At 34.2% G+C, this 72,089-nt stretch overlaps 3 protein-coding genes and 5 pseudogenes across 3 annotated transcripts; 6 read left to right on the top strand and 2 right to left on the bottom strand.

Annotated features, from left to right (window-relative positions):
• The first annotated feature begins 5,379 nt into the window (after positions 1-5,379).
• On the top strand, positions 5,380-7,628 carry LOC135322996 (olfactory receptor 8I2-like; annotated as a pseudogene).
• Positions 7,629-14,860: 7,232 nt separating this feature from the next.
• On the top strand, positions 14,861-15,988 carry LOC135322995 (olfactory receptor 8H1-like). Its single transcript, XM_064494243.1, has one exon. It carries the CDS (start codon positions 15,041-15,043, stop codon positions 15,986-15,988), a length of 948 nt encoding a protein of 315 aa, XP_064350313.1. The 5' UTR covers positions 14,861-15,040.
• Positions 15,989-21,573: 5,585 nt separating this feature from the next.
• Positions 21,574-22,527, bottom strand: LOC135322994 (olfactory receptor 5T2-like; annotated as a pseudogene).
• An 11,646-nt stretch (positions 22,528-34,173) lies between these two features.
• Positions 34,174-35,124, top strand: LOC135322953 (olfactory receptor 8K3-like; annotated as a pseudogene).
• A 7,096-nt stretch (positions 35,125-42,220) lies between these two features.
• Positions 42,221-43,423, top strand: LOC135322952 (olfactory receptor 8K3-like; annotated as a pseudogene).
• A 5,191-nt stretch (positions 43,424-48,614) lies between these two features.
• On the top strand, positions 48,615-49,713 carry LOC135322951 (olfactory receptor 8K3-like; annotated as a pseudogene).
• Positions 49,714-55,961: 6,248 nt separating this feature from the next.
• LOC135322950 (olfactory receptor 8K3-like) lies at positions 55,962-57,352 on the top strand. The gene has a single exon (XM_064494219.1). The coding sequence runs from the start codon at positions 56,073-56,075 to the stop codon at positions 57,009-57,011; it is 939 nt and encodes a 312-aa protein (XP_064350289.1). The 5' UTR covers positions 55,962-56,072; the 3' UTR covers positions 57,012-57,352.
• A 5,655-nt stretch (positions 57,353-63,007) lies between these two features.
• LOC116155461 (olfactory receptor 5J2-like) lies at positions 63,008-64,157 on the bottom strand. The gene has a single exon (XM_064494242.1). It carries the CDS (start codon positions 63,941-63,943, stop codon positions 63,008-63,010), a length of 936 nt encoding a protein of 311 aa, XP_064350312.1. The 5' UTR covers positions 63,944-64,157.
• Between the last annotated feature and the right edge of the window lie 7,932 nt (positions 64,158-72,089).

Genomic DNA, 72,089 nt, shown 5'->3' with positions numbered 1-72,089 from the left:
ATATGTATATGAGTGCACCAAAAAAAGTGGCTAGCTCAAAAATTAGAGATGAAGTTTATCTCCCAACAATATAGGAAAGAGAGAAGGAGACATGGCTTCTATGGGAAAAACAAATGGGTTTCTAAGGGAGCAAATGAGAGACAGGAAATTCTGTGACATCATTTGTTTATGCAGGAGCAAGTGGTCTTTTCTGTCTTCCTCTTCAAGACAAAGCAGTCCAGGGAGAGAGGATTTATGGCAGCTTCATTCTCAGAAGTTCTGCCTTTAGTCAGATAAAGGAGGCTCAGAGAAAACATCTCTCTGCATTGACTGAATCCCAAGTGGCTCCAGTTTAAAATAATTTTGTGCCATTGCATAATTTAGATTCTTTTGATTCCTCAATTATTACTTTGAATCTCTACTAACTTCTTAGGTAATAAATTGACACCATCTTCTACAGTTTGGTTAGTTACAGAATATGATTTTCAGTTTTAATTGGATATAGAAGAACCAGTAGGTGACAATCACCCAAACACACATACAGAAACACACACGTACACACACACACATGCGCATACAGATACTTCAAAAAGAATCAGTTACAGAGAGTGAAATCAGTTTTCCCTCTTTACAGATCTAGAAGAGCTGACCCATTTTACAGATGAGGAAACAAGTGATCAAGGGAGTTAAAAGCTTACCCGAGATCAGACAGCATCCAACATTTGAGAAGTAGCGTTCAAACACACATATATTTGTGTACTTGTCCACAGGCCTTCTCCCATTTTACACAAGGAAACACAATTTTCTGCATGCATTTTGTTTGCCATATTTACCTGGAACTTTCAAAATTTGAATATTTTACTTTGAAAATAATGCCACAGGCACAGAAGTGTTTATTTTTATGACAATTCTATTTCTCCCTGTTGTTTAACAGAAATACCAAAATAGCAATGCAGAGGTTTTCTGTTATATCAGTGTATATTGGAATTCACACACACACACACAAAATCAGCCTTTAGGAAATTTCCATTAAATAGTACAGCCACTTGAAAATGCTGAAAGTTTTTTTTAAACAAAATGACTCTTAGATTCCCACATTGCTATGTTCATATTATAGTCCCACTTACTCAGACATGCATCAGAAACTCGGTCCTGCACCACTGTCATCACTACAGTTGTTAAGAGAGAGAACACAGTCTTTGCTGGTGACACCTTTGCAATGCTTAGTGAACAACAGTTTCAAATTTGTGGAAAGAATGCTGATATTTATCAAATGGAATAACCCATAGTGCCTAGCAATAAACCTTATCTGTCAAACTCTGTAAGTCTGTGGGCTTTTCTTTTTTTTTTCTTATTACTTGACAATTAAACTTATGTCAATATGTATCAAAGTATTTTAAAGCAAATTGTATTTCATTGTTTCTATGTGGCCTATATTTTCTTCCATAATAATCCCATTGTTAAATATTCTGATTGCATATCACCACAACTGCCATGCATTTTCAAAAAAATAAGTAATCACTGTTAATGTTAAACCAAGATTTCAAAAGCAAAACTATTACTTAATGAGAGATTCGTTAGGATGTGGAAAGTGCTGAATGATGTCTCATAATCACAAAGTAAAGTTCTAATATACACTGGGCCAGCCAAAATATCCACCTCCTGGGTTGTACACTTCAGGTTTTAATGTCTTACAAAGTAATTTATAGCAAAATGATAAAGTCTGTGTGTAAAACTTATTCATTTTTCTACTTGTTTTCATCCTGATAGTTGTCTAATAATTGAATTCTTTGATGAAATGCATATTTTTTATCTTGACACTTTACTAAATTACTTTCCAAAATATTTATATATAACTTAATGACTTCATCAATGTCATTATCTTTATTTAAAAATTTATAATATAATAATAACAGGGATCCTTTGAGAAGTGGCACTTTCTAGAGCATAGTCCAGGAAAATATATCATAAACCTGGAGCACACTGCACTGTCAGGATGTAAGAAGTGGAGATGAATCAAACAAACAAAGAGCAGAGCACGTGGGAGTTAATTCAATGACGGTTCCATTAGCAAAGCTAGAATGAATTGAGCAGCAATGGAAGTGATGGGGGTATTGGATAATAACCCCCCAAAACAAACTAATTATCAAAGAGTATATACTGCTATAAACAAATAAATAAGAAATGATGACTCTTCCTTACAGACTCATTTCAATTAAAATATGTTGAAAGACTAAGGGAAATGGAAATTTACTATGAAAACACCACCATAATTGTTAGAGGCAATATGTTGATAGATGCCAACAAGTATAAACAAAATATTTACATAATCTAAATTGTCTTCCATATTTATATAATTTATGTAAATTACATAGGAAAGAAAATTAAGTAAAATTTATTAATATTCTGTATACATGTTAGTTTATATAAATCATGTAGTAAAGAATCATAACTTCAGGGTGGGAAGGGATAGACTGGGAGTTCAAAATTTGTAGATACTGACAGGCATATGCAGAATAGACAAACAAGATTATACTGTATAGCACAGGGATGTATATACAAGATCTTGTGGTAGCTCATGGCAAAAAAAATGTGACAATGAATATATGTATGTTCATGTATAACTGAAAAATTGTGCTCTACACTAGAATTTGACATGACATTGTAAAATGACTAACTCAATAAAAAAGTTTAAAAAAAAGAATCATAACTTTACAGTAAAGAAGTCTGGCAGGCACTATTTTATAATTCTTTTCTGTCAGGTGGGAGGTAATCAAATTTGTTTATTTATTTTCACAGGAGGCACTGGAGGTTGAACCCAGGGCCTCATGCATGCTAGGCAGGTGCTCTATCACTCAAGCTATAGCCTCCCGTTTGCACTTGCAGACAGTACTTTAAGTGATCAAGTTTAACATTACTAGTAATACTACTTAACATCCTGTATCCTCTAATTTTATGAAAAGGACATGCATATCACCTCACTGGTACCTTTTTCTCATAATGATTAACTTCAAGTTAATCATAAGAAAACATCAGGCAAACTTAAATCGAGAGACATCGGTAAAACACTTGACCAGTTATCTTGAAAAGTGTCAGTCATGAAAGAACAGGAAAGAAAATGGGAAAGTCACAGATAGAAACACTTAAAGAGACATGACACTAATTGCAGTGTGATATTCTGGATTGGATCCTGGAAGAGAAAAAAGGACGCTGGGGGAAAGCTGGTGAAATTGAATAAAATGTGTAGTTTTGTTAACATTATTGTATCAGTGTGAACTTCTTTGTGTTAATGACTATGTAAGATGTTAACATTCATGAAACTGAGTAAAGAGCATGTTGAAACTCTGGAAGTTGAAAAAAATTAACTAAAAAGTTAAATATAGCTGGTTAACAACTAGAACTTAAAATGGGTTTATAAGAAATATGAATTGAATTAAGTAAGCATTTACTACATGCCCATTAATCCTATAGAGCAGTCAACTCTAGCCCTAATATCAGGTATACACTGGTAGGTATGAACCTATTAACTCAACAAATATCAGATTATTAAAGAACTGAGACAAATTTTGAATCTTGAATCTTGAAAGAAGCAATCAACCTTAAGTAGCCTGAAAGTAGAGACAATATTCTCATCTTTGCAGTCCCACACAAATCATAGTATCTGTCATTTAATAGTGCTTAAAGTATATGGAAAGAATAAGTAAGAAATGGATGGAAATTTGAGATTACAGGTATATTATTCAGTATTTTCAAAGTTTTCTTTTCTCAAGACACATACTAGAGGGTAAAAAGAGTACTAATCATTTCTTTTGTCCTAATATCTAAATATGTTGATCATCAGTAAGTGATATGGCCCATTTATAATAGATTTTATTCTTTTTCTTTAAATCTCTAATGTGTCAAGTAGGATTAGAGATGCATGGTTTTCCTCCCCAATGAAGAGTCTGTCTTGTCTCAACATATGATTTATCATAGTAAATATCTTCTAAAAAAGAAGTAAAATAAGAGAATATAATGATAACAGTAGAACAGTCACTTAATTAGGCAAGTCTGTGAGATCCTTTTAAGCTAGTGTCTGAAAATAGTCCATGGACCTGAGGCATTCTGAAAAAGTTACTTTTTTGGATCAATCTCAGACCTACCAATTCAGTCATTATAGGGGTGTGGCTTAGGAAATTGCTTAAAAACAACAACAACAACAATAACAACAACAAAAACAACAACAACAAATGAAATAATAATGTAATTAAATTTTTTCAAAGTACTGACCTATCAGCTGAACATGAAACTGAGAGCATGACCTTTAATTTTACTTTAGGTTTTTTTTTGCTTATTTTCCTAGATGACATACATATTCTCAGCCTATTTTGTGTGTATGCACCATTAAGCACAGTCAGTTAAAAATCACAGAATGCCTGTTTTAAAAATAAATACATACATGACAGATTGACATAGGTGGTAACATAATCTCAACGTATACTAACACTATTAAATCAGTAGCTGGAAATGCTCACTGCTTTACCTGAGAGACCAGCAAAACCCCAGGCAGGAGCAATGGTTATCTGATATTCTCTAATGTCATGTATTTCACATATATTTCATAATGCTTTAAAAAAGATGTTTGAGATATATATATATACACACACATACATAAATCAAAACAAAGATAATTTTTAAAACTACATTAATTACATTACTCAGTATGTCTATAGTCATTTAAACTAAATACACACAGCTGAGGAACATTTACTTCCAAACTTTTCCACTGGAGATGCAGTCTAGGAAAATTAAAAACAAACCTTGGGGCACAATTAAAATACAACCCTCAAGAGATCAACAATGCTAATTGACCAATTTCTTTATCATATAACTTTGCAAGTTTAAAAAGAGATGCTGGTATACTAGATTTCAGAAGACAATCCTTTTTATAAATGGGACTGCTTTAGAAATACACTAAGAACAAAATTAATCCTGAATACAAATCTAAGTTTGACCTAAAAAAAAATAGATTTTAATTCTCAAGAAGACACACAAAAATAAATAATTATTTTGTTAATTCTGTTATTTTTATCCTATCAATGGAAGATAATACATGCATTATCCAGAACTGTCATCAAAACTATCCACATTTTTCCATAAAATTCCTAATACCAATAGGGGTGCATTATATAGGAAACAGAGCCCTGTGCTAACAGCAGCAGCAACAGCAAACACAACAGACACAAGCCATTATACTGAGAATTCATGGGATTCAGATTTATAGAGGAGAGAGATCTAGCCATATGCCAAAAACTAATGGTGGATTTTGCAAAGGTTGCAAAATGTTTTCTCTTCTTATTGTCTGAACATAAACCTGAAAATAGATGGAAGAGAGCTGAGAGAGAAGGGGTTTTCTGTTTGATGACTCAATACCAGGTAAGTCTAATTTTATCATTCTTTTCTTTGTTGTGTGTGTGCATGTGTGAGTGTGTGTGTGTTTCTTACACTGAGAAACATTTTCTTTTTACATGCCTGCATCTCCAGTAAGCTTTAAGAATAATGCCAGGCAAGACAAAATGTCTTCATGGACTAAATGTTACTTAAAGGAATGAATGGATAAACAAATAGGAGCGTTGTGAACGTGGGAGACCCTAAATGATTAAGTATACTTAACCAAGCAGAGTGCTAAATGTCTCAAATGAACTTGCAGTAATATCATGCTAGTTTCAGTTTTATTTATCACATACTTGTGTCAATTGAGTTGGGCAAATAAGTTCTCTAATTTCTAGTGAAATCACCTTATGTTTTAATTGTTTTAAATATAACAAATCATATTCCTTTTACCATTTGTAGGCTTTTTATTTTTGAAAATTGCTATTTGGCAATGAATTAGATATTACCTGAAGTTGTAGATAACCAGGTGCTTCATGCTGGAAACAAACATGGTCACTAACCACACACATCAAACAATCTGGCTATGTGACAGGGTAATTTCCTCATTTGGTAGTAGCGAACCAACAGAAAGAAAGGACATGTGGTAGAAAAAAGTATACCGAAGTTTAGCAATAATGTATAAAAAAGCAAAAAATTGCTTTCCTGTTTTATCTGTGTGTAAGCTTTATATGCTTTATGTATTTATAAAATATATTTTATAAATCATATAAAAATTTGTATATGTATTTTATAAAATTTAAGAAAGCTTTATTGATTCCAAGGAAATATTTGTTGTGCCCATCTAAGATATTATTAAGCTCTTATAATAACCCTGAAAAGTGTCATTAAGAAGACTGACACACAAAGATATCATTGAATTCACAAATCACAGAGCCTCCTTTCCTAAACAACTTTATATTTTCTGAGAATACCTTACAACTAATCCAGTAGGTAAATTCCCAAGTATACGGTTTGGGGCCCAGAGATACAGTAGGGTTGAAGATGGTATATTTCAGGAGGAATCCTTCAAATGTCACGCTCCATAAATATCTTTGAGTGCAATGAGTTCCACAGGATTGTGAACTTGGAATTTTTTTTTTTTAATCAGCATGTCAATTCTCTTAAAAAGAAAGAAAATTATATATAAATTTTCAATTAAATTAAAGTCATTAAATATTTGCTCCCCACCTGTCACTCTTTCATTATGGGAGTCTAAGTCAATGCTGGTTATCTTTAGGGTTGAATCCTTCTCTAACTTCTATCACTGTTACTCAGCAGGTAAGTCAAAGGCCTAGGCTGATAAAAGTGGCTGGGAACAATTTCACGGAGGTGACTTTCTTCATTCTCTCTGAATTTGCAAATCACCCTGAACTGCAAGTCAGCCTTTTCTGGATATTTCTCTTTATATACCTATTCACTGTATGGGGGAACCTTGGGCTAATTATGTTAATCGGAATTGACTCTCAGCTTCACACTCCTATGTACTTTTTCCTTAGCAATTTAGCACACATAGGCATATTTTATTCCTCTACTGTAATCCCCAAGGCACTGGTGAATTTCCAGTCAAAACAGAAAACCATCTCCTTCATTGGCTGCTTTGTTCAAATGAACTTTTTTGTGGGTTTGGTGTGTAGCGAGTGTTTTCTTCTGGGGTCAATGGCCTATGACCGCTATGTGGCAATCTGCAATCCCTTACTGTATTCAGTGGTTATGTCCCAGAAAGTGTGCAGCTGGTTGGGAGTCATGCCATATACAATAGGCTTCACAAATTCTCTGATATCCATCTGCATGATAAGCAATTTGGCATTCTGTAATGCCAGCATCAACCATTTTTTCTGTGACACCACAGCTCTTTGGCCCTGTAGTGTGGAGATGCCTTCAGCACAGAAATGGTGATCTTTGTTTTAGCTGGTTTCACCCTTCTCAGTTCCCTCTTCATTATCACCATCACTTACACGCCCATCATCTCAGCCATCCTCAAGATCCAGTCTGCAGTAGGCAGGCAGAAAGCCTTTTCCACCTGTGCGTCCCACCTCCTGGGTGTGGCCATCTTCTATGGGTCCCTGATTTTCACATATCTGCAGCCCAATAACACATCATCCTTGACCCAGGTACAGGTGGCATCCGTGTTCTATACCATGGTCATCCCAATGCTGAATCCGCTCATCTATAGTCTGAGGAACAAAGACGTAAAAAAGGCTCTCCTGAGATTCATACATAGAAAACTTTTTAAATGACAAATTTCTGCTTGTTGCAATTAAAGAAAAGTTGGATGGTTTCAGGCATTCAATTGCTACAACAATTAGGAAAAGACTAGAGTAAGTCCAAAGGCATAACACAAACTGAATAATAACTTAGAATCATGACATAAAGGAGGTGAATTATCATTTTATTTGTTTATATGGAATACTGAATCTCTGTCTTAGGAGTTCATTTCAATACATAAATTATTCAGACATAGACATGCACAAACAAGTAAGGAAAGCAGGGACTGAGTCCCTCCCTGCACATTCTTGCGTGAGCATGCCATCACACCACACACGTTAAACAGCAATTATACTGACTGTCCATATGGTTTGACGTTCTGTTTTCTCAGCCATCATCAAGCTGAGTGTAGAAAATGAGTAGTAGATTGAGACGATGACTCTTAAATATCGTTAACAACAAATGATGGCTGATGGCCTAAGAGCAAAGGAAAGGGTACAGAGTTAACAAAAGCAAATGTAATTCCAGGGTTGGAGGGGGTAGTGGTTGAAGTCATTTCAGTGAGGTGTAAATACTAGTGATGACAAGCGACACTGGGTAGTACAGAGAAATCTCCAGGTAATGTGGGTTCCTCTTGTCCTAACAGTTAAAATTTTGATCATTTATCTTGATCATGATCCTTGATTACATAGAAAATTATGGGTCTATGAAGCGGAGTATGGTCTTCATTAAAAACAGCAGAGTTCTACTTCATAGCAACAATAATGTACCTTCCTAAGTTCAAAGACTTGACAAACTTAAATGTGTGTGTGTGTGTGTGTGTGTGTGTGTGTGTGTGTCTGTGTGTGTGTATAAATGAAGCACTAACTGTAACAAAATTCCTGAAGCGTTTTGGAGGTATCGATGGAGACTCTCATTTCTTCAAATCAGGCAGAAAAAGCTTCATTAAGTCTATAGTATTAGAAGGAGGAATGGGATTTTGTTTTATTTTTCTTTGAAAAGAGACTTCAACATAAATCCCATTTAATGGATTTATGGAAAAGATGTAACCCTCAGGACTGCTTTCCTGTGCATGAATCATTGAGTCATAACCAGAGGAGCTGGGCAATCACATTTTAAAATGTATGTTGGAAGTGTCAGATAGTTAGACAAGTGGGAGCACCAGGCAGATGGGTGGGGGAGAGGGAGGACGGTCTGGAAAATGACATTATGCCCACATGCAGCTTAAAGGGGGTTTATTTTTTCTAAATGAGCACCAGCAAGAAACCGGGTAGGACTCGACAGCCCCGACTGCGTAGTAGCAGAAAAGACTTGACCAGACATGATCCAATGCTCACTGTATTCTAATTAACACTGCTGTTTGCCACCTCCTATGGGGTGTGTGCACCATGGGTAAGGATGTGCACAAAGGGGCCAGACAGGACTAAGCACTCCAGGGGTAAAAGCTGTCAATCAATCAAAAGGCCACCTCTGAGCGAGTGCATAAGGGAAAGTGCTGACAAAAACGAGCACTTTTCCTCCCTTGGGGCAGCCCACCTACCATCCTTGGGGGTGCACTTTTCCTTTTCTAAATAAATCTTTTAAAATCTCTTGCTACACAATGCACCATCTCCCAACTGTAAACTTATGTTTTGAGTATGATGAGAACTGGGGTCTGTACTTTTTGTGGTAACATAAGGAACTGAAGATTAATTTGATGAGCTGCTTTTAAAAGAAAATGTGTGTGCTTATAATAGTTCTTTTTTTTTTCCAAGATTGAGAGAACTGTCCTTCACTCTTTGAGAGAAGTTTGTTTATTCGCCTTGTGCTCCACAACAAAATGTGTAGCAAATGTACCACATATGAAATATGTAAGTAAATATTTTCTTTCCTTTTGGAGCATGGTGACAGATCCATGAAGGTCAGGAATTCCATCTGACTCAGTTTAGTCAGTCTAGTAAGCGTGCAGTGCCTTTGTAATGTTCCTGTCAACCATCTGTGTTCCTTAAGATTGTGTTCCATTTCATCACCTTTCACCACCTTTTTCTATGAAAATAAAGAAAAAAGTAAAATTGTTTCTTAACTTGTTTTATTTTTAAGAACCTTTGCAGAAATTCCTGAAGAAACAAATTCCTCCATGAAAATAAAACAAGACTGGCTTTTTGATAGCAGGTAGAGTCAGACTTACTCTTGTGCCATTACACAAAAATTAGAGGTCCATTCAGAAATGAATTTCAGATTATTATCTGAGAATTGGAGAAAGCAGTGTAAAATAACTTAGGGCTTTGCACAGGATATTTGCCTTTTCAAAATATGGGGGAAGGGGATGGTAGAAAAACTATCTAAAAATAGCTAAAGAAAGTAAATAAGAAAGAAAAAATACATCTCAGAAAAAGAAAGTATAGAAATATCGGTATTATAAAATATAAATATATTAGAGAAAAAATAAATAATTTTATATTTATAAAATATAAATATATATTTTTATAATTAAATAATATATAATATATACATTATATATCTATAAAAATAAAATATATTTATAAAGTGTAACAAATTCCTCTAAAAAAACAAAGATTATCAGAGTGAATCAACATATAAACTCCAGGATATTACAGTTTTTACACAAATTTTACCATAATAAAGTGATGGAAAACATTAGGATAAAGTATTTCCATCAAACATTTTTTATTACACTTGTTGGTTTACCACTTCTTCCAGATATCTGTATAATTTTCTACTTCACTTCTTTCAGTGTGACCTGATCACTGAAGATTTCTTTGAAGAAATGTATTTTTAGAAGGAAAAATCCAACTGTCTCCGTGCATCCTCTCCACTTGTTTTTCTCCACAGCACTTACCACCACTGACATACAAATACTGCTCCTGTCACCCCCCTCTCATCATAGAATAACACTCTTACTAGATAGTCCTTTCTGTCCCTCAAATTCTATGGACTGTTCCCTGCACAGGGCCTTGGCATGGATGATCCCCTATCCGAACCTCTTTCCTACAATGAACCTGCATGACCAACTCTTCCCTCCTTCAAATCTTTGCTTAAATTCCAACTTTTTAAATTTCAGCCTATCTTGATTATATTATTTCTGATTGTTTCCTCATGCCCTTATTCCAGAACCCCCATCCTCTAAGCTGTTTTACATTGTATTTATTTTTATTGTACTTTTTACCCTCTAACATATCACAAAATTTTGTATTTTGTTTGTTTGTTTGTTTATTTATTTGTTTCAACCTAGCTTAGAATTTGTAATCTATAACACTATAATGGATAAGGCCAGACTTCATATCAACATTTGACTTTTTTCCCCAGCATCTATGAATCATTTATACTAATGGTTTCAATTAATCCATCAATTTCAATAAATTTACAAAATTTAACTGAAAGGACTTACATTTTCTGACTGCAATGCAATACAATTTAAAATTGTTATTTAAAGGTTAAAAATATAGATTTTTCAGCTTGAAAATTAAGAACAAATTTTTTTAAGTCTTGAATTGTCTTAGTCAAGTAGGAAAATTTAAAATTTATCTTAAATTACCTATATACTATATGACAATGATAATAATTAATATCTCTACATATAAATTAAAATTAAAGTAACACTCAGATGAATAATGCAGATATTAAATTCCTGTATTACTAAACAGGTATCAAAAGAAAATGAAACAAGTAAGTATTAACAGGTGCTAGAGAAAAAACATAATTCAGTATGAAGGGGAGCAGAATTTTCTGTGCCAAACTATGCCTCTTTGCCATAAAGGTTATCTTGAGCTGGTTATTTTCAAGAAGCAATAGACACAGGAGAAGCTCTGAAAATTAAATAGAAATTATGTTTTTGTAAGAGACATTTACATTTAAAAAAGATATCTCCATTTGTAAGGATGTCTCTGTACCAGGAAGAGAAAGATGCTTAAATCTCTAGAAACTCTTATCAATGAAGAAGGCAGGAAATTGAATATGCATTAACAAACACACTCTTGTTTCCAATGCTTTTCCTGGTTCCTATTCTTCCTGCCAATATCTTCTTGTGTCTTTAAGTGAAGATGGTACTTAAGGTGGTGGGCTGGACCATTTGGGGAGGATGTTCCTCAGTTGTCCTGGGTGTGTCCCATGTTTACAAATGGTATACATGTTATTAAATTTCTGTTTGTTTTTCTCCTCTTATTTGGTTTTTTATTACAGAAAGTGGGTCTCAGCTAAAAACCTAGAAGGGTAGAAGGAAAATTATTTGTTGTCCCCCACAAATCTAATAAAGTAAGGGAAAAAGTGATAAAACAGGTAACCGTTAGTTAATTAGAAAGCAAAATGGTAATTTAATAACACTTAACCAAAAAAGTAAGAAGAATCATTCTTTCATGTGTCAAAGGAAAAAGAAAATGAAAATAACTAGAATAACCCAGGAAAGAAAGAAAGAAAAAAACATATATATATATATATATATATATATATATATATGCATAGTTAAAGCTGTAATGAGCTAAGGCATTAAACTATATCATCATTAAATTAAAAAGGATTTAAAATCTCTGATCAGACTTTCATTTCTGTAATGACACAATAAATGGTATAAGAATAGCCTGAAATCATCAACAAGACTAAACATGGACAAAATTACTTCAAAATTGGGAAAATATTAAGCAAGAAAAACTTGCTCCTGGTAATTTTGCAATTACCATGGTTATTGAGGTGGCATTTACATTGGAAATTACCATTAGTCTCTCTTTTGGCTTGACTTCCAAAGTTACCTAGTGTCAAATAGGTTTATGCTGGCCTCTTAATCTCCAAGTAAGCCTGTGTTGATGAAAAATTAATCAGTCGATCTAATAAATAGTTGGAAAATTTTATTCAAGACAAATTGAGGATTATAACTTGGGAACAACCTCTCAGAAACTTCCAAGAACTGTTCCACCCAATAGAAGTCAAAGGACAGTAATAGAAATTTTTGAAACAGAGGACTGTACATTAAATAACATATTATTGACAGTTTATACAACCCAGATGTCAGCATACAAACCGAGTAGTGGGGCATGGGTCACCATGGCCCCTAATAAGAGCAAGGAGGAATGTTATGTTTTAAGGAGTTTTCTTATTGACGCTAGGAGATTATTGCTCTTTATGGTTGAGCAGGTATTTCTGCTGTTGGGGGAAGTTTGGCTGAAGCACTTTGCAGACACACAATGCACAGTGAGGGGAGAGAGGAGGCCAAAGGCAGAGAACATTTTTTGTGTTTAAATTTGTCTTGCCTTCTCATAAAATATGAATATTATTTGACACATGTTTGAGCAGCACTAACTTTTGATGAGTAAAATTGCCCTTCCAAAGTTCATCAAAGATACAATATATGCAAAATTACCTCCTTTATCCATACCAACTAATTATCTCCTGAAATTCAGGAGTTTGAGCAGACTTTCCTGTAAGAGTCATCTTTAAATCTACATGAAACTTGATTTTATTATCATGAATTAATGAAAGATTCAAAAGGCTATTTTAATCTGATTCTCAGTCTAACCCTTTTTAGAGCCTTCTTTTGTTTCCTCATCTTGGATAAGTAATGTTCAATAAAACCATTGACATCTGATGAACATTTATAGAGGGAAATTAGTCATAGGATATCAATCAATGCATAATACATGAAATTATGGGTCTAATGAATGACTAATATAACATTGGTCATAGTATATTATGAAATTTTAGTTATAAAATTAGGATGGGTACTGAATATACAGGCTCATAATATTTATGCAAATCTAGAGGTATACAAATAAACATTCTATAAATGAAAAAAGTAATTGGGAGAAATTTATCAAAATGTTACAGCAGTTTTGAATGTTTTCTTACCATTCTTTGAATTTTGTTATATTCTAATTTTGTTTTTATGAATATATTTACTCATTTAATAGCATCACACATTAAAATATAAAATTTCCTTATGAAAAATGTATCTTTCCATCCCTGATGGCTTCAGTCATAGGATAATTATTTCTCTAGAAATAGTTTCTCTAATGCCCCAGACATAAATTTAGAGCATCACAAAGGAAGCCCAAACCATTGGGCTCTTCATTGTGTGGCTTCTAAGGGAAAAGAATACTAGCTTCTCAAAACCCAGCAGAACTGCAGGTAATCCTCAAACTTTTGTCTTTGGAATCCTGCCAAGCAGTCTTCCTTGAAAATTGGTCCACAGGGAAGACCAAATGTTGCATTATCATCAGTCCCCAATATATGAGGTACCCTGGCATCATCAGGGTGAGAGGCCAGCCATACTCTGCTCTGCTCACATGCACAGTGGATCGCTGATATTCTTTTGAGACATAACTTCCTGGCAAATTTTACATTTGATCAGGACCTGAACAAAATTTCTAGGTGGATTTCTTTTTTACCCCAGAATAAAACAAAATGAATGCACTAAAATTTAAAAAGAACTTATCCAAACAAACAAATACTATATTACAGAAATTTTCAACTTAAATGGTTTTCACATTTTATTTGTGAGAAAAATTTGAGGTTGACATGTTTCTAGACAGATAATATTGGAAGACGATACTTTTTCACCAACGTTGGCTCACAGTGAGTATTGTTCTCGAAATTAGAAGGTTTTAGTCAGGATAAAATAAAATGGGGACATAACCAGAAGAGCATGTGTATGTACAGAATATAGATCTTACCCTGCAGTAACCCCAGGATTCATGGAATCAGAGATACAGAATTGATGGAATCATGGTTTACAAGTAATGTGCATATTTTCAGAAAAAAATTGTTTTGAAGGGTCAAGCTTTGAAAATATTATATGTTTTGAAAATTAATACTAATATGGGATCCAAAATTTTAATGCACCTTACTAGAGTCTTCTAGGGTTGAAATTTGTCATCTTGTGTTAAATAAAATTGGAAACAAAAGGACAATACATGATGCATTAAAACTATTTTTCTATCTTTGTTTATTATGTACCTAGAATTTATCCATCAGGTTTTCTGAAATTAATTGTAAATAGGAACATAGTATTATGAGCATGCTTTCTGGAGTTAATCGATCTTGTTAGAATTCCAGAGTCAATATTGAATAACTGACTCGGAATAAGTTACCTATATTCTCTTTGCCTTTTTCTCACCTAAAAAATGTGGCTACATGTACTACTTATGATATAATAATTTTATGGAGATTAAATGCATTAATAACAGGAAGCATATAGAATAGTATCAGGGTTATTGTAATTAACCACTATATTAACTTTTATTATATTTTATCCAAATTTCAGTTTATACCTATTCCTATATTTCTCAATCAAATTAAGGATTTTCTCTCCATACTCTGTACACTATATTATTATCACTTTCTATTAACACTGAACTAATACAAATGTCATGGCATTCATATAAACCCAAATCTTTTTGAAGTACTTCCTGTTAAGTATTAGCTTTGATTTCTCAACAGTTTATAGCATTTGAACACTATGGGTCAAAGGAATAACACGCAAGTGTCCAGCTTCATCCTTCGGGGGCTGACAGATTCTGCAGGGATCCGGCTGGCCCTCTTCACGCTGTTTCTCCTGATATACCTGATCACCATGGTGGGGAATGCGGGGATGATACTGATAATCCGCCTGGATCTCCAGCTTCACACCCCCATGTATTTTTTCCTCAGTCACCTCTCATTCCTTGACCTCAGTTACTCAACTGTCATCACCCCTAAAACCTTAGAGAACTTACTGACCTCCACCAAGTCTATTTCACGGATGAACTGCTTCACTCAGATGTACTTCTTTGTCTTCCTGGGTGCTGCTGAATGTTTCCTTCTCTCCTCAATGGCCTATGATCGCTATGTAGCCATCTGCAACCCTCTGCATTACCCCATAGTTATGTCCCTGAGACGCTGCTGCTTCCTCATCCTTGGGTCCTATTTGATTGGCTTTCTGGACTCCTTTGTCAATGTCCTTTGCATAAGCAGATTGCATTTCTGTGAATCCAATATAATCCAGCACTTCTTCTGTGACACATCCCCAATCTTAGCCCTGTCCTGCACTGACACACATGACATCAAAATCATGATATTCATTGTCGCTGGCACCACCCTAATGGTGTCTCTTATCACAATATCTGTGTCCTATGTGTTCATCCTGTCTACTGTCCTGAAAACTAATTCCACCTCCGGAAAGCAAAAAGCCTTTTCTACCTGTGGCTCGCATCTCCTGGGAGTCACCATCTTTTATGGCACTATGATTTTCACTTATTTGAAACCAAGTAAATCTTACTCCTTGGGAAAGGATCAGGTGGCTTCTGTTTTTTATACCATTGTGATCCCCATGCTGAATCCATTCATTTATAGTCTTAGGAACAAAGAAGTAAAACATGCTTTCTGTAGAGTCACTCAGAAGAGAGAGGGATCCAGGCAATTAAAATAACAGGGATGCTAAACTTTTAAATTCATCTATTTTTTCTTGCTTATGGTGTATTTCCTTGCTCTCTTTCCAGAGACAGTAGAATCCTTTTTTTTTCTTTTTCCTTCTGTTGTGCTATCTTTCATTTGACCACTTATGATCTGGGAATTACCAGGAATATCCCTTTAGAAATTCACATAGTAATTGGAAACTATGAAATGTTAAATCTCTGGTTTAAATACTTGTTTTTAAGGGCAACTGACTTGCAAAATGAAACAAAATACAGTTGTCATCTTTTAACCTGTATCATACAAATTCCCATGCATACTCCAACTTCAGAGAATTTCACTTTGGAAATAAGCTCCATTGGAGGAACAATGATAACACTTTTATCGATTATTTCATATTTTATGGAGAAGCAATATAGCAGAGTGATTATGAGCATTTGCTTTGGAAGCAAACACTCCAGAATTCAGACTCTATATCTGCTGTCCTTTTAGCTGCATAACCCTTTAATAAATCACTGAATCTTTTCAGTCTCAAGTGTCTTCGAACACATGACATAAGTAACAATTCCACATCCATATAGTTAATATAAATATTGTATCAGATAATGGATATAAAACATTTAAGGCGGTACTAATAAATGCTGGCCATCATAATCGGAACACTCACTTTCCTGAGTATTTTTAATGCACATGAGCTTTTTTGTAAAGAACACTTCTTTCTGTTTTATAAATTAGTTTCGATTGATTTGAAGAACAAAAATACAAAAGGCAAAGGAAAAACTGAGCACTTCACAATTTTGAACTTAGAATGGTATATGTTACCATTGGAGAAAATTTGAAAAATATTGAAAAATTTAAAATACTGGAAATGTCCTAACAGTTATTAACAGCTTTGTATATGTTCTTCTAGATGGATAGTTACATATGTACATGTATATATTAAAAACTTAAGCAATATTTCTGTTATTTCCTATGTAGGTTTTTGAAGCTTTCTGTGTACAGTTACGAGTTTAACCATTGATTATTCCTTTGTCATTGAGACCTAAGATGAATGTGTTCTTTGCACATGAGAAAAATTCAGACTGTTACTTTGCAATGCTTTGGACATGACATGTTTGAAATTCATCACGTTAAAAATCTGCATGCAGTGGTGGCTACCTGAAAGCATTTAATTGTGTGATTTATGTGCAAGCTTTGTGTGATTCATCTGCAAGCTTCAGTAAACTGCTTCTTTGTTGAAAATCTGTGTATGTTTTTTAAAAAAATCATTACCTTTCTCCTGATTTCTGTAGGTTTTTTATAATCATTAAAGTAAATATTGAATTAAATGTTTGACTCATTTCTTTTAAATCTTTTAACAAAGATAAATTGTAAAGCTATGAATTTACTATGAATTCAAGTTTTGTGGCAACTCAAAAACTTTAGTCAGATAATCTTCTAAAATTTCCATTATTTTTAAATTTTTCTTCTACATAATCTAGAATTGGAAATTTCATGTTTTTTGCTATTTAAAGGCTATTTAAGAACATATTTTTCTGTTTTCCAAGTATTAGATTTTTTGAGTGTGAATTTTGGTAACTATATAGATTGCTTTTACTAAAAAAATGATTGTAAAAATTTTATTTTTTGAAATTTATATTGTTTATAAAATTATAGTTGATGATTTTTCTTAAATATTTGTTAAATATTAAAAATAAGATGTAAAAGTGCAAATTTTTAGGAGTTAATTTTTAAAAAATTTTTACAAATTCAAAACTGTCAACTAATTTATTCAAATCTTTTAAATATAAATTATTTTCCTTTACTTAATTTATTTTAAATATTTCTTCATCTAATATGAATGCCATTTAAAACTATTATGACTTATTTTTGCTCTGATATCCATGCTGTCTAGCCTCTATATTTACAGCTAACACTATTTGCTTTGTCTTGTAATTGTCTAAATTATGCTTCTTTGGCTCCTCTCTCATCTTCTGTAAGCATTATGTTGTTTCATACGTTTACAGACCCTTTTCATTTTCCTAGTCTTTTTTATAAACTATGCTTTTACTTTGCTTTCAATTATTTCTATGATTAGGAAATGTATCCCGTTGTTTTGTGTTGGCAAATATGGTCTACAGATTCTATGATTTTGTGGACTACACTTAAGTAGAGAAAATTACAATTAAATTCAACTAAATTCTAATTAAATTAAGACTACCCTATCCTCTTTACAATTCAGTTTAGAAACCATGGTTACTATACCATTACAAAGGTGTAATACAATCTATGGGCAATAAGAAAGATTTGGACTATTTGCATTTGCCCTGAACATTCCTTGTTACATTAGTGCATATCATAGTTTATGTAAAATGTAGCCTGAAGCAACGTACAACATAATACTCTTTTTCATGGTGCCATGCCAAAATGCTATTTAATAAAAATATGATCAAGAAAATAAGACAAGAATAGAGCATGTCAGAAACATAAATATCTGTATTTGCCTCAAAAAAAAAAATGGATAGATATAATGGTGATAACATACTTTGCTAGGCTCTTCCTATGTGCCAGACAACGTTCAAAGGGCTTTAGAGATAAAATTAACATGGTTTATCTTCACAAGATAGCTTGCAGGTAGGTACCAGCAATATCTAAATGTTAGTCATATGTAAAGGGAAGCCACCTTTGTACTCATTTAGGCAAAGACACACAAATAATCCTGAAATTGTCTCACATATCTCACATCCAATCTATCAGTGTATAATGTTGATTCAAAATACAGAATATATTTGCACATAACATATCTCTAAAATAAGACTTTCCAGATAGTTTTTTTAAAGGTAAATATATTAAAAATTGTTTCAGAAAGTTAAAAATAAATGTATGGGCAAATGTGCATTTAGGTAATACAAATGAAAACAAAACATTGGTTGTCATTTTAATGTCAAAAATGCAGATTGCAGGAAAGATTAAAATAAATAGAAAAGGATACTTTGTATTGAAGGACTTCAATTCATAATGAAAACTTAGAGGTAAGTGTCATCTTTGCAAATAGTCATGTAGCAACAAATATTCTAAAACAGGAAACTTCTCACAGAGGAAATGAAAAGACAAAAATACATGGAATCATACCAATATTAGGAAAGCCTAATACACAGCAGTTAAAATTTTTTAATCAAGAAAACATTGAAGAGGACTTAAAAACTTAAAGCACTCATTAAATGTGATTATTTTATTGAAATTAATAGATAGATATTAAGCATTGACCATAAATAAGAGGGATTTCAGTTTCTTTTCCAGTGTACTTGCAGTATGTATAAAAACTGCCATAATTAGTGAAAACAATATTCTGAATTCAGAATATTTAAAAATTTTATTCTGTCTAGAAATGAATGACAAATAAAAACATTTTCAGTTACAAATAAGTATTTCAGTTAGGCATTAAAAGATAAGTTACTAAACCACTCCCAAATGAAAGACAAATAAGAAAAATACCAGATAGATTTATAGCAAAAATATGACATATTTAAAAAATGAGGGACGTCACTGACATAGTGTTCCTTGGAAACTCCATATCCAATACAGAAGACTAGAAAAGAAGAGCAAAATAGACTAATGAAAAGAAGAGGAAAATATTTTAAGGAAATAATAAACCAGAAAATCTAAACAATAACTAACATTGACACAAAAAATGCTGTCTCTATTTTACAAGTTTCCCTGAGTTGAATTAAGAAAAAAATGGTTTCACATTTTTTAACCTGTAATATTCATTCATTAAGGGAATATTTATGAGGAACAGTATGTATTAGACATTGTTCTAGACTCTGGAAAATAGATTAGACAACAAATCAAATAGAAATTAAACTGCATATTATGCAAAATAATTAAAAATGCAATGATGCATTTAATAAACAAGGAATGTGAGGAGATATAAAGCAGATAAACTGTCATATAAGATCTTCACTAAGAAGAGAGATTTAAAGGAAAGGATCATGTGAATAGCAGTGGGGAGAGCTTTCCAAATAGGAAAAAGAAATGCAGAAAAATTGGGGAGGATTTGTTTCATTAAGAAATGCTCTGTTTATACTGTCAAGTTGTTCTTAAACTTAGTAATCCCAGTTTAGGGAAATATATGTAAGTTGTATTCTATGTTCTAAGACTGGAATCAAAAGGATTTTCACAAAACACAAATAATAATAATGGAGAAATGAAAAAGAAAGAAACAAAAAAGAAAGAAAGGAAGGGAAGGAGGAAGAAATTAAGGAAAAAATGATCATTGAAGGGCACATATCCTTGCAATAAAAATGAGGCCTGCTGGGAGCAGAAGTAAAAGTGAGCATAGTAGGGATGCTTTCTGTACATTGGTCCTTAAGCCTGGGCGATGAGGAGTGGTGGCATCTGCAAAGACATCACAGAGGGGTAAGGGTGAAAGGGAAAGAGAGCAAAACTGAGTCTGGACCACACCTGTAGGGAAACCCAGAAAGATGTAGAGGAGCTTAGTTCAGAAAGAGCCAAATCCAAGGGCCAGATGTACCTTACCCTGTAAATTGTGCTTGGTTTGTCATTCTTGAGTTTAAGTATAATCTTGATAAATCCTAATGCCTAGCCTCTGTATTCTGTGAAAAATTATACAATGAGTTTAATGTACATGCTCTGGATGAACATATAAAAACAAGAGAAAGTTACCCTCACAAACATCGGGTAGTGAAACTAGGAACTGGAACACATATCCGTGATCCCTGACTCCCTGGCTGGGATTAGACTGATGTCCATGCGTGGATCTAAGGATGGAGAAAAGTGCTTTAAACTGGAGTCCAAATCAGTGATTCCACGGAAAGTGGTACAGGGGTATGCCAGCTGTAGGTTTGCTATCAATTGGGTGGTATTTGCTCAAGCTTGTCAGATATAATCATAAAGTTACTTGCAATTGCAACTTGGAATCCTATCCAACTTAACTTGCATTGAGATGAAAGTTAATACTATACATTTTAAAGAAAAGAGAACATTCTTATGTGACTGTGTGTGTGTAGATAAACAGAGGATATATGCCAGCATTCATGTGTTCAAATTCTAATCCTTGTACCACAGAATGTGACTGAGTTTGGAGATAAGTTCTTTGTGATGGTAATTAAGTGAAAATGAAACCTTTAGGGTGGACTCTAATGCAATAGACTCACAGAGAAAAGAATACGTGAAGACACAGGGCGAGGGAGACTGCAATTGATGATACAAAGGCCAAGACTGCAGAAGGCAAATCTGGCTTCACCCTGAACTCAGACTTGTGGACTCTAGACTAGTGAGAAATAAATTTCAGTTGTTTAAGCCACTAGCCTGCCATGCTTTGCTGTGTCAGCACTCATACTATTGTGCTGATGCAGTCAGTATCTACCTATCTGTACCCGTCTGTCTATGTGTCTGTGTATCTGAGTGAATCAAGTAAGAAGCAAATGGAAGACTCACTTTTCCTGCCTGTGTGGAAAGTGCACAGGTGGAGGTTTGACTGTGATCTTTATTTAAAGATGTCTAAAAAGAATGGGGAGATTACTACACTAAAATAATTTTATCATAACTTCTTGATATGGAGACAAAGAACATCATTCTTCATTTGTTTCAATTTACTGGTTAATTTGAAAAATATGCTTTATTAATTATCCAATGTTTCCCAAACACTCTCTTCATGGCCTCTTTGACATCTTTGTTCCTTGAACTATAAATGATTGGATTCAGCATGGGAATCACGATGCTATAAAATACAGACACTATCAAGTCATGGTCCAAGGCATAGCTAGAACTCGGTCTCACGTACATGAAGAGGATGGTTCCATGGTAAATAGACACTGCAGTTAGGTGACAGCCACACATAGAGAAGGCTTTCCTTCTCCCTTCGACAGAATGCATCCTCAGAATGGCCAGCAGAATGAAGCCATAGGAGATCAGGACAATCAGGATAGTGACTATCTCAATAGAGCCCACGAAGTAGAAGAGTTGAAGCTGGTTTGTGTGTGTCAGAGCAAGAAAGAGCGAGGAGGGATGTCACAAAAGACGTGTTTAATTTTATTGGACACACAGAAGGACAGGCTAACTGTGTCCGCTGTGTGCACAGTAGCATTCACAATGCCACCAACATAGGAAGCAGTGATGAGTGGCACATAGACTCTGGGCACCATGCTCATTGAATAAAGGAGGGGCTTGTAGATTGCTACGTAGTGATCATATGCCATTGCGGCCAAGAGGAAGCATTCTGTGGTCCCTAAAGTAACAATGAGAAACAACTGGGCTGCACATTCAAAGAATGTAATGGCTTTATTTTTTGACATAAAATCTACTAACATATTTGGGGTAATTACTGAGGAAAGGCTGGCATCCACATATGATAACAGACTCAGAAAATAGTACATGGGGTTGTGCAGCCAGGAAGCCTTGGTGATCAACACAACTAGTCCTAATTTTCCCATCAGATTAAACAGGTAGATCACTAAAACCGGGAAAATAGGAAGATCTGCAGGTCAGGCTTGTCTGTGAAGCCCTTCAGTACAGAGTCACTTCAGTGACATTCTGCATGGTGACCCCTCATGAAACAAACTTGAATGTATTCATAAAATTATAATTCATAGTGCTATGACAAGAGTGAGCAATATTGTGACTTAAGAAATGTGAACCGTATTCTCATATTTATTTCTTGGAAATGCATAACTTCCCAGCAGCAGTTCTAGAGACAGTGATAAGACGGTGGGCCGAAGGTTGACACCATTCACTGTGGAATCAGATGGAAGACTTGGGATTTAACTAACTGGTTCAATTCCTGTCATTTCTAAAAACTATCAAGTCAAATGATTAATTTTCTACTGAATTCTATTAGCTTTTTTCCTATGAAGTCACACTGAAACACAAAGTTTACAGCTAAAGAAAGATTTCTTATATAATTATTACATTAATATTTATCTCAAAAGCAGAATACATATAAATGTGCAAAGTGTATTAATAAATTTAAATATTTAAAATGAGTTTACATGTAGAACGGGCTGAATAAGATTTGTTTGGTAGACTAATTGCCAACTGAATTGTAGTATTTTATGAGTTAATCTCTGTAAAAACATTTACAGCTTGATTAGATTTTTCTGAAAAGAACTAATTAATTTTTTTCTGAGAATTGAATTGATTGCTTTGATTGAATAATTTGGTCTTTTGTTTTGGGGAATCTAAATTCTCAATAATAGATACTTTTTCTTCTCTCAAATTCTGTGGTGAAATAGGAGAATTATAATAAAAATAAGAAACATTTTTTTCTCTCATAGCATAACATTTGATTATATATCACTGATTTTTTTATACAGGGAAATGACAAGTAGGTAACTATTATTTAAAAGTAACAGTTAAATAAACTTATAGATATTAGTCATTTAAAAATATAACTACAACAAAAACAATCTTTGCACCTAGACATAAAACTTAATATTTAAGAGTTTAAAAAAAACTTAGCAGGAAATGAAAGTTAGAAAAAGTCTTCCCTGTGTTGTCCCATGGTTGATCAAATGAGGACTCTCAGTGTTACCTGAACACGAATTCAGAGTTCTGTTATTCACCTGTAATTATAACACTAGTTGGAGGATAGATTTTATTTAAGTCATTTATTTTTTATAAATCTACCCTTCAAAAAATCTGAGTCAGCCTTCAGGGTACCTAATGTACTGCAAATAATCTGCACATTATTTAAATTCATCCAGTTTCAATTCATTCAGATGAATCCCATTTTGAGAGAAAGAGCCATCTTGATTAGAAAAAGTGGTAGAAGGAGACGAATGTGCATACCAATAACCTTCTGGAAGACAAAGCCAAGATCACCCAGAAAGAACTGTCAACATATGACTTTAATGCAAGGTGGAATAGTCCAAATACCTTAGGCTCAGTATTGAAACACTAAGTTCAAAAAGGAGGAGAGAAATTATAACTGCTAGTTATTGAACTGTAGGAAGGGGGCTTTGCACACGTTGCTCTAGTTCACCTTTGCAGAAACCCTGCCAGCTGAGAAGTGCCGGCCAAGGTTGAGTCCCGATCTCCCCCAGGGTATATGTGCTTTTCACCACTTCTTCCCACCTCTTACTACATCCTGGCTTCATTCTGGATCTGATCTTCCCCCTCTCATCCCCTCACCCCCACTGAAATAAAATAAAACATGATCTTTGATGCATTCGGATATTTTCAAACCCTTAAGACAAGAGAAGCACTATGACACAAGTAGTAGTGGCTTCCGCATTACGTAACTAACAAAACAAGCATAAACAAATTACTGATTATTTTTCTCATATCAAAACATAAGCCCCCAGATAGGTGAGTAGGTCAAATGTTTTCTTGGCTTCTGTTGATAAGTTTCCCATTTTACTTTGACTTGGTCTGTCTTCTTCCAGAAGGAAAATAAAAACTTAAACTCACTACTTCTACAAACATGAAACAGTATTGTCCATTTTGCTTTTGTTTTGTTCCAAGACGTATTGTTTTTCAATTTTTAGACCAACACTGTGTGAATTACGTTGTGATGAATGCGTTCTATTCACCAGTGGAAATGGCAACAACAGAAAGCCTTGGTACTAGGGATTTTATAACATAATTAATTTTGATAATTTAGATCCCAACTCCTGAAATATTCTGCAGATGATCTGAAAATTTCTCTTACCTGTGGAACAGAAATTGCAATCATCAGTACATTGTGAATATGGTTCCTTCAGATTCTTATGTTCAGTTCCTTAACTGTTGGCAAAACCCACAGGAGATGCCCCAAGGGGAATATCCCTCAATTATCTTCTGGTTCAAAACAGCAACATGATGATTTACTCAATAATAAAAAAAGTAAGTGGTTCTAAAATAATGTACTACATGTTGATATGCATAAAATGAATAACGTTTTCAATGTCTGGTTTAAAATGATGCCTTCAAAAAATATATACATTGTCTAAGCCTATATAGGAAACCTTAAGATGTGAGACATATTCTTATACCATAGCCCTGACACTGGGTTAGCACTAATTTCTCTGAGAACCAATGCTTTCATCCTGGCAATGTAAGCCATTTTACATTGCAACAAGTAAGTAAATATGGTAAACTATAGTAATGTAAAACCACAATACATATTTTGCAGAATCTAGCAGATGGATTTATAGTCAATAAAATTCATTACACATTTACTCTGTTCAAATTACAAAGTGCTTGGTTAAAAACAGTAAAGTATAAATTTTGAGCTTATTATAAGTTTATTATTCAAGGTAATAAGAAAAGTAAAAAGAAAAGCCATGGAAATGTGGAGGAGACCTCAAAAGTTTAAAGCTCTGAGGATTTTGTAAGCCACGTAATCCATGAATCTTAAATATTAACCTATAGGGAAGCTATTACATAGATTATCTATAGATTGTTCAGATTAAATAAATCTATGCAGAATAAATTTTAAAATATCTAATATACACATACAATAAAACACACACAATCATACATACCCACACAAGCATGCACCTAGGACCAAAATAGAGAAAATTAACATTGGTTAAGAAGGGAGATCCAGTAGAACTTATATTTTTCTTCAGTTTGCCACATGCTCTCAACCATTCAGTCACAAAGGGACTGTGAGAGACTGATAAAGTTATTATTGTATTATTTAATTATATTTTTTTGGTGGTAGTGGGGAGATAATTAGGTTTATTTACTTTTAGAGGAGATACTGGGGATAGAACCCAGGACCTCATGCATGCTAGGCATGTGCTCCACCACTTGAGCTATACCCTCCCCCTGTTCCTGTTCATTGCTGAATAGTATTCCACTGTAAAGATGTACCATGTTTCACTTATCCATTCAACAGCTGATGGGCATTTGGGTTATTTCAAGGTTTAGAATATAGTGAATAGGGATGCTAGAAATATTGGCATACAGGTATTGGTGTAGACACATTTTCTTTTATCCTGGGTAAATAAGACTGAGTGAAATTGCTGGGTAAGCTGCACCATTTTGCTTTACTCCCAGCAGTGGATGGATGAGAGCTCCAGTTGCTCTCCATCACTTTGAGCACTTTGTATGCTTACCTACTATTATACTTTAAAAATTCTAGTCATTCTGATAAATATTATGGGATCACATTGTGGTTTTAAAATTGTATTTCTCTAATCACAAATGTTGTTGAACATTATTTTTTATAGACTTAGTTGCTACCAGTGTCTAGTGAAGTGTCTATTCAAATGTATGCCCATATTTTAATTGTTTATCTTTCCTTTTGTTTTCATATTGCTGAGTTTTTAAAGTGCTTTGTATATTCTGTACAATAAATTCATATTCTTATTCAATATTCATATTCTTTATTGAATAGCTATTCAGTCTGTGGTTTGTTAATTTTCTCAACAAGGTGTTTCACAAAGCAAACTTTAAATGTGATAAAGTATAATTTATAATTTTTCTCCTAGGGTTCATGAATTTTGTGTTTTATACAAAAGTTTGTGACTAACCCACAATCACAAAAATGTTGTCCGAATTTTTTTCTCTAAAAGTGACATTGTTTTAGGGTTTTACATTAAAGTCTAAGATTTATTTTGAGACAACTTTTATATATGCTGCAGAAAATGAGTCATGTCTGTTTTTTTGTGACATAAAGCTATTCTATACATTCATATCATTAGAAAAATACTGTTCTTCCTCTGTAGATTTTCTTAGCAATTTTGTCAAGAATCAATTGACAGCACAGTGTGAATCTATTGCTGAAGATTATTCCATTGACCTACATACTCCTTGATGTATTAGTTTTGTGGCAAATCTTGAAATTAGATTATATAAATCTTACTTTATTCTTCTTTTTAAAAATTGCTCTGACTACTTTACTTTCTTTGCTTTTTTAAATAAATTTTAGAATTACCTTGTCAATTTGTTTAAAAAATAGCTTGTTTAATTTTAATCAGAGTTGCACTGAATATATGGATCATTTGGGAATGCGTCTAATATATAGATCTTTTTTTGATAATTGTATGTATATCAGTATCATCTTTAATTTTTCATTTACTTCCTTTTTTCTTCTTTCCTTCTTTCTTTCTTTTAAAAATCAGATTCCATTCCCTATCTATTAATTTAGTATCTCTGAGTGTAAAGCTTAAGCATCTATATATTTTTCACAATTTTTTGAAGAATTTCTTTAAGTGCATAGCCTAGCACTAGTCTGTAGATTAGTATAAAGGGTTCCCAAGATGACACAAGATGCTACACAACTCAAATTTGACCTTCATCTTTGTTAGATCTCTAAGATTCTAATGTTCTATTACATAGAATTTTACAGTTATTCACATACTGTCCTATTTTTGTTATCAATGTTTCATATTGCTTTATTTATATCTTATCCTCTCTATAAACTACCCAATGAGTTTTAGAATATCTTTCATACTATTTACAAGTGTACCATTCTCCTGTTTACCATGTGAAAAACCAAAATCCTCCTGCTCCTTTTTGGTCCCAGAAGGGAATTAGTGTGTTTTCTCCTTGGGGCATCCCTGTAGACTTCAAGAAGAGCTTGAGAGCCTGATATAAGAGTTCAGATATTCAGAATGCATTGTGTGGCTTCATGAAATGAGTAGCTACATTTCTACAGGTAAGAAGAAAGCTTTTCCATCATTTACAAAATACATCAGAAATTATAATCTTGAATCTCAAACTACATGATATGCTTTAGTATTTAAATTTGAGATAGAAATTTTTAGTTAACTCAGAGTGGAATAAAAATTGAGTGAAAGAATGCCAGGGAACATAAATAGGAAAGACTCTTTACATATTTAGGTCAATAGATTTGTAAGTTAGAAATTTTATTCAATTTCTTTGATGGAAGATAACATAAGGTGAATAAAGGGAGTGAGAATAAGAGGCTTTATTTCAAATGTAGGAAAATTAGTGAATGGAGAGAAAATTTTCTGTCAGTCAACCATTGGGTATATGACATTTGGGGATCATTTTTTTCTCTCCCGGAGGGATATACAAATTTTAAATTTATTTTATTTATTTCACTGAGAGTAGCAAGAAAGAAGTCAGTTACAGAGAGAAACCATGGTATCACAGGAGGCAGGGAAAGATGGTGAAAAGTACATGCATTGTGAGGAAGACCTTGGGCTGAAACTTGACTCTGGGTTGTTTTAGCTGTGACAGTTGCTATAAAAGGGAAATGAAGGAATGTATGCAGAAGTCCGTTCCTGTGGCCTGTGCTCAGCACTTGGCGATTATTAGTTTTTCTCTTTTGCAAACTTGGTGTTTCAATGTTGATTCTAAGATATTTGGATTTTTCTGTCTTCCATTAAATTATATTTTTGAAGAAGCCTTATATTAATTTTAAAAGTTGATTGTAGATTATTGAAGTCTTCAAGAGTTATAGTCACTTTCTTTTCATAATTCTAAATCCTTTCAATATATTCTAATATTGACTTAGTTGTACCCAGTATAACTTTCATTTTTGCTTCTAGCAGAAATGCCTGTTTAAAGAGGAATTTAGCTGAAGTATTTAACTTTGCAGTCTTTCACTCTCTTTTTGAGCCAAGTCAATTTAAGCTCACTGTAATGTAGAAAATACAATTGTGGTGAGCTGTATGTGTATTTTTTGGTATCAACAGAATACACAATCATAACACTTCTTTATTCTCTAAGGAATAATCCAGAGACATAAAGAGTGAATAGAGTAAAATAATATGATTAAAATGTGATTCATTGGATTTATCCTGAGAGAATGTTTTGGTGTGTATTAATAATCACAAATCACATGTTACATGAAGGTAAAGAATGAAATATCTGATTTGAAAATTAATATATGTATATTCTTATATGACTGAAGCATTATGCTATACACCAGAAACTGACACAACATTGTAAACTGACTGTACTTCAATAAAAATATTTTTTAAAAAAGAATGAAATATCTGGATTAAGTTTCTTGAAACTTCTATTCAATGATGTTATAACACTAATTTTGTGATCCAATATTTTCTAATGCTTTAAAAATGCATGCATTTAATGACAAAGTTCAATTATAGGGTAGTCTTAAATTTATAACCAAAACTGACATATTCAAAGGAAATTGCTTTGTATCTTCATTGCTTTACACATTTAATTAGTCTGCCTGGATGCATCTGGTTTTCTCCCCTTGGTCATTTAAATATATTGGTACTTTAAAGTGGGTAAACCTTGGAGAGCAATTCTAACATCACACGTGCCTTTTCATCATGAACCTGGCCTATGAACATGTCCTTTCGGATTCTAAATTCTGTTATTTGTCCTGAACAAGGAATATCATTGAACTAATGTCAATAATTGTATCAGGGCTACTCTTCTTATGATTCTCCTCACATTTAAAAAAGCAGTTATTTCAACATTGTGGCATAAATATTAATGTTCTCATTCTATAGGTGACCAGATTATAACAATTACTGAAAGATCTGGAATGCTGATATTCTGTTCTAATTATCTATACACCGATATACTATCTCATGAGTTTCAATGTCAGAAGGAAATTATTTTTTAGCAAATCACTTGGTGTTTTAATGGGCTTTAATATGAAGACAGCTAACAGAATGCAGTGGTCAATTAACCAGCTGGCCTGATGGTTTAGAAATGGCATGAATTCAATCAGCAAGTGAACACCCATGTATTTCCATTTGATTCTGCAGTCAGGGGCATGAACACTTGACCCATTGCCTTGTCACTTTCTCCTGACTTGCACTTGGGAAATTATACATCCCCTGAAATTAATATGAGGACATGTCTCGTATTCCCCTGAGTCACTATACTGAGTCACAGTGTTGTTTATTCTTTTGTAGCAAAAGAATTGTGGGAAACACTGAATGTTGAAGTAATTATGGGTGATGAATGCATATATCCAACAATTAATAAACTTAAATCCAGATATTTGAGTGAGGGCAGTAAAAATAATTTAAAAATAAAGCAGGTGAATTGTACATAAAGAATGTTTCTTTTATAAGGAAATCAAAAATACCTTGAATACTTAACAAAGACCAGTGGCATCATTTCCTGTTCTCAGATGCTTTGGGAATAACCAAGGAATTGCATCAAGTTCCCAGAGGAGTATCTCAAAGGGGACAGACACATAAATTCTTCTGGCTGCAGTCAGACTAGTAATCACATTGGGGAACAAAGAGGCATTCCTTGTTTTAGGTGAGTAGATGGCACTGATTATCCTAATTACTAGATTAGCTCCAATGACAATTCTTGACCCCTGTCTTCAATTTTAAATTACAGATATGGGTTTTAGTCACCAATGCCAGTCTCAGTACTCTGTACCATGAATATTAATAAACTTTTTTCATAACTGTGTTTTCTAGATAAATGATATATTTTGACAATTATTGGTGTTCTTTGAAGGTAATAAGGGACCTCATTTCTATGTTATTATTTCTATATTTATACTAGGATTCTAGATCATAGGCCTTCTGAAGAGGAAATAAGCATTTCCTGAAAGCTCTTGAATGTTGTCTAAGCAAAGATGCTGACTGAGGTTTTGTTTCTAAGTGTCAATGCCTTGATATTATAGTTTCTGATCAGGCTTTCAGTTGTTCAGTAACACGATGTTATCATTATCTCTTATTGTCATGTATCCATAGAGTTTCATTTGTGTTCTACATATTTATGGCCTTTTTTTTTTTTTCTTTTAGCTAATACCCTATAATTGTCAGATTGCAAATTTCCCCAAAAGAAGATTCTGAGGCCAGGAGTTGGGTATATAAAGTTAACTTGGTAGATGATTCTAGGAAGCAAAAATGAGAGAAACAGGAAGTGTGAGACCAAGAAGGGAGAAAGCTAATAAAGTGTGCATTAAAGAATAGATTACTGCTATAAGCAACTAAGTTTCAATCACTTAAGATTTATTGCAGTGCCCTTCAGATTTCTTTTAGGAATTACTCAGAAGAAGGCTAGAAAGGCTTGGATAATTATCCACTGATTCCTGTCCCTTATTGGTTGGTTATTACTCCTGAACACATTAAATCTCAGGCACTTCCAAAGTGCCTAGCCTGTGGTCTGAGTAAGATGTCAAGATATTATGCCTTCAGGAAAAGAGGTCAAACCCTTGACATGGGATTCTACCAGCACACCAGAAAATATTCTAGCATGGCTGCAAGCCAAGTCATGGGTGACCCAAAATGACAAGGGATGAGAGACAGGTATGTCTGCTACAGTGATATTTGCAACTGTAAGTTGATGGCAAAGCCAAAATAATACAAAATAGATTTTTGACTTGGGCTAATATCTCCACCACACCACCATGAAAGGATGTCTTTGCCCTACTAGCTTTACATAAATTTATTTTTGTATGAATGGTGAGGCTAAAGGCTTGGGAGTATAGCCTATATATTGACAGTGGGGGCAAAACTGAGTCTAAAATCAATGGCATTAAGTGGTCAAGGAAGATCGGGCTTTGGAAGAATCATCAATCTAGCGCATGCATTGCACTCTTAGTACTGGTGAACTCGCCACTCCTTAGCCACTTCATAATCTAGCCCACGATACTGCCTTGCCTTGCTCATAACGTACTTACATGAATTAAGGCACATTTTCTTCCTGATCTCTTTTTTGTATTAAAAATTGTGCATATCACAAGTGAGTAGGAAAAAATATGTTTTGAAGGATGGAAAGAGGAGAGCAGGAGACCTTCCCATATCTCTCCAAAGGTCCGTTATTTGGCACAGATAAAACACCAACTGTTACTTAGCTCTTAGAATTTGACCCACGCATTTTAGAATTTAGCATTATTCTACATGATTATAATGAAGAAATATAGTTTTTAAAAAATCTTCAAGGATAATGATAAGCCACATAATAGCAGTTTAGGGGATGACACTGAGTATAATACTGAACATCTTAAGTTACAAAAATTTGGTGTTTTCTAACTAGGACTTGCTAAGCAGCACAGTTGGTCAAATTCCAAAGTTGTAATTAGAAAAGGTTTACATTGATTTTATATCCTTCACTAACACCGCCTAATTGTAGTTAGTGGTCCTTTATTGAGAAAATGCAAACTCTTTTACACAATAGGGAGTGAAAACATATATAAGGAAGGACTTGTAGCCTTATTAGCTGGGTTGGATGAGAGAAGTATGGTGTCTTTAAATACTATATGTACATATTTTTAAAGATGCTAATTCAGTCAAAGATTTGTGAGCCTGACATACTTTTAGAGCTGTTCAAGATTCTTCTTTCTTTTATCCTTTCTGGTTCTTTCTCTCCTTCCTTTGTGTGGGAATACAGTATTCTCAGTTTGACCAAACATGTATCTCAGTTGAGGCTATTTGCAAAGTTTTCTAGAAAGCTTAGTTGAGATTGGGTGTTTGCATTTGCATAAGAGGATGTCCGTGGGCTTCAGTTCCATCCCCCAAGTCCTGGTGCAACTCTGAAGTGTGTGCTTCCATCTGAAAAGAGTCAGTCTTGTTGCTCAGCCTCCTTGTTTCTTTCCAGTTAGTGCTTGGGTGGGGATGTTGAGGGGAGGATCAGATAAAAACATCAGCTCAGCTCAGTTTCAGAAGAACTCCAAGGATTTGTAAAAATGGCAAATGTTTGGATGAAGAGGTTTGCCATTATGAACAAGCCGTGGTGGAAACTTCCTTTCTTTGGGTATAGTTTTTTGTAGCTAAAGGCATTAGACTTTGTCATTTTCCTTGTTTGTTTGCTGCTAATGAATGCTTATTTTTCCTTTTTGTGTCTGTGAAAGTAACTTGTATGAGGCAGATTTAATCTTCCAAATTAATATTGAATTCACTTCTTCTGTCTTGTTTCTCAATAAAGTTTTGTCTCCTTTTACAAGTAGTTGTTTATTTTTTATAAATATTTTATCAAAGTTATGAAATTCCCCTCTTATTCTTAATTTTATTGTTTTTATTTATTCTAAACAGTGTTATTTGTTTTTTTAACATTTTTTATTGAGTTATATTCATTTTACAATGTTGTGTCAAATTCCAGTGTAGAGCAAAATTTTTCAGTTTTATGTGAACATACATATATTCATTGTCACATGTTTTTCACTGTGAGCTGCCACAAAATCTTGTATGTATTTCCCTGTGCTATACAGTATAGTCTTGTCCTGTCTATGTAAATTTAAATAAAATTCAAATACTTCAAATGAATCATGCAATATCTAGTTCCTCTTGTTCCCTATGACATCTTTATTTTTCATCCTTATCCTTCATGCAGTGATATCCTTTGCCATTTGATGAGGCATTTGAGAGAGAATTCTCTGCTTCACAGAGATGTTTCTTTCTGTTGGATAAGTATATCCTAGTAGTTTACTAGATGGTTTTAATTTTTACTTGTCTTAAAATGTTCTAGAAAAATATAACAACTACAATATTAAATCCATCATTTCAGAGATATTGGGCTAAGGTCAAAGCAAATGTGGGCATATTTATCCGTTGTTCTTTCCCAGATTGAATCAATTACAGATGCAGGGTTTACTTGGTATGCAATATAGGAAAAGCTCAGAAACTTCAAAAATCGGCACACATTTGCTGAAGTTTCAGATCCACATTTCTTGAAGAAATAAGTCATTTATGTGCAGTACAGTGGGCATATTGGGGACTACTGAAAATTTGCTAAATTATTTTCTATCATTATAAACATCACTAAACAATATTTAAAACTCATAAAAGCATGGTTGAATGAGAGTAAAATTTAAAAAATCAAATGGATAGTGGAATGAAAATACCATTTGTCTATGTGGAGTTATAATGAAGAGAAGTGAATCAAAGTCTATTAAATTAGTTTAATAGCATTTTTTTGGAGACTGGGGCTAAATTGCAAGGTCAGGAAGCAAAGGGTTATTACTTTTTATTATAATTCTTTCTAAAATTGATACATTGTAACCAATTATGTGCAGTTTAAATGAAAAAAAAATTTTGAAAAAATGTAACAATTCCCACTCTGATCGAACTTCTCTGATGACATTGTTGACAGAGCTGTAAAGGAAATGTATGTACCTTGAAGTGATAACCAGTACATGACACACAAAAATAAGATGGCTGCTTTAGATATTAGGTTGTAACGGTCTCTAAATTTGGTTCCAGGTTCAATGAGGGAGGTGAGTCTTGTTTTAAATCACTCTGTCTAAAATAATGGGATCTGTCTTACACAGAATGACTGTGAATACTAAACTTTTCACAGATGATGTCTTCTGAAACCCAGTGTCTCTTCTAATGGTTCTTCCCACAGTTAATTTCCTCCATGGCCTGGATGGACAGACACAATCAAATGGAGCTGAAAGAATTCATTCTCTTGGGCATCACAGACCACCCTGAGCTCCAGGCTCCATTACTTGGGCTCTTTCTCATCATCTACATGATCTCAGTGGTGGGCAACTTGGGCATGGTCATCCCCACCAAGGTGGACTCCAGGCTCCAGACACCCATGTACTTCTTCTTTCTCAGACACCTGGCTTTCATTGAGTTTGGTTATTCAACAACTGTGGGGCCCAAAATGTTTGTAAGTTTTATAAGTGACCAAAACACAATCCCCTGTAATTAGTGTGCCACACAGCTGGATTTCTTCATCTTGTTCATCATCAGTGAGCTTTTCATCCTGTCAGCAATGGCCTATGACCATTCTGTGGCCATCTGTAACCCTCTGATCTACAGTGTAGTTATGTCCCAAAGCATGTGCTGGGTGCTGGTTGGAGTCCCCTAACTTTACAGTGCCTCTGTGTCTCTGATAACCACCATAAAGATATTTACTTTATCATTCTGTGGCTATGTCATTAGTCACTTCTACTGTGACAGTCTTCTCTTGTTAAGTTTGCTGTGCTCAAGCACCCGAGAAATTGAGTTGTTCATACTGATCTGTTCAGTGTTTCATTTGGTTTCATCTCTTCTGATTGTCCTTGTGTCCTACATACTGATCCTTAAGGCCATCCTCAGGATAAACTCTGCAGAAGGCAGGTGCAAAGCCTTCTCCACCTGTGGGTCTCACCTGACAGTGGTAGTTGTGTTATATGTGACTCTCTCCTTCATGTACATGCAGACCAAGTCCAGTCATTCCTTCAATTCTGATAAAATAGCCTCTGTGTTTTTCACTTTGGTAATTCCCATGCTGAATCCTATGATCTACAGTTTGAGGAACAGAGAGGTCAAAGGTGCCCTGTGTAGGATGTGGAAAAATCTGTGCAAATTCCCTATATAAAGTTTAATAGGCAATGCATATAAAACAAATTAGACTATAGACAACTGTTTATTACATGTGATTAACTGTTAGAAAGCAGTAATGGGTGAAAGGAATGCAAACTAGAAACATGTCTCTCATTTTCAACTTATAGATATTCAAGTATTGATCAACTTTGATTTGTCCTCAACTTTTAGGGCAAGACTGAAGTCCACATCCCTGTTCTCACGTTGCCAAATATTTATGTTGAAATTGAAGGGAAGTCTTTTTCACTGCATCTACCATTAAATAATCTTGTTTTCAAAGGTATGCTTGTGTCTTTTAATAAAATATTTTATGTGTGTGTGTATCACACAATACTTAAATACTAGTGCCTGTCATACTGGCATACTGACACATGGAAGATGACAGTGACTGTTCTGTGTGCTGGACATGTATACAGCAATAAAAAAATGCATTAAAAATATTGGCCTTCATGATGCTCTAACTCTGTCTCCTTTGTGGTTGCTGACACCTCAGATTTCTGTTAAATTATATGTAAACATGTATATGCTCAGGGAAGCAAAAATAAAAGTGTAACTGTTTTCAAGTAGCATAATTGTGTTAATTAAAAATCCAAAAGAATTTTCAAGCTAAAAAATTAGAAATAAAAGGTGAATTTTGCAAAATTGGTGGATACAAGTTCTGCATACCAAAAGTTCATTATGTTTCTATATACTAGAATGAAACAGGTAAAAATAAAATTTTAAACAATCCATCACACTTGAAAAAAAATCTGAAAAATACTCAAAGAAAAATCTAATGAGTGATTTGTGTGACATTATGGCTACAAATTATGGAAACATTATTGAGTTATTAAAGAAGACACAAATGCAGCAATATACTGTGCCAATTGGCTAGAGGAAATAAATGTGATGAAGTCAGTTCTCCCTAAATTTTCTTATAGATTTAATGCAATAACAAAATTCTTTTTTTAAATTTTAAAATAAAAGAATCTCTGTTTACTCTTGGTTCCTGAAATGGTCCATATGATTCCATTTTTATAATAATATAATTATAAGATGTATAATTTTTTTAAGCATCTCTACATGTCAGAAGTTTCTATGCTTTATGTCATTTGAAGCTCACAACCAACTACCAAGGCACATATTTGCAGAGGGCATGTAAGAGATTAAACAGTGATTATACCTTGTATCATGAGGCTATGTAGTGAAATTTGAATCCAGATTTAAGTCCAAAAAATGGTCCTCCTTTAACACACATGACCTAGCAACAATTCAATCCTAGTGTCTACTCTATGCTAAGTGGAGAGAAACAATTGAATCCTTCCCAGAAGCTAAGCTTGAGGGACAATCAGAATTTCCTCATAGATATGTTCCCACCCTGTTCTGTGACCAAAGCAGTTACTTAAGCAGTAAAACCTTCCACTGGTCAATGTCAGTTTCACATCCTAGGACTTGGCCCTGGCCAGTGGGAAAGGAAGGCCCCTGCTTCTAATTATTCAAATTTGATCTCTGAGGAAACATGTCCAGAGACCCCCCCAGGAAACCCATAATCTTCTCTGGGTGACCTAAGGTTGGGGGACCAATTCCTGCAGGGGACATTTGTTCATCCACACCCAGGGGCAACCCTGTCTTCCAACAAGACATCTTTTACTCTGCAGGTTTAAAACACTAATGAAGCCATTGGGCCTTTTTCCCTCTCCCTGCCAAGAATAGGATCAGGTATGGACAACAAATTCCAATCCCTCACCCTCTGCCCTTCTCAGAGTAACCAGTAAACATGCAGACATGTGTCCTAAGGTGCATGCACTCAATTCCCTGAGGGATGGGACCCCTCCAATCTCCAGGCTCTCCTGGACCTAAGTCATTGAAAAATTCCATTTAAAAAAAAATTACTGAAGCTGGTATTAAAATTAATATGGAAATGCAAAGATCCAGGATAACCAGAGCAATATGTTAGAAGAAGAAAGAATCCAGAGGACTTCCATTCACAGATATCAATTCTTTTAATAAAGCTAGATTATTTTAAAAATTATGTCATCGTGCATGTATAGACAGACAGACCAATAAAATAAGTGAAAATCAAGTCTAAAGTAGAGGGGGGAGGGGAAGGGATGGGGAGAAAAATGAATGAATATGATATTAAGTGAAAGACCCTAGGTTCTCCAAAAGTTACACTGGTATATACAAATGGAAAAAATATTGACCTTTACTCAAAAGTACAGACATTTTATATGTTACATTTTTTCTTGGAATATGTGATACAGTTAAAGGATACAGCATATAAGCAAAAATGTGAGGTTGATTTCACACTTGGAAATCAATCTATGTAATTAATTTTGCTATAAGTTAAAAGAGAAGCTATAAAATAGGTTTACAATAAAATTAAACACCCATTTGTAATAAACTGTCTAGCAAAGTAAAATAGAAGAAAACAACTTTATGAACAGTATCTACAAAATTTCTACACATAGGGAGAGAATGAATAGTTAGAGCACAGAGAATTTTTAGGGCAGTGAAAATGCTCTGTATGATATAATTATGGATGCACATCATTACATTAAAAAAAAAACTATATAAAACTTCTAACGTAATACTGCAACATTGAAAATTGTGTCCTGAAATTGGTCCCAGGATCAGGATACCCAGTCTCACCATTAATATTTAGTATGTATTGAACATAGTAGTTGGTTCTTGATAATAAAGGGAAAACAATGAGATATTAAAACAGAAAATCACATACTGCCAATTTTTTTCTAAATTTGGTATATGTTATGATTAACTATATAGTGAAAAACCAATGCATAATTTATTAAAAATGGTAAGTGAATTTAACAAAATTACTGGATACAAAAAGAACTTAGAAAAATCAACTTTATATATGCTACCAACTACAAATTAAAAAATAAAATTTGAGGAAATTTTTAAAAATGACAAAACCATAAAAAATAAAACCTAATTTAGGAATGAATATAACAAAAAATATTTAAGCCCTCAGCAATTGTAGGTATAAAAAATTAACAATGCATTTAATAGAGATAAATTAATGTAAGCTGATAATGCATTTGTCCATGGAATGGAGGACTTATTATTGTAACAAAGTTTAGAATCTTTAGATTGATTTATAGGTTCAGTATAATCCCAACATAAATCCTTTCTCCCTCCCTTGCCCCAACTTCCTTTCTTTTCTCACTTTTCCTTCCTTCCTTCCTTTCTTCCCTTCTTTTTTCTTCCTTTTAGAACCTCAGAAGCTTATTGTAAAATTTATTCAGGAAGGCAAAACACCACAAATAGCAAAGATAATCTTGAGGAAAGAGAATAAAGTTGCAGAAGCTACATGACCAGATACTATGGCCTGTTATAAAGCTTTAATAATTAAAGAAACACTTTCCTGAGGACAGACAGACTGAGCTATGGAATGACTCCAGAAACAGATCCACACACTTATTGTTACCTGACTTAAAACAGAGGTATCACTATTTTCCAAAAGAGAAAGATCTTTTCAATAAATGCTATTAGGTAATTTGTATATTTATTTTGAGGAAAAAATAAAAGAACCTGAGCACCTACCCATACCCTATACAGAATCAGTCCTACCTAGATAAATGTGAAAGGTAAACAATAAACATTTTAGAGGAAAACAGTGAGAAATCTTTGTGATATTGGAATATGTACAAATTTTAAAACAGAACACACAAAGCAATAACTATATAAAATTTTAAAAAATTAATTGAACTGTTTTAAGAAATTCTATTCATCAAAAGTAATAATGTGGAAAGGGAAACTCTCATTGGGAGAGGATATTTTTATTAGATGTACAGAATCAAACACGTATATCTCAGAGTGGCCCATATGTAAAAGATAAAAATAACTCTTACAAATCAATAAATATCTGGCATGAAATACTATAAAAAGATGACACAAGACATGAACAAGCACGTCTCAAAAGAAAATATCTAAATGACCATTAAACTTGTGAACACATTTTTAATTTCATTCAGGATAGGATAATGCAAACTGAAACCACAGTGACACACGTACACTTCACCCCGAAGGGCAAAAAACAAAATAATGGAAAATATCAAACCCTGACAAGGATGCTGAGCGATCATAACTATTTTCACTGCTGGTACGAATGCACCTTGATATAATTACTCTGGAAATACATTTGGCAGTATTTGCTGCTCTGAATAAGAGTATCCCATGACTCAGCAATTTCAATGTAAGTAATGCAGCCAAATAGAAATACATTTACGACTAAGTCGATCTAGATTGAATATTGATGTTGATAAAAGTAATGTAGGAGTAGCTGTCTTTGGGGGGGATTGTTTTGTATTTTATCTGTGAGTGCTTCATTTCTATTTTATTCACTAGTTTGTTTTATTTTTTTAGATTCTACATATAAATGATACCATACAATATTTGTCTTTCTCTGTCTGACTTATTTCACTTAGCATAATACCCCCCAAGTCCATCCATGGACTTGTTGCAAATGGAAAAATTTTATTTTTAATGGCTAAGTATTATTCCATTGTTTGTATATATATCCATTTTTATCCATGCATCTGTGGATGGAAATGCAAGTTGCTTCCATATCTTGGCTATTCCATAATATTGTTATGAAGATCAGAGTGCATGTATCTTTGCAAATTAGTGTTTTAATTTTTTTCAGATATATACCTAGAAGTGGAATTCCTGGATCATATGGTAGTTCTATTTTAAAAAGTTATTTATGAAGTATGCTTTTGTTAATATGTACATTACACTTCAGGAATAAGTTTAAAACACCACAAATAAGGGGAAAGGAGCTACACATATGTATTGTTTCCCCTTGTGAATTTTAAAACAATACAAGAATTGTTCAAATATTTCTCCATTATGTCAGCAGCCATAAAGTCATCAAAGCCATTGCATTAATAGGAGAAAATGAAAGGCTGCAAGAGAAACTAAAATGCCTGTCTTACAGACACAGTGGTGTGATTCCAGATCTCTGAGCTGCAGCAGAAAAGACTTAACCGAAGAGAAGCTGTGGAAAGGTATCTAACAAAACTTTATTTGTATAGGAATATAAAGATACTCTGTATAATTTCCAGATATCCCACTGACTTTGTTTAAAACTTAAAATGCTTCAGGTGTAATTAACAAATTATATCTTTTCTCCTCTGTGAGAGATTCAAAGGAGCAAAGAAACCCATATATTCTTCTCTGGGCCAGTACCATGTTGTAAACATCTTTATTATGATTTTTGATGGAAGCTAGGCATTTACTTTGATATGGTAAGTTTGTACTCTTTGGTAAAGAAATATCTCTAAAAATGGACCTAGCATTATTAAGAAACTAACAAGACCTTGAGATTTTTATAATTATTTTCTTTCACTTGGATCCTTAATCAAGAGGTCAAATATGATATTGTCATTTTTAGTTAGTGGGATTTGTTTCAGCATTTCAGATATGCCATGTGTTTCCCAAATTTACCAATATCATTGAAAGGATCAATGTCATTTGAAAGTTACTATTTTTGTTGTTGAAGGGAAGGCCAAAGTAAAATATTAAAGCATCCATCACACCATAATGTCTGATTAGTATTTGAAATGACATCATATTGTCCCTTGAATGACTAAATGCACATCTAAAGGAGATTGGAACTAAGATTAAAATCTATACAAATACAGATTTAAGCAAAAAAACAGTCCTTTCAAAATTATAAAAGAGGAATGTGTATTTTGCCTAAAATTATGGTGTCTTTACCATCCTTTTTTTAGTAGTTCTTAGTAAAACTCCCTTTATTCCTTCTCAAAAATTACTTTGGTGTTTAAATATATCGATTTAGATATATATTTTTGATCTCTCATTGTAGAATACATTTACTGTCACTTATTTTAGTGTTGAATGTGTATTTGGTGCACAGGGCAGGGATGGAAATGATTTAACCTCTCTAATCTCTCTCCTCAGCATAGCTTTATAGTGATGGTCCAATGCTAAGCCTTGCCTGTTGTATTTTGTACATGTTTCAAGAATCTTGAGAGAAAAAAAGATTTAAAGGTTCAGAACCAGACCATCTTCACTAATCATGTAAAATAATATAAGTAGAATTTTTTTTTTAATTTAGTGCTTTACACAGAACTCTAAGGATGGTGAGAAAAATATTTCACAATTTTCTCACATACAAGGAGACTGGTACTTATTAGCATGGATTTAGAAAAGAACACACTTCCTAACCTCATTTATCCAACCAGTTGAGATTTGTACATAAAAATTTATATAATTTTATATCCACTGAAATTTGTCCCCAAATGGATTGTCTCTTGTTAATTAATTCAGTGTTCCTGAACAAGCCACAATAACCTGCTTTCTGTCTCTGTGGATTTGTCTGTTCTGGGTATTTCACAGGATGCATATGTGCAATATGTAGCTTTTTATACTTGGCTTCTTTCACTTAGCACAGTGCTTCAAAGGCTCATGGATGGTGCAGCATGTATCAGTATCTCTTCCCTTTTATGGCTCATTCATATTACATTGTATCATATTTATTCATTACTAGATGGACACCTATGTGGTTTCTACCTTTTGACTATTATGAAAAATGTTGCAATGAACATTTATGTACATGATTTTGTAGGAGCATGTGTGGTTTTCAGAACTTTGAGGCACATATCCAGGAGTGGAATTGCTGGGTCACAGTGGCAAATCTATGGTTAATTTATAGAGTGCCAAATTATTTTCGTAGTGGCTACACCATTTTACGTTCCTCAAAACAATGGGTAAAGGTTCTAATCTTTCCACACCCTTGTCAGCATTTGCAATTTTTTTTTTTTAAATAGCCATGGTGGAAGGGGTGGTATGAAGTGATATCTCATTGTGGCTTTGATTTGCATTTCCCTAATGACTAATAGTGTTGGATATCTTTTCATGTGCTTATTGTCCATTTGTGTATCTTCTGTGACAAATTTCTATTTAAGGTCATTGTCTGTTTCCAAATTTGGGTCATTAAGTCTTTTTGTTGTTGAGTTATAGAAATCCTTTCTATACTCTGTATACTAGATTCTCATCAAATATATGATTTGCAATTTTTTTTCTATTGTGTGAGTCACATTTTTAATTCTTTGAGAATGTCCTTTGCTGCACAAAGTTTTGTTTTGTTTTGTTTCAATTTTGATTAAGTCCAATGTATCTATGTTTACTTCTGCTGTTTGTGCTTTTGGTGTCATGTCTAAGAAACCAGTAAACAGCTTAGCTGAGCAGGGGGAGAGAGAGAACTAAGGTGCCATGTGTTGAGCTAGCCAATTAAACCAGCAAGCCATAAATAAAAGATGTAAGACTTAAATCACTTATTACAATGATAATCTCAGATATATCTCATGAAAGTTAACAATTATTTTGATATTCATTTCCAGTATATGTTTCCCAAATGGCTTGGATGCACAAATGCAATCTGACAGTGTTGAATGAATTCATCCTAATAGGAATCACGGACCTCCCTGAGCTGCAGGGTCCATTATTTGGACTCTTCCTCATTGTATACATGGTCTCAGTGGTGGATAATCTGGGCTTGATCATCCTCACCAAGATAGACTTCAAGGCTACAAACACCCATGTATTTTTTCCTCAGACACCTGGCTTTCACTGATCTTGTTTATTCAACAGCTATGGGGCCCAAAATGCTAGTCGACTTGGCTGTAGATGAGCATGCAATCTCTCATAACTGGTGTGCCCAGCTGACTGTCTTCGGTGTGTTTATCATCAGTGAACTTTTCATTTTGTCTGCAATGGCCTATGACTGCTATGTGGTCATCCGTAACCCCCTGCTCTACACAGTCATCATGTCCCAAAGATTATGTCAGGCACTCGTAGCAAACCCCTATCTCTACGGTGTCTTTTTGTCTTTGCTGACCATCATAAAAATTTTTACTTCATCGTTTTGTGGCTATAATGTCATTAGGCAGTTCTACTGTGACACTCAGCCACTGATCTCTTTTCTCTGCTCAGAGACACTGGAGATTAAGTCGATAATTTTGATCTTTTCAGCTTTTAATTTGGTTTCACCTCTTCTGATAATCCTTGTGCCCTATAGTTTGATCCTGGTCTCCATCCTCAAGATGAACTCTGCAGAAGGCAGGCACAAATCTTTCTTCAACTGTGGGTCTCACCTGACAGTGATAGTCATATTCTACAGTACTCTATTCTTTATGTATGTGAAGTCCAAATCCAGTGATTCATTTGATGCTGATAAAATGGCCTCTTTATTTTATACTTTAGTAATACCCATGCTAAATCCTATGATCTACAGTTTGAGGAACAAAGAGGTGAAAACTGCCTGACTTAGAACCTGGAGAATGTGTGCAATTATTCTACTTAAAATTCACTGTAGGATATGCTAACAGTAAACTATATATTAATCTATGTATACTATAACCAGCATTGTTTTAGCTCCATAATGTTACCTCTATGGGATAAACAAAAATCAATGTATGATAAGCATATAAATAAAGAAAATGATTTATTATTTCAAACCAAAGTATATCACAGATGACTAATTCCTGCTCATACTTCAGATATCTACCCATATCTAGTTTCCAGTCCAAATGACGTGTCATTCCTACATGTTCTCACACGTAGCCTGTTTACTATATAAAGAATAGATGTATGAAATTATCATATATTATTGACTACAATGAAGAAAGTAACAAAAAAAGTCACAACATGGATTTGTGACAAATAAAGTGACCTAAAATGCAACAAAACAATTTACAGCAAAATAACACAGTAAAATATGCACAGAAAATATTACATTTTTGCAGACCACATTGATCATGCTGGGTATATATCAAGCATAGTAGAATATGTGTCAAGTTAGACAAGAAGAGTTGGAGTGAATATTGGACATAATGGAAGAATAAGAAATACTGAAATATAACACAGGCAAATGTAATGAAAGAGAAGACCTAAAAAGATCATGAAAATACAATATAAAATGAGAATGGGAAGTGTAAGTAACTAATTTATCTCTCTATCTTCAAAAAGAAAAAAAAAGAAATTAATGAAAAAATAATTGAAGGAAATCACACTTCATACACATAATGCATTATTACTTTGAGTTCATTCAATCATTTAAATAATGTGATAGGACATTGTTTAAAATGTCTCAATTATCACCCATTTGTGGAGACCATTGTAGATGGGAGGAATATTGACAAGGTTGTTGTATAGATAAAATAAAGAAATCCATTTGTCTGTGGGATTGTATTAGTAAAGATACTCAGAGAAACAGATTCAAAAGAAGATTCATCCATATATATATGTATACATAGAGAGAGATCAGGGGACCTCAGCATTTACTCTTTAGAACATTCAGCTAATTAGATGAAGCACACCTCTATTCAGGAGGATAACTGGCTATACTAAAATTCTATTGATTTAAATGTTAACAAAATCTTTTAAAAAAAAATCTTTACAATGACGTCTAGACTGATGTTTGACCAAATGACTGGGCACCACAGCCTGGCCAAAGGGATGCAGAAATTAACTATCAAAGCAGAAAAAATAGAAAGTTAATAAAGAGTAAAAAGTAGGAATGCAATCTAAATCACCTACTGGTAAAAACAAATTGTTCTGTACTATTAATAAATCCACCCTTTCCTTTGTAATCTATTATGATTTCAGTGCTTCAGGGACAATCAAGAAAGTGCTTGGCATTCCCTGAGGGAGGGTCTCATGGGGTGAAAAAGAACCCATAAATTGATCTCACTATGTGTGTCATGAAACACGTGGGGAAGCCAAGGCAGAGGTCTCGTCACAGGTAAACAGGTAGTACATTCCATGTTGGTGCCATATTTTACCAATATCCAGACAGCTTGGTGACTTGCAGTAGAGTGCTTATTCTATGACAAAGCGCAGTAAAACATAAGGATGTCTGATTCACTTCCGTGTACACCCTGCCGTTGATAATGCATGGAGCAGAACAGGACGGCTTCCCTTTTCCTTCAGATTGATGTACAAATATTTTCACAAAGGCTAATGAGCATCTTTGAAATGTCAGTGCCATATTGTTTATGTAATATTTAAGTTTTATATACATACTTAGTCATATGAAGAAGAAAGTTCAAAACTGAGGGACGAGAAAGCCTAACTAAAGAGTCAGGAATAAAAAATTAAAATCATGGCAGAATTAAGAAGCCACAGGTGGTCAGTTTCTAGTTTGATGTCCTGTCAAATCCTTAGTCAATTAGTGACTCTAGGCACTTCTTATTCCTTTCTCAAAAATATTGTATATTTAATGAATATTGAAATCAATGTATAAATGTGAATTTTTCTGATCTCTTGTTTAGCACAAAGGGAGTTTCCACCTTGCACTGAGATGTGAAAAGCAACTTTCAGAAGCTAGGAGATTTTGAGTGCCCAGGGTTACAGTGATGGTATAATGTTCAGTTTCCAGTGCAATCAGACAGAAAGCACATAAAATTTTCTCAAAGAATATAGCTTTAAAAATAATAATCAGGTAATCAACACAGATAGTAAACTATGAAAAGTTAATTTGATACCTTCCATACAACTCTGTTGCTGGTAAGGAAAAGTTCTTCAGCCCTCCCTTATCTTACAGAAAACTCAGCACTTATCAATGTGCTTTGTTTCTGTAGCCTTTCAACATAACATGGATATAACACAAATAGTGAATTATATTCAACAATGCAAATGTACAGCTCAGTAACATACACACATAGTAAAGCATATGCATGCAAAACATTCCATTGTTGCAGAATGTATGGCTTATATGAAGCACGTTGGAGTATATGTCAAGGTAGACAAGAGAAATTTGATAGGGTATTGGGCATGATGGGAAAACAAGGAATATTGGAATGTAATGAATACAGACATAATGAAAAAGTCCTAAACAGACAGATGATGATGATTCAGTATGGACTGAAAATGAGAAACAGAAGTAACTAATTCCTCTCCCTAGAGTTAAAAAAGAAACATCTTACATCTACACAACTTATTATTATTTTTAGCTCATTTACATTTTTTAACTCATGCAGTAGGACAGTGATTAAGCACATTTCACATCACCTAATTCAGAGGACCGTTGCAGTCACAGGGGAATGCTGACAGGCCTGTGATGGATAGAATCTAATATTCCAGATGCCTGTATGGCTGTATTAAAGTACACCAGAGAAATGGAATATATATGGGGGCAGAGAGAGAGAGATTTTAAGATTATACGATGTGGTTGTGGGCCCTGGCAGATAGCAAGAGTGGATGCTGAGCAAAAGTGTGGGAAACTGAGGCAGAATGTCTTTCTGGCAATCTGGAAGCAGAATTCCTTTTTCTTTAGGGGTTCTAAGTCTTTACTCTTGATAGAAAAGGACCCATCCACATTCTGGAGGGAAGTTGGCTGTACTCAAAATCTACTGCTTTAAAAGTTAATCACATCTGAAAAATATCCCCATAGCTACATCTAGACTGATGTTTGGCCAAACAACTGGGCAGCATAGTCTAACTACATGGACAGAAAATAAATAAACATCAGAGTCAGGAAGAAAAGAAAATCAATCAGGAGTAAAAGGTAGAAATGTAACACACATACAATAATATACCTAACTCACTGGTGTGTAAAACTGTTCTGGACTACTGATAAACACACTCTCCCTTGCCCTCTGTTGTGATTTCAGTGCTTCAGGGACAATCAAGAAATTGCTTGGGGTCTCCTCAGGGAGAGTCTCAGAGGGTGAAAAGAATGAATAAGTTGATCTCACTATGCACCTTATGAAGCACATGGGGAAGCAACGTCAGAGGTTCCATTACAGGTAAACAGTATATTTCATATGGCATCATATTGTACCTGTATTTTAATAGTTTGGGTGACATTTGCAAGATAACACTTTTATTCACTGACAAAGCACAGCAAAATATGAGGACTTCTATTTCCATGTACATCCTACTATTAATAATGCCTGAGCAGAACAGGACTTCCCCCCTTTCCTTCAGATTAATGTTCAAATATTTTCACAAATGCTAATGAGCATCTTTGAAATGTCAGTGTCATGTTGTTAATTTAATATTTATAGTCTATATAAATAATCATCTGAATAAGAAAGGACAAAACTGTGGGTCAAGAAAGGCTAACTAAAGAGCCAGGAATAAATAACAAAAATTATGCCAGAAATATGAAGCTGCAGGTGTTCAGTTTCCTGTTTGATGTCTTTCTAAATCTTTAGTTAGTTGGTAACTGTGGCTCTTCTTATTTTTATCTCAAAATATTTTAATAATTAATATGAAATTAAAACAATCTATAAATGTGATATTTTTCCTGAAATTTTGACGAACAAAATGAGTACTTCCATCTTACAATGATATGAAAAATAACTTTTGGTGTTCAGAAAACTTTTAAGTATCCAGTTTTAAGGTGATGGTCCAATATACAGCATGTACGGTTTCCAGTGGAATTTGAAGGAAACACATTCAATTTTCTCAAAAGATACATAGCCTTAAAAAGAATAATCAGATAATCAACACAGGTCATAAAGTATGAAAATGCAATTTGATGCTGTCCATAGATGTCTAAAAATGGTGCGAGTAATGGTAACATTCCTTATTTTACTGGAAAATCAGCATTTAATATAATTTTTCTTTAGTTTTCCATCATTGTACTCAAACAAGATTTATATTGCTTCTTATTTCTTTGATTTAAATATTTTTAAGAGAAGTTCAGTATTTCTGACATGGAGAGGTAAGCACATGGGGATAGGATATCAGACACTCACAACCTTATAAGCCATGTTTTATTTGAGAAAAATGTGGGTTTTCTGTAAATGTATAGGTATAGATATATAACTGAATGCTGTTAATGCTGTGTTTTTCTATTGTCTTTCTTATAGCTCACTAAAAGACACCGGACACATATTTTCCTTGTACCCAGAATCAATTCCCTTTTTCTTTTTCCTTCTTCGGTTTTTTCCTTCTTTCTTTTTCTTTTTCTTTCCTTTCTCTTTCTTTTGAAACGCTGATAGTCAATTTTTTAAACCACTAATCATTTTACTCTACCCTGCCATCCTCCTTCTATTCTTGTATTTTTTTAATTAGCAGCTTATTAGGGATATTCATATACTTTTTTACCATTTTTTTAAAAAAATTAGTCTATATCTGTATTTATATCTATCTGTATCTGTCTATGTAAGTGTTCATAAATCTTGGCCTTACTGACATTTTGGTTTTGTTAAAACTTTGTTGTCGTGTGTGGGGGTCTAGTCCTAATGTAGCAAGACAAATGGCAGCATCACTAGATTCCAACCATCAGATGCCAGTAGCTCCCCCTTTAACTCACTCTACTTGTGGCAACCAAAATGCCTCAAGAGATTACCAGATGTTCTTTGGGCTACAAATCATCCCCAATTGTAAAAACACTGATCTATTTCTGTCTCCAACCCTATCTCTATTATCAATGGCTATCTATCTATCTATCTATCTATCTATCTATCTATCTATCTATACATCATCATTGTTATATATGTTTATTGTGGCAGGCCAGTTTATTTTAAAATTCCAGAATTGGAAATTTGGATTTATCATATTTGTTCTAGCTCTGCATCCTAAAACACTACCAGCTGATACCACGTGACAGCTATTGACTGTGCTGATGTCTTTATCCAGAGTAGGCTTTCTGATAAAACTGGATGGAAAAACACAATGGAACAGTGCTGAGTGAATTCATTCTCATGGGCATCACAGACCGCCCTGAGCTGCAGGCTCTGTTATTTGGGCTCTTCCTTGTCATCTACATGATCTCAGTGGTGGGCAACTTGGGCATGGTCATCCTCACTACAGTGGACTCCAGGCTACAGACACCCATGTACTTCTTCCTCAAACATCTGTCTCTCACTGATCTGGGCTATTCAACAACTGTGGGACCCAAAATGTTAGTAAGTTTTGCTGTGGATGAAAATACAATCTCCTATTATTTTTGTGCCACACAAGGAGCTTTCTACATTATGTTCATCATTAGTGAATTTTTCATTCTGTCAGCAATGTCCTATGACCGTTATGTGGCCATCTGTAACCCTCTGCTCTACACAGTCATCATGTCACAAAGGGTGTGTCAGGTACTGGTGGCAGTCCCCTATCTCTATAGCACATTTGTGTCTCTTCTAGTCACCGTAAAGGTATTTGATTTATCCTTCTGTGGCTACAATGTTGTCAGTCATTTCTACTGTGACTGTCTTGCCTTGTTATCTTTGCTCTGCTCAGATACACAGGATATTGAATTGATTATTATGATTTTCTCAGTGTTTAATTTGATTTCATTGCTTCTGGTGGTTCTTGTGTCTTACCTGTGTATCCTTGTAGCCATTCTCAGGATGAACTCCACTGGGGGTCAGCACAAGGCTTGGTCTACCTGTGGATCCCACCTGACAGTGGCGACAGTCTTCTGTGGGACTTTACTCTTCATGTATTTGCAGCCCAAGTCCAGACATTCCTTTGACACTGACAAAGTGTCTTCTATATTCTATACTCTCAGTATCCCCATGTTGAATCCCTTGTTCTATAGCTTGAGGAACAAAGATGTAAAATATACTGTCCATAAGATATGGAAAAAATACGCAATATCTTTTCTTAAATTCATTTTAATGTTCCTCTGAATTAGGCTATGAACATTATGAAGCATTGTTTTGTGCCCTCTCAGAGGGGAAAGCAAGGATAAATGAGATCAACATATATTTAGAGATTGTCTTCTATGCAACAGCCATACTTCTAAGTGCTCTAAATACATTAGTTAATGAGCAATAAATATCTTTTCCTTCTTTGATGGAAGAAATGTATCATAAACATAATAATTAGGTAACTTATTGCTAATGGGTTAGGGAGTCCCATTATATGGGTTAGACTATAGCCACAGGCAAAGAGTGTGGGTATGATTCACAGGAGGGAAAAACATTAGCTGGTACACACAGGGAGTTAAAGTGACTTGTGTTATTCTCAAGTATTAGAATAAAAGTTCCAGTGCCTGCATATTAGTGTGTATGTATGTTTGCTTTCCTGTAAGCACACACTTTCTGCTTAGCCTTCATTTGTTTCTATAGGATGGGTTAAAACACACTTGATGTTAGTTTCAAGGAGGCTCAGTGTATTGTGTTAATTTGAAGTCATCTGAATTTGCTCAAATGTCTCCTTCCCACAAAGGGATCTTTGTGTTCTGCTCTTGTCTCATCAGTACCATTACTTTCACATATGAGCCTTAAATAGTCGATTTACTCAACATACTTGGCATTTTGGCAACCCAGATCAACACAGCAGCTAAGTTTGTCTAAATCAGTCCATTTGTCTATAAAAAATGGATATACCAATTGAGTTCTGTTTCTTGTGGTTTGCCATAGAAGCTTCCTGGGTTTTTACTTTTTGTTTTTCTTATCAACTGATCTTGATTCCTAACCACTTGCTTTTGTTTAATGGATTGTTACCTTTTTTTTTTTAAGCTTTCTGAAAAATAAGAATAATTCTTGTTATGTTCCAGTTGTTTTTCTCTTCTTGTGTATGAGGTCTCCTCTGGGATAAATTGGGGTGTTGCCTCTCTTTAATTTGGCTGCCATTCCACAAATTTGGTTTGAATGAGGGTCACTATATTTTGATTAAGATTCTTTATTTGACTACATCAGTTTGATGACCCTACTTGGAAGAAGCAAAATGAGATGATTTCATGATTTGGATGATACTATATTTCTAGTGAATGTGTAGTGTAATATGCAGTCATTTATAAAGTTGTCATGTCTTTTGGACATGCTTCCTACATGACCCTTATTACATTCTCTTATTTTTTGTTCATTTTATTACTTTTTAACATTCAGTAGACTTATTTACATCATAGAGATAATGAACTGTTTTCTGAGTTCATCATCATGGAATAAAATTATCAGTGAAGCCAATCAAATTTGAATAAAAACAATTCACAAGGTTATATAGTGAGTGAGGTAAATATTATTGGCATCTTTACAGTTTATTTCTAATTATAAAGAAATATATATATATATACCTAAGTATGAGCTATGCATACATAAACAGTTAAAAAATATCTTTCCTAGATTATTTATCTTGTACACAAATACAGTACAATGTTAAAATATATGGATTTGAAAATACAAACTTGAATAAACACAGCCCAATATCTCACTTCTAAAATTAATAATGAGGTATCTTTGATTATCCCTCAGATTATAAAACAAAAAGAAAAAAAGTATTAAGATTTACATATTTTGAAACTATATTTCATTCATTCAAAAATGAGTCTTTATTTCATTACCAAGTAGATACACAACTTATATCAGAAAATATTATATTTTCTATAGAATATTAAATGTAAAAATCAGGAACTGGTGCATAACATAAAAAGTCACTCAGCCTCATTATTCAGTAAATAATTTTCATTTAAATTTCAATGAGATAACACTATATTCAACTAGAATATCTAGTTGTCTGTGTGTGGAGAAACTACAAATTTCATACATTATTGATAGAAAGCAAAATGGTATATAAATATTTTAAACCATTTGATTTAAGATTCACTACCTTAAAAATTAAACATGACTCTAACATAATATTTAGCTATTTGACTGGCCCGTATTTACCCACAAGATATGAAAGCACATTTTATTACAAACACATGTATGCAAATGTCTGTATAAGCTTTCTTTATAGCAGTCAGACACTGGAAACAATCTAAAAATTGATCCACTTGAGAGTGGGATATCCAAGCAAGTGAATACCACATAGCTATAAAAAGTAGTAAATTATTGATACACTGAAAATATGGATGGCTCTCAAAATTATTATGCAAAGGAAAGGATGCTGACTTAAAATAATAAATAATCTAAAATTAAATTACAAAAAAATCTAAAATGCACGCATCTGTAGTTGTACAAAGCAGATCAAATAAGAAATCTCAGAATGTACAAAAAAAAAAAAGGCATAAAAGGCATACATCTTGGAAAAGAAGAAGTAAGATGATCTGTAACTGCAAACAACATGCTGTTGAATAGAAAATCTCAAGGAATTCTCCCCACAAAGTGAGTTCAGCAAGATGTTAATTCACATATGTATACAAATAACATGCAGAAATCAAAATAAATATATATATACTTGCATATACATGTACCACTTACAATCACACAAGTATAATGAAATAGTAAGAAACTCAGAAAATGTGCAGGATATGTATGAAGAAAAGTATGCTGATTAAATAAATCAAAGATCTGAATGTACTGTAAGATATACTGAGTTTGTATATTAGTAGAATATTTCCAGGAGGGGAAGAAAAATTGGAGTAGGAATTGCACAGAATGGAATAAATGAAATGCTGCAACGTGCAATTAAGGAAAAAACATATCAAAAGAGAATTTGTAACTAGTCAAAGATGGCAACACACTATGAATTGAAGAAAAATGAGTAACGAATGCCTGCTTCAGAGGGAAGGAAAACAACAAAAACAACTAAAATCAAGGAGATAACAGGTCACATTTCCCTAATGCATCATTTTTACTCTATTTAAATTTTTCAAAGAATGTAATAGGACGGAGTTTGACACTTCTCCACCGTGTTACCCACTTGAGGAGACCTCTGTGGGTTCGGGCACTCTTGATAATCTGGTCCTAAACATCTAACCATTTACTCAAGAGTCCTGTGTGGCACAAATGGAAAGTTAACTAAGAGTGAAAAATAGGAATTAAACAAATAATAAACTTACTCACTGGTGAATACAAATTGTTCTTGACAATTTTTGAACCACTGCCAGGCATTTTGCTGTGCTGTCCTATGCTTTAGGGATAATCAACAAATTGCTTGGCATTTCCTCAGGGAGAGTCTCAAAAGGTGAACAAAATATATAAATTGTTCTCAATATGTCATGTTAAGAAACACATATGGGAGTCAAGACAGAGGCTTTATTAAAGGTAAAAATGATAGCATATTTCACATGGGACCGTATGCTACCGATATCCGCACTGTCTCAGTGATGTTTTGCAAAGTTCCACTCTAATTCCACGGCAAAGCCAAAGAGAAATGTGACCATTTCTGATTCAGTCCTGTTTTCTTTCTAACAACAATAATGCTCTCAAACAAGAATAGGAACTCTTTCTTTTTTTCTTCTTAATTTTTGAATACTGTCACATGGGTAGAGAGGCTTAATGCTCATATGCCTCTTTGAATCACTATCCTATTGTTTGTAAAATATTTCTTTTAAGTGATAGGGGAAGGGTACAGCTCAGTGGTAGAGTGCATGCACAAGGTCCCGGGTTCAATCCCCAGCACCTCCATCAAAAAAGAGAGGCATGAAATTTTTATAATTGCCAAAATTAAGAAACTGCAGGTATTCAGTCTCTCATTCTGATGTCCTTCCAAATACTTTTTTAGTGATGCTGGACTGTTTTTGTGATCCTTGCAAAGGTAACTTCACTTTTAATGGTCATTTAAATAACCATAGAAAGATAATTCTCACTTGATAACTTGATGAGGAAAAAAGAGGTTGCCCCCTCACACTGAGGTGGGAAAAGCTTTTTTGGGACACTAGGAGCCTTTTAAGTACCCAGTTTTATGATAATGGTGCAATGTTCAGCATATGATCCATTTTCTAGTGAGACCTGACAGAAACCAGATATAATTCTCTCAAAGAGTATAGCTTCAAAAAAATAAAAACTGAAAATTCAACAGATATACTAAACTGTGAAAGAACAATTTGGTTTTTTCCATCAAACTCCAAAGCCAGTGTGGGAAAATGATCTTATCTTCCCTTACCTTATGGGAAAATTGGTACTTACCACGTGCTGTTTGCTTTTTTAGCCTTCCATGATAGTAAAGAGAAACAATATGAAGGAAGCCTAAAAGAAAAAAAAAACAAAAACCAAGATTTATCCTCCTCTTTATTGAGTTTAATATTTCTCTAATAATACAGTCTACTGATGCACATTTCCAGGTTTCTAATATAAAAAAGGTATGTGCTTCAAGGCAGTGTAGAATAGCAGGAGGTCACAAATTTAGAAGCAACATTTTCAGTAATTTAGCATAAATTGCATGTAATTACCTTTATATTTAATGTGGTGAAATTCTATGTTTTTGTCTGCATAGAGTGCACTCAGAGACTCTTTTTATTTTATTTAAAAAGAATAATTTCTATTCCTTAAAAAAAGAGAGAAAATAAAAAACAAACAATAACAACAAAAACCCAGGACCCCTGATGGCTGAAAGTTTTAAACCAAAAATAATTATCTTACTTTAACATGTGATTCACCTCCTACTCTGCTATATAATTTTTTATCTGTGGGTTTTTAGGGTATTTTAGATACATTTCATGCCATTATATACATGGTTACCTGCCTTCTGTGCTTTATCATAGTTTGAAAGAGTCCCTGTGGGCTTAATGTGCAGAAGGATTTCAAATCACATATAGGAATCCATGTATGTCTCATCTTTGGTGCATTTTATCTTGTCTCTATGGTATCATGCATCATCATGATTTTAAACATTTTTTTTCTTTAAAGTATTGTATCCCATAATCCAAAGGGAATTTTTACAGACGTTCACTATGTAAAACCACTGCTAGTGACCTCTTTTCCTCCCAGTTGGCCCAATTTCTTCAGAGTTCCCTAGTTTCTTGCATGACATAGTGCTTCTGATTTGTTACATACAAGGTAGTATATTTCAATCTTAATGAAAATGCTGCAAGGGGAAAAATATTTTAAGCAAATTTATATCAAAATAACTTGCATTAAAATGCTGGTAAAATGGATTAAAATTAGAAGATAAGCGATCCCAACTCAATTGTTCAAGTTTAGTCATGAAATAGGGGTAGGGTAGGGACTGGGGTAAGTTGCATGTGTTACAGCCTACCAATTCCACACTACCCATCACTATAGCCCTGCCAAAGACCTTGCAGTCCAGAGAATGAATTTAGATATAAAACCTTTTCCAGGAGAGTTACTATCACTACTAAAAAAGAAAAAAAAGAAAGTATGTACTTGATATTTGAGAAATATTTTCAGGTAACAGAGACTCATTGAATCATGGAATCTTTATCCTTCCCAACAACCCTGCAAAATACTTTGCTTTATATAGGAGAATAAACAGTTTTAGATAATTTACATTATTTGCCCCAATTAACCCTTTGTCTACACCACACATAAAGGTACTGCAGAAATTGTATTTACACACACACATCTCCCAGTATGTTTCACCATATAAACAAAAATAATCCCCACTGTGACCCATTACACTTTCCTTATTCATACACTTATCTGTAACTGCCAAGGGCGCTAACTCTTCAGCCAGTACCACCTGAAGGTATCAGATCTTTCATAGGACTATGTTTTGAGTAGTGGGTTAAATGAACTTTTGGAATTTGTGGTTTGAAATTTTTATTATATAATTGGCATATGTATTATGTTCTATTATTGATACATTTTATAAATGTCATTATGTGATTGTACCATATAAGTAGTAAAAGGAAAATTTTAAAGAATAGTTAAATAACTGCCCGTATATTTAATACCTGAAGCTTTAACATTGTTTTATTGTGTTTTCCTTTTTGCTTTGTTATCCATATTTATGTAACTCTCTCTGTCTAGATATCTATATGCATACCATCAGGGTTTCTCAACCTTGATACTATTGTGACCACTGGCTGAATATTGTTACAGTTTGGATAGTGGCTACTGTAAAATACTGAACAGCTTAACTGGACTCAAACCATTAGATATTATCTGAGGAGTAAAATCACTCCAGTAGAGAACCACTGATGTATTTCCATATTTTTTTCGATCTCTAGATTTTGATGTCCAGTAGATGAATTTATTTTCAAATATTCTAACCTGGAACATTTAAATGTATCATATTCACACTAGCTTTGCATACTAACACGTCTCCAAGAAGATAATTCACCAAATCTATTGACTATGCTGATGTCTCTATTCGGAATATGTTCTCTACTAAGTCTGGATGGAAAAGTACAATCAAACAGTGCTGAGTGAATTCATTCTCACGGGAATCACAGACCGCTCTGAGCTGCAGGCTCCGTTATTTGGGCTCTTCCTCGTCATCTATGTGATCTCAGTGGTGGGCAGCTTGGGCGTGGTCATCCTCACCAAAGTGGACTCCGGGCTACAGACACCCATGTACTTCCTTCTCAGACACCTGGCTTTTACTGATTTGGGTTATTCAACTACCATAGGACCCAAAATGTTGGTAAATTTTGTTGCAGATCAAAATAAAATCTATTATTTTTGTGCTACACAACTAGCTTTCTTTCTTGAGTTCATCATTAGTGAACTTTTCATTCTGTCAGCAATGTCCTATGACCGCTATGTGGCCATCTGTAACCTTCTGCTCTACACATTCATCATGTCACAAAGGGCATGTCAGGTGCTGGTGGCAGTCCCCTATCTCTATTGCACATTTGTTTCTCTTCTAGTCACCACAAAGATATTTAATTTATCCTTCTCTGGCTACAATGTCATTAAGCATTTCTACTGTGACAGTCTTCCTTTGATATCTTTGCTCTGTTCAAACACTTGTGAAATTGAACTGATTATTCTGATCTTAGCAGGTTTTAACTTGATTTTCTCCCTTCTGATAGTTCTCATGTCTTACCTGTGCATTCTTGAATCCGTTCTCAAGAAGAACTCTGCTGAAGGTAGGCAGAAACCTTTCTCTACCTGTGGGTCCCACCTGACAGTGGTCACAGTGTTCTACAGGACTTTGACATTTATGTATGTGCAACCAGAGTCCAGTCATTCCTTTGACACTGACAAAGTGGCTTCCATATTTTACACCCTCGTCATCCCCATGTTAAATCCCTTGATCTATAGCCTGAAGAACAAAGATGTGAAATGTGCCCTACAAAGGATGTGGAAAAAACTATGCAATGTTTTCTCTTAAAGTTTACATACAATATGAGTCCTACAAACTGGTTATGGACCTTAAATTTTGCTCTGTTTGCCTCCAAAAGAAATAGTGAGCATTAATGAGTTCAACACATATTTATAGATTGTCTTACATATGCCAGGTATTTCTAATTATTGTAAATAAATTAATGAACAAAAGAGTAAAAATATTTGACTATCTTGAGTGGGAACTATCAATTACATACATAAGTAAAGTAAATGTTATAACACAGTAGGATGTGTTAGGTGGATATAGACCAGAAAAAAGCTGTCAATGATTCTGGTATTTTTCTCATCTATTAGAATAAAATTGTAGAGTGTGTGTCTGTACTTCTAAGTCCTTTCTTTTCCTTCTGTTTTAGCCTTCACACTCTTCCTTGTTATGTTTTATCTGTGTATTTGATGACTTGAAGTACTCTGTCATATTAGTTTAATCAAATATCCTTATTTTAAACATTGGGATTCCACTTTTTTTACTCATCAATTCCTTCACTTCTGTATATGAGTCTAATAGTTTCACCAAACATCTGTAGGTTCTGTTTGGTGTATAATTTTTGTCTCAACCAGTCCATTTGGTTGATATCAGAAGATATTCCAATTAAGATAAATTTTGTGGTCCCTCATAAGCTCCCAGATTTGTAAATTTTATTCCCCCAAGTCGTTGTTCTTTTTTTATAACTGGCAGTTTGGTTTAGGAGACTGTAATATATTCCTGTCTTTTTGACAAAAAAAAAGTAATTATCCATGTTTAAAAGTTATATTCCAGTTGTTTCTGTATCCTTGTTAAAATAGAAATCCACAGCAAAGTGAAGACAAGACAAAATCTGAGTAGATCTATAATAAATTGAAGGAGGGCAAAAATTACTATTAAGTTCTCAGGACATGCATGCTGATAAGGAAACAAGGGAGTTTCCATTTTAAGAAATACCCCTAAAGATTTGTAGGAGGAATTCGGTAAGGCACAATACAAGAGATAAATGTTCTTTCCCAAAAAAGAGAAGTCTGTGAGGGAAATAATCATTCTCCAACACCTTCTGCTTCTCAGACTTTGAAGAAGCTTTTTATGTAAGCTTCAGCCACTTGAGAAATTAATTTAAGGACAAAAGAATATATTGACTCTAATACTATTCACTACTTAAAGAATGAAAGCCATAAAGCATGACATGCGATCACTTTTTTTAAAAAATTAAGCTCTGTTGAGCTAGAATTTGTTAAATGATCCATTACATGCATGGTGACAGTACTCCTAAATGATACAGTGGGGAAAGGCTGAGTGTCATGTGCAGGTGCAAAGTTTGGGTACTACGGTATTTTAGGGTGTAGCATTCATATAGACCAAGAAAAACACCTTCCCAAAGAGGTACCACATATTGAGTGTTGCCCTGACTCATGGAAACACCCAAAGGCTGCCCAGCACAGTGACTGGACAGATGAAAGGAACATACAACTCAGAAATATTTACCAACATCATGGAAAGAAGCTTCACTGATAAACCTACACTATGTGTCATTGATAGAGTGCCTGAAAATGGGAGAGAGAAACAATACTAATTGAGAAGCTTGAATATGAAAATTAGATGGTATTATCTTTAGAATAAGAAATTCATTAGGTATTTAATGACTCACAACAACCATCATATTCTCAAGTGTCAAACTGCATCTGCGTATGGTTTCTTCATTGGAGAAAGGTGCCACTGGGAAAGAAGGAGAGTGTGGGAAATAACAAATCAGTACCACAAATATCCCAGGGTCCCCTGGGAAAAGAGCAACCGCTGGAGAGCTGACCGTGATGCTATCAAGAAGCGAGCTCTCAAAGTCCTGGAACGGGAGGGGTTCTATTCTAATTTCTAGCATATGTGAGTGGAAATATGAGGGGCATGCCCTTCACAAGCGCACATGGTGCTTCTCCATTTCCTACTATTTCATATTTGAACAGAAGTTTACATTGTATTTACAGGCAATCTTACCTTCCTTAGCTTCTCGATGATAAGGATTAAAATATTTTGTATGAAATCCTGACAAACTTGTGTGTTTTGCATAGTAATGCATATCCAGTTATGGGAAGCCTTGACTTCTATCAGTTTGTGTTCACATAAAACAAAAAAAATAAATATTATCCACTATAGGAAGCCTTGAATCATACGCCATCGAACACGCACCACTAATAATCTCTGGTGTGACATAATGCCTTGGGGTGCATGATTAAAATTAAGTCACTCCTTTCTGCAAATACTCAGTGGCAACAACACTTTCAGTGGCTAGGCTGACTGGCCACAACAGTCTAACAGAGGCTCGAGGCCCTTGAGGGCCAGACTTCTCATGCCAGCTCCATCCGAAGGGTTTTCCTTGAGGTTCACCATCATAGGAAGAGCATGTCTACCCAGAAAGAGGCAGAGACCAGAGAGAGATCTCTCATCCAGGAAACATGGCTGTGTTGCACAGTCTGCTTGTAAAGCTGATGAGGAAATGTGCAATTGTCCTGCGACTGTCACAAACCTGATGGAATAAAATGTGAACAGCAAGCCCTCAGGAGGGAAGGACTGGCTGACGTGTCATTTGCAGGGCAGTCTGACTTACAGGTCAGACTTAGGCTTTCACACTGGTGACTGGAAACCCAAGCTGGTGGGACCTGGCCTTCGCTGCTGGGTTGTAATGGTGTCCACAAACTGGACAGAGACTGAGGTCTATTGAAAGTTGTCTCCACTGACTCTCCTGGTCTAGAAATGTATGATCTTGGAAAAGAGGGTACTTTGGCTTGGAAAATCTGTTAAAGTGACATGGTAATATTAATTGACATGTGATTTGCTGAGTGTGCTGCAACCATATGGTACAGCAGAGGCTCCGTAACTTCCCTTGATAACCTGAATGAAAATAAAACTTATGAAAAAAGTGATCACAAGGAACACATTATGTGAGGTTGACCTAAAAGCCCCATAACATAAAAACAATTGGCGGTCGCATTGTTAGAGAAATTAGTACTTTAGCTTTGGATAAGTTACATATATAGTAGCTTTGTGTCCAGAAAAAAACTGTAGGAAGGTAAAAAAGAATTGAGAGATACAGGGCAGAGGGAAAGAAATGTTATAAAACATATGAGGGGCTGTAGTTATGGGTAATATGTTTTTGTTTACAAAATCCCAACTTGACATTGGATAATTTGGGCTCTATTAAATGGTCAGCATTCTAACTTGTACAGAAAACATTATAGAAATTGATGTAATAAACATTTCAAAAAATATCTAAGGAATATGTAGCAAATAACAAAAGTCAAAGTTAAAATACTGGAAGAAATTCCTTAACAGTTAGTTTGTGTAATTATTTCTAGTCCACGGGACACCTAATGCTCTATTTGATAGAGCTCACTTCCAGAATTAACTCAAGGAATTTGTGGGGACTATATGGAAAAATAGATAAGTAAAAATATGCTTCCAAAAATGATGCATGGAAGTCCAGTTGACATGATTGTATGCTGCATGGACCATATGAGGAGGCTATGTTACTAACAAGGATGAAAAACTTGAGAGGTCCTATAGCCGGTGGCTTCCTTGAGCTGAGATTTTCCTGCATACAGCTTATTTCTGGTGCCCAAGTTTGTTTCAAACAGAAAAGTCCTGGGGCAATGGAGGCTGAAATCAGGGGTCATTGGATCTCTGCTGTGGGGTTATCCATGCTGTTCTGTCTGTCCTGTAAAGCCTCTTAAAATTAAATAATTTTTTTTATAGAGGTATAGTCAGTTTGCAATGTTCTGTCAATTTCTGGTGTGCAGCACAATTCTTCAGTCGTACATGAATATATGTATATTCATTTTCACATTATTTTTCATCATAAACTACCATAAGATTAAAATTAAATAAATTTGATACTGACATCCCTCCCCTGCAAATATCAAAAGTGTAACGGAAATATTATGAACAAACTTTTGTCCATGAATTTGAGACCATACAGGCAAATTCCTTGAAAGACTCAAAGTATAAAACACACTAAATTGTAATAGAGAAATTTTAGAGCTAGATATATTTTTAAAAATTGAATTAATAGAAAAACCTCCTAAGAAAACCAGAGGCTAAATGATGGTATCATTGACAAATTCTACTAATATTTAATGAAAAAAAAATCTCACACTTTCTTCTTCCAAGAAGTAGGAGAAAAGAGGTCACTTTCCAGCAAAATTTTTGACGTCAGTATAACTGAGACACCAAAACCAGACAAAGACAATACAAGAAAAGAATAACACAGCTTGCTAATCTGTAAACTCAAGATCATAGTCATAAAAAATCTTCAATAAAATATTAGTAAGTTTAATCCAATATATAGAATTAATAATAAATGATGACCAAAATAAGGTTTATTTTAGGAATGTAAGCTTAGTTCAACATTTAAATATCAATAATGTAGTTAATCATATCAACAGAATAAAGAAAAAAATATGGTTTCTCTCAGTTGATGCAGAAAAAGTGTTTGATGAAATTCAGTGTGCATTTACAGTAAAAAATAAAATTAAATCTCAACAATCTGGAAATAGATAAGGGCTCCCTGCAAAATGATACAGGACATCTACAGTAAAACTTACATGAACAGCACACTTAACTATGAAAACATAAATATTTTCCTACTAAAACTGGAGAAAGACAAGACTGTTTTATCTCACAACTATTAAAGACCGTAATGGAGATCCCAGCCTGTGGAATAAGGTGAGGAAAAGAATAAAAAGACATACTGATTTGAAACTGATCAGTGAAATTGCCTCTATTTGTAGTTGGCATGATTGTTTACATAGAAAATGAAACTGTAAAAGTTACTAGAACTAATCACTCAGTACAGTAAATCCACAGTATGCAAAGCCAACATACAGAATTCTTCTGCATTTCTGAATATATGTAATAAACAATTGGAAATTTTAAAAATTATACAAATTAATACAATAAAACCAAAATACATGATTTTATTATAAATCTGACAGAATATGATCAAGCTCTACCTGTTGAACACAGCAAAACTGATGAAACAAACTGAAGATGTGTAAATGGAGAATTATATTTTGCTCATGGATTGGAAGCCACAGTATTTTTAAGATGTGAAACATCTATTCATTAAGTGGGAGAAATCTAGAAGCTGATTCCAAACTATAAATGGAAGGACAAAGAAATTAGAATAGGCCAAAGAATTTTAAAAATAAAAAAGGACAAAGTTAGAGGACTCACTTGTTCTATTTTTATTTGTTGTGTGTCTACTATACACTTAAAGAAAGGCAAAATGAGAGCTACTTATTCAAAACATAACAAAAAATAGCAATGTTAAATAATCACAAAAATAGAAACACAATTCAAAACTTCTAAAGAGACTGGGCGAATTGATGTTTTGTTACCTGGGGGTTGAATTTCATATATAATTTTACTATACTTAACATCATGATTTCTGTAAAGCTATGTCTTCAAAACATAACAAGACACCTTTATTGTTTTCCTCACCTAGGAAATTCCAAGGATGTTAGGAACAATGTACAAAAATGGAGGATGAAGATCGATCAAATATGTATTTTTTATCATAATGTCACAATCACTCTTTAGACCATTTAAAACACAAATCAGTGAAGGCAGATTTTGGCTATAGACATTATATCTATATTCTTAGAAAATTGAAAACCAATTATTTTTCTTAGTAAGTACTTTATTTTTATGTCTTCAAATGCAAGTATTATTATACAATTATTTTCTCTAAACAACCAAAAATATAAATGTAATACTCTACTGTGTACTGACTCAGAAATTCACAACCCAGGATACCAGAAGAAGACTTATGTGATAGACTGTGGTTTTCCTCATGCAGCTGTATGGTTACACAGCTTTCTCCTATTGGCTGTCTCCTCATATGGCAAATAAGTGTATAGAATGAAATTATCTGTGCAGTCCTTAGAAGCTTTAACATTCATGGAAGTCTTTGAAGTGAGAACCAACTGGTACAGTATTATAGGGTTAACAGTGATTTCAAATTATCAGAGGGAATATTTCATTTCTATGGCTCTTCTCACAGCATCCTTTACCTCTTTGTTTCTCAGACTGTAAATCAGGGGGTTTAACATGGGAATCACTAGTGTGTAGAACACAGAAACCATCTTCTCCTGTTCTACAGAATACTGGGAGCTTGGCTGAATGTAACTAAAGCTTAAGGTACCATAGAATATGGTCACAGCAGTCAGGTGAGAGGCACAGGTGGAGAAGGCTTTCTGTCTGCCTGCTGCTGAGCGGATCCTCAGGATAGCAACAGCAATGAACATGTAGGAAATGATCACAGTCAAGAAGGTGGCCATGGCAATGACTCCAGAGAAGATTGAGAGCATCAGCTCATTCATGGAGGTATCAGAACAAGACAGCTTTAGGAGTGATGGAATATCACAGAAGAAGTGGTTGACAACATTCAGCCTACAGAAGGACAGTTTCCCCAAACTTATTGTGTGTATTAACAAGTTAATTATTCCACAAATCCATGACCCAGCGACCAGCCCTGCACATTTCCTCTTAGGCATGGCTATAGTATAAAGCAAAGGATTCACAATGGCGACGTAACGGTCGTACGCCATCACCGACAGCAAGAAGCCTTCTGTGGTAACAAAGATCCCAAAACATAAATGCTGTGCCATGCAAGCAGAGAAAGAGATGGTTCCCTTCACAACCACGAGGTTGGTCAGCATCTTGGGTGCTATGGCAGATGAGTAGCAGGCATCCACAAATGAAAGGCAGCTGAGGAAACAGTACGTGGGAGTGTGGAATTTGGGTGTGATGTAGATTAACAAGATCATGCCCAGATTCCCCACCAAAGTAACAGCATAAATCACCAGGAACAACACAAAAAGCACAACTTTCAGTTCAGCCCAGTCTGTCAGTCCTAAAAGAATAAATTTAGTGACAACTGTAAAATTCTCTTCAGCCATTGGTTAATTCTTTATCTTGACCTCTGAGGTGAAAAATACATGCAGGTTAGAATGGACACAGGAGAATCTGGTATTTATTATTAAAAGATAATAGAAACACTATAGGCTTCTGTCCTTGGAGCTTGATTAGATTGCTTCGATTTGTGTGTGTGTTACGTATAGTTCTATTCTGTAAGAAAATGATGAAAATGCATTTTGCCTCTCACAAATTTAATTCTGTCTCTAAAGTGCCTGCCTCTATAAGAAAATGACATCTGGCATGAGGGACATTGATGACAAGTGAAAAGAATTTTCAAAATTTAATTTAAGCCTTCTATAAATCTCCTCATTTTTAGGTATAAAAGAAGTGCATTACAAGAAGATCTCAAATCAGCTCTAGTATTACACATGTAACTAGTCCACAAAAGCACTATGATATAAGCAGAGATAGGCAAAGATTATGAGATGGGGTCCTGACCGCCAAAGATGATGTCATGATCCTCTTAAAAGTGTCTAAATCTCTGGCCCCTTCTGATGCCTCCTTATCAACACCATGGAAGGAGATCACCAGTGGACTCACTCAACCACGAGACTTGGAGCACAGAGAGCTACGTCTTGCCTGCTTGGAGCAGTTAGAGGACATCACAAATTACATGCTGATTTTTGGCTTATGCACATTATGCTTATATGCTTATGTATCTGTTGTTGTATAAGTTTCTATAAAATGTCATGCTTAACATTTTCTATATTTAATTATTTAATATATCAATTATAGTTATGCATATATAAATGTATGTATGTATATACCCACATACACACATGCATAGATAAGATAAAATGTAGCATGTGGATAACCACAATTACCTATTGGTCTGGAATACTCTTTCTTATCCTTTATATAATTATATATAAACTGTTATGGTTTTCTAAATCCAGTTTCCATTCATTACTTTTTGTTACTTAGGTTTTTTATTCTAATATATCCTGCTTTTTAAAGAAAATACATATATCCAAAATAAAATAGAGCTCACTCATATTCTGTATTTAGTCAAGATTATTTATATTTTTAGGAATAAAGATATAAACACAATGATAAAATTTGGTTTATCTACATCAATTCTGCTGATTTATTTTAATTAATATACTTAAGTGTATTTTTAGGAATAAAGATATAAACACAATGATAAAATTTGGTTTATCTATGTCAATTCTATTGATTTACTTTAATTCATATACTTCAGTTGCCACAAAAGGAAAGTGGTTAGCATTAGCCCAAACTGCGATTAAAAGATGTTTCTGTCATTTATTGATTTATTGACTTTGGTAAAGTCATTTATCTTCTCTCAGACAGAATATAATTACACCTACATCACACAATTTCTCATACAGTTCTTAGACACTACAAAAATTTACTTACCAAAATGTATGAGTTCTTTCAGCAATAATATTAAATCTAGGTATTTCAAAACCAAATATAGCATTAGTCCATGACATCTGAATTATCCAAAACACTAGCTAGTAACTTTATGTGAATATTTAAATAGAATTTGATGAAATTTCTGCTCTTTGAATTAATCCCAATTCAAGTGTTCAATAGCCATTTGCAGCTAGTAGCCACTGTACTGAATGGCACTAATTATAGAACATTCCCATTACTGCAGGAATATGTATGTTGGTTAGAATGCTCCCCTAGTTCTCTGACTTATCTTTTAAGAGTACCAATTAAATAAAATTTTCTCAAAGAAGGATTATATATTGTGAATAGTGTTCATTGAAAGAATAATTAAGGATATGGGATTTCCAGACAGAATTTAGAAATTAAACTATATTACTTGTTCAGGGATGCCCATCTCCTGCAAAACTTAAGGTGGTATTGTGAACAGAACTGAATGACAGAGGTGGCATAGAGAGAATGGAATTGGATTCAATATTCTAAACATTCATGATTCTATCTGATTTAAAACAAACTTTCGGATAATAAGGACATTTTAAAAAGAAAAGAAAAACATCAGTTTTTATAAAATAAGTTTAACTTACCAAAAGAAAATATTTTAAAATTTCAGCTCTAGAAAAGTCATGTCCTTTTCCATGTTTCCTTACTTTTAATAAAAACAATATATTCACAGTATGTAACTGAAGACACCTCCAGGTAAAAGGGTTGAAGGTAAATCTGTACTATTAATATACAACAAGCAGAACAATGAACCAACAAATGAAGTCTTAGCGTATTGTTTTTCCCTCTAAGAGGACAAATTTGGATAGAAGGGAGAACTGTATACACATATACATTTTACATCAGCCTCTAATAAGCTCTTACAGCTTAAATGTTACAAAGCAATGCATGAAACCTTGGGAGACCCTGCTCTTAAGGGACTTTACATTTTCCCATGACTCATAAATCTCTCTGAAGTGTGTAATTAACTAAAATGCTATAAAGAATTTAAGAAAACATCAAGCTGGGGGGAGGGGATTCTTGAATTCAGTAACATATAATAGGAACAATAATTAAGAAGAATTTGCCCCATAGAACAGAAAATGACCTAAGCGATAAACTGTTAGACATTGCTAGGTTTGTTACAAATTTTGTCTTTATGCAGATGTCCAAGATAAGGAACCTGAAAATGCTGTTACTTTTAAAGACTCTTTAAAAACAACACGCACACACAACACGCACAAACACAAGTTCTGATGGTTAGGTCGCCTATCTCTAATTTCAGTTTACTGTGTATAATAAGTTGGAAAGAATACTTCTAGAAATGTGTAAATTCAAGGCTTTCATTCATCAAACCAATATTTACTGAAGGATGCCACACTCTAGGCATCATGTTACACACCAGAGACAAGGGGGTTACCAGAATGATCAAATCTTTGTTTTTAGAAAGATTGAATAATAAATATACTCCCAAAGACACTTAGATTATCTAGAAATCTGTTATTAAAACAGGAAATTGGCTTTTATGACTCATAGGGAAAACATGGATCATCACTATAGGGAAAAATGGGAAAGATGCTCAAGTTAGACTGGTAGGGAAACTGAGGGGTTTTATCAGTCTTGGTACCTGGAATGTTGAATTTTAATAAATCTGCTGCTGAAAACAACTGGAAAATTAGAGGAAGGCATGTAACAGAAGTTTTCATATATTTGATGTCTGTCAGCACAAAACCAGGACCTGTGAGAGAAGGGACATGATTACTGGTCCCCAACATGGAGTGATGGTGGGTACATGGGGAACACAATAATCATGTCGAGATAAAGACACAAAATCAGATCAGGAAGGGATGAGGTGCCTGGAACACGTGGAACTGGGTCCTTGAGTGGAGACACCCAAGCTGACGAAGTGATCGCATATCAACGTGAGATGCTGGTTGATTTCTAAACTGCACCTACCTATTAAGGTGAGATTCTGTAATGCTAGATCAAGAACAGCTACTAGGGAAAAAGAAGCCACCAGGGATCTGCATGATGAAAACCACCAGTTCACACAGGGTTGGGACACATTCACTCCTGTCAGAGCTTAGTCAGGAATCTCACTGAATCTCTAGGGCTTTCAGAAGACAGCAGAAGAGAGAACTGACCCCAGAGGAAAAGATGCACTGTACTCCACTCTAACAAAGCTCCACATTAGCTAACAAAAAGATTAAGCAGACTTGCAAGTAAATAAATTTCCTGCCAAAACAAAGTTCAACACTGTTTGAAGAAAAATTTAAAATTCTGGACTCAACTGAAAAATGTCCACAATGTCCAACATCCAAAGAAACATTTACATGCATGTTGAAGAAGCAGGAGAATGTTATGCACAACCATTGACATTATGAAACATTAAGAAATATTAACATTATGGAAAATAAGTCATCATATCTGGACCCAGGAAAACCAGAGATGATAGAATTGGCAGAAAGAACTTTAAAACAGTAATAAACATTTCTAAGAATTTGAAGGCAACATGAACATTAAAAAGAGAAGAATCATGATAGAAAACCAAATTGAGTTACTAGGGCAGAATATCATATCAGATATGAATATTTTATTGTGTATTTGTTAAAGGCAGAATATACATTACAGACATAAATTAGTGAATTTGAACATAAGAGAATAGAAATTATCCACACTTAAGTACCAAGAGATTAAATAGAAAGCATTAAAAGTGTAGACACTTGAAAGACCTAAAAATAATACATACAGGAAAAAAAAAGATAAGAATGAACACAGACTTTGTGACAAAAATAGTGGGAAGCAGAAGAAAATTGAGCAACCTCTTAAAACACTGGAAAAATATCAGACAATAATTCTATATCAGGCAAAAACATAATTGAGAATCTCAAAGAGATATACATTTTCCTTATTTGTTTCTGGTAATGACCAAGTAAGCTTTGCTAAGACATGCCACCTCACAGTTAAAAATCTAGTATCTTAGAAAATACAGAACAAAACAAACCTGAAAGCATTGGAGACAGAAAATCAGGCAGGTTCTGAAAGGCATTAGATATGAATGGAACAAGAGATTTTCTCATTTTACAAATTCTATTTTGAGAAAGGCCTTGATCTGCTCCAAATGGGAACCTTGTATATAACACACTGCCTTTCTGAACTAAGGAATGGAAAGCCAGAATGGGGACAAACACAGTCAAAGGAAAATAAAGGATGCATTCCAGGAAGGGGAAAGCCAGGGAATGTTAGATTCATACTCTGTGTGCCAAGTTAACCGACCCTGAGCCATGAAAGTGTGGAGCAGGTTACAGAATGCCAGACAGAGCTAAAGATACGAAATAATATTTGTATTACCACCCAGGAGACAGGGTTTGTAGTTTGAGTCAAAGCATGTTAATTTTCTGATAAAATATGAAAGAAAATGAGCAAATAAAATCAACCCTCTTAAGAAGGATATAACAATCTTCAGACATTTTTGTAGCATGATACTACAATGTCCAAGATAGATTCCAAAATTCCTTGACATGCAAATGTACAAGGAAATGAAAGCAACCTTTAAAGTGATGACAGGGAGTGGTTCTTGGTTCTGCTACCTTCTCAGTCATCAGAGTCTGTGCACCGTGGGCTGGGGTTTCACTAACTTTATGGCCTCTCCTACCTACTCCATCCCCTTACCCACATCTGTTTGTATATGTGGAGCTCTCAGATGGGAGAGAGTTTTCTGCCCCCCCCCAGTGGTAGCACAGCTCTGCTTTGTATCACTGCAGGATCCTGGGCCAAACAACTGAAGCAATAAAACCTCTAGAAGAAAATCTGAAAAGGCAGTTTTGTCCAGCACACATATAAAATTCCCCCCCCAAAAATGATTAACAAACAATCAAATTAAAATGGGCAAAAGTTTAGATACTTTAAAAGAAGCTACATGAATGGCCCACAGATACAAAGAAAAGTGTTCATCATATTTAGTTATCAAGTAAATGAAAATTAAAATCACAATGAAATAATTTCCTCAGATTTCCATTTCAAAGTAAAAATAATTTACATCAAATATTGGGATGGAGAAAATGGGAATCTTATATATATATATTTATTGGTAATGTAAAATGCTATAATAAGTTTGGAAAGCTTGAAGTTTTCTACAAACTTAAATATACATTTACCTTATGATCCAAAAATTTCACTTCAATCTAACAAAGAGAAATTAACCCACCTGTCCATAAATAAAGTTATATAGGAATGCTTATAGTAGACTTTTTCATAATAAACCAAATCTCAAATATCCATCAATAGCAGAATAAAGAATTGTGGCATATGCACAAAGTGGACTGTGTATCCATAAGAACACAACAGAGATGAAATTCAACATCATTATACTGAATGAAAGAAACCAGATTGAAGGTATGTATTGTGTGATTCTAATTACAAGAAATTCAGAAATGGGAAAAATTAGTTTAGGGATAGAAACCAGAGCTGCAGTTGCTAGAGGTGGGACAGTATTATTTGGGGAGTCAAGAGATAAGGAAAATTTCCTCATGATGGATGTGGTCTAGATGTAGGAAATATAAAGAATCAGGGAAATGTCTTTGGTGTTGAAAATGCTCTATATCTTGATTTAGGTATTAGGAACAAATAAAATATTCTTCAAAATGTATCCATCTTCAGCTGTATGTGAATTTCCCTCAATTCTTGTACATATGGAAGTTATAGAGAAAGACGGCATGAGTGAAATGTTATGAGAAGGAAAGTAGCATCTTATATTAGATTTTATTCTTAATTAGATTGTACTGAATGTTACCCAAGAGTGGTGGGATTTCAGCTCAAGAAACACTACAGTTGAGGCAATCATTAGAGTAACACATGGCATTACAACAATCGCTTTGGGTTTACTATATGAAAGGATAAGGAAGGTATAGCATTCATTTAAAGTTGAGGTTTTAATTTCTTTATATATCTTTAACCCAGTGCCTACTACATAGTTTTAACTGAATAATAAATTCAAAGAAAAAATCTTACATGATGATGATAATGTCATGTAAAATGTATCATGAGTTTTGAATTGTTCCAGTTTTACTAGGATAAAGCTGATGTCAAAGTATTTTCCATTGTTACTTTAATCATCGACTCTGTATGGGAGTGAGTGCATTTATGTAGGTCTCCATGAATGTACAGATCATTTATCTTATTTTGTTCCTTTCCTTAAATTGCCCCTTACATTTTTTCTCTAGGGAATATGTAGGATGTCCTGGATAATTAGTAAGCACCACAGGCAATTAAAAAAAAAAAAACACTGAGATAATTTGAGTTTAATCATCTGAATAAATTATATGCTATTTCCTCAGGCATCATCACAGAGATAGAGGAAAGGCATTTACTCTCCCTACCCAGAGAAAAAGTGAATGTAAATTTGGAGAAGAAAAGCCAATTCTTCATTAAAGGTGAGTAGAGAGGAATGTCGATTTTGATTATCACCTGGGCGTTGGTAATTTCGCATGGTTTCTGGCTGCTGACAATTGACACTCTTGTGGTCAGTGACAGCTGATATTTCACACCACAAAAGTTCGTTATCTCTCTTTTTGACTGGAGTAGTACAGTATTGTTAGGACTTTAAATCCTATGAATTTACTAGATGCCATGCATCCATTTGATTTCTGAATGTTGAAAGTGCATTTGGATATTGCAAGTGAAGAAGTTGGAAATATCTGAAAAAATCATTACTGATCTCATGTATTAGAATCTATTAAGGTTAGGATTTCTAGATAAAATACAGGGTGCCCAGTCACATCTGAATTTCAGATTAAAACTTTTTTTCTTAGTATATGTCCTATATAATATTTGACAAATATAGTTTTATATAAACACATCCAATGCATTGTTTGAAAAATAATATGTTGCAATATGCACTATATTATAATATTTTATAAAATTTTGCAATATTTTTAAATGAACATAATTTGAATATAAGGATATAAGTCCTTATATATAAGGTAACCTCCCATGCATGAACATATAGATTTTTTTAATTGTCTGCTTGTTTTCCCTACTGGTTGCTAACCCTTTGGTTAATTTTATTTTCAGAACAGGCTTTAAAAACTGAGTTAGTAGGCTGGCAAATAAATAGAATTATTTAAGAGTTATGGAGAAAGCCCTGAGCCCCAAATAATTCCAAACTGCTATCACCAGGTCTGAGAATGGAAAAGCAGTCATCCTTCTGCATACTTTTTGCATCCTGCCTGCCCTAATGGTTAGGCCTAAATGGAAGTATATAAAATGCTGCATCAACATGTCCAAACATGACCAGAGATATCCTTTCCCAAATAAGAAGAATGGGCAAGGTATTAATATCACTTTAATGTCCTGATGGCAATGCTTTTCCATAAATGCCCAGAAATGAGATTGCTGGATCATACGGGGAATTGCTAATCAACAGATTTGAAATTTCAATTATGAAAGATGAACAGTATCAGAGATCTGTTGTACAACATTGTGTATAGTTAGCAATACTGTATTGTTCACTTAGTACACTCTCTTACTAGAATGGGCAGCTCAAAGAATCAAGACATCTTCAGAGGGAAGTAGTAACCGACACTGAAGATGGAGACAAACTCAACAAACACTAGAATCATTCTCAGCAACACTGAAAACTTCAGAGTAGTAAGATCAGGACTGGAATTTTGAATTCCTTTGCTTAACTCAGTGTGTCTCTCATTCTGTAGGAAAACCTTAACAGAAGGTCCTGAA

Source organism: Camelus dromedarius, chromosome 15 (assembly GCF_036321535.1).
Source record: "Camelus dromedarius isolate mCamDro1 chromosome 15, mCamDro1.pat, whole genome shotgun sequence".
Lineage (NCBI taxonomy): Eukaryota > Metazoa > Chordata > Mammalia > Artiodactyla > Camelidae > Camelus > Camelus dromedarius.
The sequence above is the reverse complement of the archived record's forward strand: the minus strand, read 5'-3'. Positions and strand labels throughout refer to the sequence as shown.

Coding starts and splice junctions, on each gene's coding strand:
- LOC116155461 (XM_064494242.1), bottom strand. CDS start 63,943: ATGGCTGAAGAGAATTTTACAGTTGTCACTAAATTTATTCTTTTAGGA.
- LOC135322995 (XM_064494243.1), top strand. CDS start 15,041: ATGGGTCAAAGGAATAACACGCAAGTGTCCAGCTTCATCCTTCGGGGG.
- LOC135322950 (XM_064494219.1), top strand. CDS start 56,073: ATGGAAAAGTACAATCAAACAGTGCTGAGTGAATTCATTCTCACGGGA.